Source organism: Calidris pugnax, unplaced genomic scaffold (assembly GCF_001431845.1).
Source record: "Calidris pugnax isolate Ruff unplaced genomic scaffold, ASM143184v1 scaffold17, whole genome shotgun sequence".
NCBI lineage: Eukaryota > Metazoa > Chordata > Aves > Charadriiformes > Scolopacidae > Calidris > Calidris pugnax.
The window spans coordinates 8296501-8368589 of NW_015090794.1; the positions used below are offsets into that span (position 1 = coordinate 8296501).

At 40.2% G+C, this 72089-nt stretch overlaps 1 protein-coding gene and 2 long non-coding RNA genes across 7 annotated transcripts in view; all 3 read right to left on the reverse strand.

Annotated features, from left to right (window-relative positions):
• The window catches only part of LOC106884889, a 38838-nt gene extending 38359 nt beyond the window's left edge, over positions 1-479 (reverse strand). The window contains exon 1 of the long non-coding RNA XR_001411315.1: positions 291-479. This is a non-coding gene — a long non-coding RNA (uncharacterized LOC106884889). The remainder of the gene's footprint in view (positions 1-290) is intronic.
• A 5650-nt stretch (positions 480-6129) lies between these two features.
• On the reverse strand, positions 6130-34779 carry LOC106884890. 2 transcript variants are annotated; one of them, XR_001411316.1, is made up of 4 exons: positions 34666-34779; positions 33362-33441; positions 30741-30876; positions 6130-6307 (listed from the first exon to the last, which is right to left on the reverse strand). It is a non-coding gene; the product is annotated as an uncharacterized LOC106884890 (long non-coding RNA). The 2 variants fall into 2 exon arrangements; XR_001411317.1 differs by lacking the exon at positions 6130-6307 and adding an exon at positions 11643-11696.
• A 31386-nt stretch (positions 34780-66165) lies between these two features.
• Positions 66166-72089, reverse strand: part of CLEC16A (C-type lectin domain family 16, member A) — a 71994-nt gene continuing 66070 nt past the window's right edge. For 2 of the 4 annotated variants that reach the window (XM_014936552.1, XM_014936551.1), the window contains one exon: positions 66166-66773. In XM_014936552.1, the coding sequence (XP_014792038.1) occupies positions 66433-66773 (341 nt within the window). In that variant the 3' untranslated portion in view covers positions 66166-66432. Of the gene's footprint in view, positions 66774-71259; positions 71384-72089 lie in introns of all 4 variants that reach the window. The other 2 variants (XM_014936554.1, XM_014936553.1) reach the window with 2 other exon arrangements.

Sequence of the window (72089 nt, forward strand, 5' to 3'; positions counted from 1 at the left end):
AGGAAAAATAATCACAAATTTTCAGAGGAGATAGTAGTAAAGGGTGGCTTTACTGTGATGACACGTACTGGTGGTATCAGCAAAAGCAGAGAACAGGGGACAAAGAAATTGCTTTAGAAGGAAGGCACAAGTGGGATCAACTCTCAAGGTCTGTACTTTCAAGGTAGCTATAAAGCCATTCTTTAATTTGGTTACAATGGTCCCAGGTTGTCAGGACAGAGCGAAAAGTTACCAATGTACTGGCAGATGAATACATTGTCATTGTAAAGGAAGCCTCTGAATTCAGTTACCTTTCTCTTAGACTGAAAATCTTCGATAATTTCACCAATTCCTCCTATCTTTCACGAGGTTTAAACTGAAAATAAAGTGCTTTAACATGCTGGCCTTATAGGCACCCTAGAGGTGGCATTAGCACTGGACAGCCAGCAGCTGCATGAAGTCACAGGAGTGCAGAGGAGTTCCCACGGATCCTGAATTGAAGGGCACTGCAAGACACAGGGAGAATATTGTGCACCCATTATTTCTCTTGGTAAACCTGCTCTAGTCACAACATTTACATGTTGTGGGAAAAATAAAAATTTAGCCATATTTAATCACAAGTTTATCAGATCAGAACATACAAACATCTGGACAGAAAGCTCCAGTGAAATCAATTTCTAGGGAAGATCAACTTTTCTTTCTCCCATTATTTCTCTTGGTAAACCTGCTCTAGTCACAACATTTACATGTTGTGGGAAAAATAAAAATTTAGCCATATTTAATCACAAGTTTATCAGATCAGAACATACAAACATCTGGACAGAAAGCTCCAGTGAAATCAATTTCTAGGGAAGATCAACTTTTCTATAGATAATATTACTAAACAACAGTAAGTATCTTTTAAAAATTAAATCTAAGAACTACAGCTGCATCACGAAGATTTCTTACTTGATAGAGCCCCAGCTGAATTACAGGTTAAGGGTGACATGAAACCATACCTATGCTGTTCAGTTTTGAAACTGATAGTGTGTATACAAGATCTTGTGCAGTTTCCTGCCCCCATTCCTTCCAGCTCTACAGAGTATTTGCAAGTCTCTCCGTGCCCTTCAAACTGAAAATGATAACTGTTACATGGTCACCCTAATCAAACTTTCCCCAAATTAACTTCCCTACAACAGAAACTCTTTATTATTGGAATTTGAGTCAGACTGAACTTTTAGATTGAGATTTTAGGTATCCTCTCTGGATTTGAACAACTTCTGGTTCCCAGATAGAGCACTGAAAACAAAAGTGAGCATAAAAATATTCTCTATATTTTTTACATTACGACTTGACTAAGGCTTACAGATTCTGTAACACTCAGTGAAATAGTCTCTTTTGGTTATTTCTTGACCTGCCTGTATGTCATCATTGTTCCGGCAATCTAGAGAGATCTGGAGATGGAGTTGGCATATCCTATAGACTCTTGACACTGAAGTAGCATAAGTATAATCTCTGATGTTATCACTAGGATGAATTTGAGTGATGTATACGCTACACAAGGAGTAAGGCTACTAGCTACTTTCTAAGCTGTACCCAGATACAAAGCAGTAAACTGTCTTGCTAGACTCTTCTGGCATGTATTCTACATACACAATCTGTTCAGAAATAGTTTTGACAAACACTTCAGAGGTTATTTTAGGTTTTCTATCCCTCCCCAAGTGCTCTCACCAGATATGTTGTTCACATCGGCTACTTTCAACAGCTGAGTTAGATGCAAATCTAAAGCTTTCAGAGGCAGATGCCTAACTGCCATGGGGCAATTAGATCTGTAAATTAGGTGTCCAAACTACATTGAAAGCTTCCCCAGGTTTCTGCTGGTTCCTAATACAGTGAGTTACACAAAGTAAAATGAAGCGAGCCATAAAAGCTTTACAAGTAGTACATAGCAATTCTTCCTGTTTAAAACAAGCTGAAATTACATTTCAGTACCTCAAGCCTTTTTCAACCATGAAATAGGGTTTGCCTTTTCAAGTAGAGGGATCTTCTATATCTAATCTCACAGTTACTCAATAATTATGTGATTAATGGTAAATCCATCACTGTCCTGTGACTGAATGTACCACGTCTAAGTTACAATCTTAGGCAAACACAGGTCTTTTTGTTTTGGAAAGCCAGGAAGAAGGGAAAAGCAGGAAAATCATGGTTTTGTAAAGAGAGGAGAAAATACTTGTCAGAATGTCTGTAAAACTGGCAGCCAACAGAAGCTTTTTGCAGTCCAGACTGAGAAACAGCACAGCAGTCCAGAGCACAAGCTACATTCTTGTAGTCCACAGTTCTGCAACATATCATGCAGCTATCCCCTATATGTATTTGGCATGTACCATATCTGTATGATTTTATGCAAAGTAAATGGTCCCTTTCTTAACGGCAACAATTTCAGTTCCAGTATTCTCAGCCCAGCATATTTGGTAATGTAATTTCCATTTTCATATAAGAGTTTCTGGCTGCTGTAAATTTTCTCATTACTGTTGTTAATAGAGCATATGATTAACCTGCTTGTTCAGTGTAACTTTGCTATAGTTTTCCTCTCTATGGACATTAATTACAAAGGTCCAGGTGTACAATGGCTTTTACAAGCAATATTGTTGTTAGAATTTGTCAGTTATGCCAGTGATTCCTCTTTCTAAGTTCCTATTCAGTAAAAAAAGAAAAAGAAGGGGGCTGTCATAAGAGAAATCTTAGACCTTACAGAGGATTCATTACTGGCCCAGAGGGTAGAGCTGTCTAAAGCATCTCAAGTCTTATGCACAAAATGTTTTATAGGATTCAGTATGCTGTTGTACATTGGGTTTGTATACACTTCCAACAATCCATATGTGTACATCTGTTGCTGTAATTCATCAGCTCACTGTAAAAAGCAGTTAACTCTTTCCTGGAGTGGACAGCTGAAGCAGCAGGAGTCTGGAAGGCAGCTCAGAAATTATATGAGTGTTTGCACACAGGGACAGTGATTCCTGGGTTTCTCTGGCTTACTCTAAAGCCTGAGAAGCCAGACTCAGTAAGCATCTCATGGGGTGGTGGAGATGTTCTTCTCAACCAGCCTGTTTGTCTTGAGGGCCAGACTGACTGTCATAATGGGAGTCCAGGCATGATTGGTAATTTAGGGATGTTGTTAAGGGTTGGATTTTTCAAAAGGCTGCAGTGTCATTTGTCCTTGGGAATTAAATAAGAATATCTCACCTAATTTGCATGGTGCAGTTGTAAAGGTCTCAAGCACTGGTGAGACTTTAAATGGCTTCAACTTTCTTCCAGGGACTGAGGACTTTAAGCTTAGTGCAGAACATACCGGGAACACTTGATATCTTCTAATATGCAAAGTCGCCTTGACTTTTATGACTATAACCCATGCACATACTGGTCAGAGGGAGTTTTCTCTGGAGTCTAAATGCAAATAAAGGAGGACAGGTTTTGTTTTAGGAGCAGAGAGAGAGGAGTGTGAAACAAAAGGGCCTACTGAAGCTGTAAGGCACAAAGGATGCTCCCGTTAGCCACAGAAATACTTGGGATAGGAAAAGAAAACAGAAAAGAACAGAAATTCAGCACTTCAGTGCAGTGCTACTGAAATGAGGTTTAGAACTCTGAACTCCAGACAAGGAAACTATCTCTTGCCCTGTGATTCTAGAATCTTGCATTATGTAGTTTGTACAAAATATGTATTTGTACATAGTTTGAGTGAAGCGTTCTATTTCAGACTCATGAACAGAACCCTTTCTAATGCATCGGGAACCCTTAGTTTCATTCTGGACTCTGCCAAAAGATTATTCTATATAGCATAATACTTTGCCTTGCAATCTCCCCCTAGCTTTTAACTGCATGGGTAATTTAGATTGATTTTTCATGGCACGTAACAGAATGTACATAATCTTTTTTTGACCATTAGGCAACACTGCCAGGGTTTTGCTAACAGTACTCAGTAAAGAGAGGTTTGGCTTCTTTTAGTTCATTATGACCTGTTCTCTCTAACCACAACAAATTCCACATCTTTCTGACAGTAGGATAAAAGTTTCTTGATTCAGACTCTGAGTCTATAAACCTCCCCTTCATTCCCTTCCCGTGCAACAGGTGTCATGCTCTACTCCTGGAAGATTTACTGTAATACACACATATATTTAGGAAGAGCCTTTAATTCTGGGGAATGAAAATACAAAGGCCTAGGTATCAAGAAATATTTGCTGATTATTTGCTATTTTATATCTACTTTTAAAACAAATATGCCTAATGAGGAAGAAGTTGTCCATGTGAACTGCACAATCTGTACTAAGTATCTTTTTATTATGCTTTGGAACTAATAAAACCCAAGTAATCTTTTCCTCATAGGTGTAATTTATCCACTGTATTACACTGTATGCAAAATCATACATAAACTCATTGCCAAGTTGAATACAATGACTATTTCAATCACAGATACTGAAATAGATTAGGAATTCCAAACCTGCATTAAAATACGCAAGTGAAGAGTACAGGTAAAGCTATGTCAGTATACTAGGTATAAAGTGAGGACTACACAGTCCAGGGGTGCCTTTCTCAGCCATCCATATTATTTTCTCCTTGCTCTCCTACATATCTCATTTGCTTAGTAATTTCAATGCTATTTTGAGACAGTAATTTTAAAATGCAGCACATTTCACATCACTCCAAAACATGTTTTGGGACTGGAAGCCCAGGTAGACAGGTTTTAGTAGTGATGTTTCCACTGGGGAAGAATAGTCTTTTCTGACCCCTTAAAGTTTAAATAACCGTAGTTCATCTGCCAGACCTGAACTTCTGATCCAAGTGAAAGGAAAGCTGACTGCTGCATACAGTCTGCTGTAGTCACGTATACAAACCATTATCTGTTAATATTGTATACAAACCCACGAGAAGCCCAAAGGCAATTGCAAATTAACACTAAACACAATCCACAGGCATATTCCAACCTGGTATAAACAGGCTTTGAGTGAATTTAGGAGCCATGTGTAATCCCACTATCTTGAATGCTGGCCATTAGTGGAACAAAAAAAGTCACTGCAGGGCCAGCTTCAAAGAAATCCCTGGGTTTAACTAATGGTCAGCAGTCTTCAGGGTTCTTTACAGGGCCTTATTGAATCTCTAGTGAAGTCAACAGAAACCAAACTGAGCTAAAAAGTAACCTTGAGAGAAAAGGTTTTTTCTCCAAAGGAAAATTATGTGTGAAATCTGGGAAGGCTGTAGCATGTCAGAAGAGATTGGAACGCATCCTAGAAGGCTGTGAAATTTTGGAAGGAGGAAATGCATTTGAGAGTGAGAGGGAAAATATTTCCTTGGTTTTGAAAGTGCACAGAGGGAATAACAGCTGCAAGGGCATACAGGTGGTTCTCACAAGTTCTCTTGCTGGGTGTAATCTGTTATAAAAAAGGAGTCCCAAGTGCAGAAATATTCCACAGCTAGTTTGGAGCTTTTTACTCCAACATTCAGACATGTTACATAACCCAATACAGTCCCAAAACTGCTCACTTTCCACCGACAGCAGCGAAGGCCTGAGCCCTTATTGTGGATTTGGAAAAGTCACTTAATTGCCATACAAATTACGCTACTGTTGGTCCCTGCTTTTTAAAGCTTGAAATTATTGCAGGACACTTTTAACAGCCTCTAGTCCTTGAGCTGAAATGAATGGATTCTCTTTTATTCAAACTTAATCCACATTAAGTGCATGATTTTGCAATTAAGATATTCTGCTGATTGTAGAGGGAAAAAAAGGAGGGGGAAGAGACACCTATTAACCACCTTCATAAGGCAGAGTCTTTTTAAATATCCACAAGCAAAGTATTTATGAAACTTCCCTAGTCTGAGTCATTAAGTGTTTATGTAGCATGCAGATTATGAAAGTAGCTTGGCCTCACCAGTTATAAAACATACAGAAGTGGCTGAATTTTAAATACTCTCTATTGAGTTAGGTGGTCATTATACATTTAGATCAGGACAGCTTTGACCAAAGTGCAGCTCTGGGAGTTCCGTAAAATAGCACCTTGCAAAATTGTTGCAGAATCTAAGAGGTTTGATCTGTGGACACCATGTGACACCTGTCAAAACAGAGTAAGGGAAAAGAAACTGAACTCAAAATAAGAATAACTTCAGTCTACTCACTTTTACTTTAATCTTTTGCAGGTCTTCCTTTTGCTTAGTTGCATAATGAGAAGCACAGATTGTACAGTATGTCACCGTAGCTCAACAGGCACTGGTATCCAAACAGAAGAAAAACAAATCCCTTCCTCTTAATTCAAGTCCTCCTGCTTCCCATGATTTCCTGTCCTCCAGCACAGTTCAGTTCCTAGGAAGAGTTGCACAATACAAATACACTGTTGCCTGTGCTAACAAAATAATTGACCTGCCATGAAAAAGCTGGCATAAATATTACCTCCTCTTGGTAACTACTAAACAGATAAATTGCATGTGGTAATGCTGTTTGTTATTAATGTAATTTTAAAGAGACATAATGCTTACAATAGAACAGCCAGTGGCCTGTTCCATGCAAAGCATACAACAAATGGCACATTTTACTGTAAAACAACTACACCAGAGCCACTGCAGATAAAGAATATATTTTACAGTCACAGTCCTCTAAATTTACTGGTTAGATACAATCCTGCAGGAAATTAAAGGCTGAGAAGGGGAACAGAGCATCAAACAATACTAGTACTATTGATGATGGAGGAGGGGAACAATCAGCTTTTCACTGAACTTAGTTTCTGCTTTACAAATCAATTCCGGTTTTCTGCGCTGTATGGTTCAATATTAAGAGGTTTGAGGAGGATGAGCTAGTCAATATTCCAAATGTGGTCCAGTTTTATTAATTTTACTGTAAGCTTAAATGAAAGAAATGTCCTCATATGATCAAGTTGGAGCTCAGACTTGCAAATACTGGTTCTGCTTTGGAAATACTCCAGTCTGTGACCTCTGCTTCAGCCACTTTAGGAAACAGAGCTGATAACCTAAAAGCAAGTCCAGGAAAAGGAATTAAACATCTGGAGGCTTAAGCATGCACAGGAGAAGGAATAAGGATTTAACAGTGAATAATTAAAATCCAGAAATAATTTTGGAGCAATGACTAAATGACAGGATTTCTCAGGTGCAGGGAGCAATCGAAGCAGCAGGTTGCAGACCTCCTCTGCTCACCCACAGAGATGCACTGCTGTTTGTACGGCCTCCACAGAAGCCTCTGTAGGGCAGGACCTTCACCTCTGAGGGAGGCAACAAGGACTTGAACCACATCCTCTCCCAACACTGAATGTGTTTGAAGGAAGTGCTCTGGCTACTACACTATTGGGGGGAAAAAATTAAATGTTTCTTGGCAAATAGAGCTACCTCAGGACTCTCATGTTTGATGGTGGAACGCTGTGAAAGGGCAAGATCATCCAGATACCTAAAGCAACCATCTCCCAAGAGCAATAGTACAAAAAGGAAAACGTCTCAAGAACCGAATACTTCCATTAATCTCTACTGAGGTTGGGGGAGTTTTGCTGTTGATCATAGAGGCAGCAAAAGCAGGACTAGATTGTGCGTGCAACAGGCTTACACAACAGAAACTCTCCTTCCTAGGACTTGTCAAGAGCCTTGATTTCAGTAGAAAGGCTTACTCACTGTATAATGACCCATCAAATAATGCCACCTGGCCTGGGCTAATCAGATCTGACTGTAAAGTTCCTGCACGGCTCTGTCAGTAACAGAAACAGGATGTTGGTAGCTGACAGGAAGTTCAGGTGTTAAAGTACAAGAAAGTCAGAAATGCTTCCCGACCAACTCTTGGGTTTGCACACAAACAGAAAGGGTATGACCTAATTTAGGAGAATCAGACTGCAGATCAGGATATTAATCTTCTATTTGCCACCTCATCAATGATAAACTTGAATCTGGTTGCTTTTATACTTCAACAGCTTGCCAGCGCTCAGATGTTTAGAGGTTCTGTTCTGCTTTTTAGCACGTGATGAGTAACACTGAGATTTCATTTCAGGATTTTGCTCTTTCCTTTGTTTTATTTTGAAAATCCCAAAGGACATGGCTGAAAGCCATGTCATATCTGGCTCAGGATTTTCACATCTGATTATTAATTCTCTTGGAAAGATGATTTGCCTAAGACTAGTACTGTTAGAACAAGCTTTTGTTAGTGTTATTGAGAGTTTTTCCTGCTCTTGTTCTGCTCTTCTATTTCACAGAAGGCTCTTTGTAGTCCTTTCATTCTTCAGTTCATACATGCCTTCCCTAATGCACAAGGAACTTCAGGCTTAGTTATGGTAATTTGGAAAACTGCTTTGCCATATGACTTAAGAAAGAGCTATTAAGACTCCCATACTGACGATAAGGCCCCTTCTTTGAAGTTCTTGTTTGCTAGTCCCCACAGAAATACATCAAACCTTTATACTGTTCCATGTTGACATATTTCTGCTCTGTGGCCTCATACATTGCTACTGATGACTGTGCAATCAATCTGATCTGCTGTGACCTGGGGGTCATGGAGACTTGCTCCCAAAAGTGAAACAACTTCTTATCTCCAAGCTAACACATAGCAGCCTTGCATCAAGACGCTTCCTTGATGCCAGAATTTGGTGTACTTGGAGAACCCCTTGTCCCATGAAGGCCACTGCTCTCTCTTGTCGATGCTGGAAAAGAAAATCCCACACCAATGACGCTTAAGAAGTTTACCTGCACTCACACAGTCTGTGGGATGGGAATCCCCTTTTTAAAAAACCTCCACTGGCTTCCGAAGTCATAAAAAACTGCTGCATTGCATCTAGGCAAAGAAAAGACCGAGTGACAAGATGACCACCCTCCTCCCTCACCCTCACAAAGCTGGAAAATCTGGAGGTGAAAGGGTCACGCCCTCACCCGTAAAGGACTGGGGGATTTCCCCCCTGCTTCCCAAGGAGAAATCTATAAGGATACTATTGTGGCATTTCCCTATCTGTGCGTCTCCTCCTGTGGGATTTCCAAAACTGTTACACAAGTTGTGAAATGTACCCTGGCCTTTCAGAGAGGGAGCAGGCAAGTATGGACTTGCTGGAGCTGGATGACAGCAAAGGACAGAGGTAGGTAGACTTCCTCCCCATGTGCGTATACTGGCACCTGTGAGAGGTTATACAGTACAGGAGGAGCTGGCTCTCAGCAGGCCCTAGTCATTTTGCCTTGATAATGGTGTAAATACAGCCATCTAGCTACTGGTTGGCAAGCTTGAACTGCCTGCCACGGACATAACTTCTGATAGCAGGAGTCCCAGGCACACATATCAGCTGACACATGGCTGCCAGTAACTGGCAGAAAGCAAAAGAGAGGAGGTAAGTGTGGTGCAGAGAAGCACACGCAGACAAGTCATGGGCTGAAGACTCTTCCCACATCTGGTGAGGAAATGGGAATACACTCAGGTGAGAGTCATACCAGAGATCGCTGGAGCTGTTTGAAAGTAATTATGGAAACATTTATCATCGGGAAGGTGGTGCCCATTCACTCATGACATTGCTATTTGAAATTTCCATTATTTTCCTTAAAATGGTGATTTGACACACTTTGAAGTCCTTACTTACTAGGGCAAATGTATTTACTCATGGGAAGTGTAAAAGGCTCTCATTTTATCCAAGGAGCTATAATATTATTCCTTTAACCACTCATACATGGTGGATTCTGCTCCTCTTTCTACCTATACTAGATAATTCTTTCCACTTCCCTCCAAGAGTTACATAAACACTACAGTGCCTTCAGTATGTTCCTGTATCACACATATCATGCTCCAAACTGAAACGGGTAAGAAGGTAAAAGACACTCTGAAAAAAGAGGCTCATCCATACCATTTCCGTAATCCCACACTGAAGTCTTAAAGGTGACCTGAAAGACTTAATTCAACTAGCTTGACCCTCAACAGTGTGGCCAGTATAACCTTTGAGTTGCTCTAAATCAAACTGTGTCCTCTCTCAGCACATTGGTCAAGCCTAGCAAGTAAAACCAGTCCCAAGCTATATTTTGCATTCCTCAAAGTGAATTTTTTCTCAATAAAAAGCTCTTTCCTGTGAGCCGATAACTGGAAGGCTTCCGGTTGTATGCTTCATGTGATAGAAACAATGTAGGCAGGATGTTTTTTAAACAACTCAAGAGTGTGGTGTCACAGACAGCTGAGCCAATCCAGCAGCTTCCCCCCACAATTTGGCCTTTCTCTTTCTCCAGCCTGCTCCTGGGCCACAGAATCCCACCTCATCCTTTATGGTGGTTCTCAAACCTTTCCAGAGCCAAGATAACTTGCTGTCTTAGGGAAAAAAAAATAAATAAATTCAGTCACGTCACATTAAGGAGCTAAAATGGCTTTAAAAAGCATCCAAGAAATGTCAGAATCGGTGTAAAGCAACAGGAGGAATATGTAGCTGGGATAGATTACAATTTTTCAGATTTTAGGATTACAATTGTTGTGCTAACCTCCACATTGTTATAATTAAAAAACACCCTTGTGTATTCCAGAACAGGGAGAGGTGCTAGGATGTACTAGCTCCAGTTTGCCTACCAGATCTGGCAAATCAGTCATGCAGAACATCAAGGAAAGACAAACTTCTCAATCTATAGTCACCAAAGAGCTATTGCAGGAGTTTGGCAGGATCATACTGGAAATAAAATGCCGAACTGAAAACATGTACCCAAGAGAGTAGCTGAGAGAATCAGTCATACAGAGTCTGTTAATAACGTGGCAGGCAGGATCCAGACAGACATGTAAAGTGATTGACTCTGCTGCTTCTGGCACAAAAAGAGGATGGCCTTACAGATATCAAAAGCCCGCTGAAGAAAAAGTTGAGTGCAAAATTTTCTCTCCGTTAAGTGACCAGGAAGGATAAGTTAAAAAACTTAAATGCTAAATTTAGATTTCATTGGAAAACAAAACAAAACAAAAAACCAGCCCAAAACCAAACCAAAATAGTTGTAGTTAAGGCTGAATATTTATGGAGTAAAATAAGACTGACCAAGACGCCACTGATTAATCCAAGAACATTACAGATTTATAGTGAACTGTAATAACAAGCAATTCAGAATTAAGACTTCAGGTTTCCTCAGACTTTTTAGGCAAAATTCCCATTGAAGTTGCTGCAGAAAGTTGACAGTGATTGCAAAACTGAAAAGGATCTGAGTTTTTGCTAAAACATAAGAAATCCCTTTTGCACAAAAAGTAATTGAGGGTTTGGAGAAAAACAGCCAGTTTTATTTGCCTAGTTACATCTTCTGCATCAGGTCAGACTTAATATGTCATTGCATGGGTAGGGCCATCACATGTTAGCTTTCCAGAAACTAAGTTCTCCTCAGGGGAGGGGCTGCAGCTGAATAAGAGCCTGAGCATCTGATCCAAAGGCCACTGGCAATGGAGAGAAAGTTTCAATCATCTGTGGAGATTTACATCTCAGAACAGGAAAGAATAGCAGAATCTTTTCTGAGTGCATGAAGAATCAAAGCCTTTTGGCCAACACCAGGCACCAGAAGGCTTCTTTCAGATGACTTGTACGTACAGACCATCAAAGCAAACATACAGCACAATACTGAGTTCTTGGAAAAACGGGAAAGAGGAGGAAAAAAGGAAGGGGGGGGGAACAACAGTAACTTTTTTTTACTTACTGGAATCCAAAATCATATTCGCAGAAAATGTGGTTGGTTACTATAATTTGGAAAATGATTGTTGTAATCTGCCTGTTGGTAATTCCCTGAAAAGAAAGAGCAGGCTTTAGGCCAGTATGCTTTTATTTGCACAGGAGCTATTAAGTCCTTTCATCTTGCTGCAGGATACGTTTTAGAAACTCTGTCTTTCTCAGTGTTTGGAACATCCCTGAGCTAAGAGAGTAGCATCTGCGAGATGAACCCCAGGTAGGGAAGCAAAAGGGAGGTGTGGGCTGAGGCTGGGTGCCTGAGTCTGCCGTACTTTGGTTACTCCTCCTGGCTGAAAAAGATAGCATAGATTTAACGAGGGCCAGAGGCAGAACAAATGGGCTACCACCCAGCCCCCCTGTTAGCTCTAATTGAGCAAAGCAACTGCTCTGTCACAATAAGGTCTTACTTCATCTCAGTGCAACTGAATCAGCCCTTGTACGGCTGGGGCAGGCCAAATTAACTTTTTCACCGTTCCTCTGAGTAGCAATGCACTTCTGTGGCACAAAGATCCCTGATAGGATCCTAGATGTGCCTCTGCATTTCTGCTTATAGCAGAACTTCATATACCTGGGCTTTCTAAAGGTGCTCCAGATGTAGCTTGTGCAGCACCAAACAACTCAGCCCTCCTAGGAAACACCAACAGGATAGAAGACGGGGATTTATTTGTGCTCATACTTTTGCAAAAAAAATGACAGCTTAATCTGTACTAGAACCAAGTGGTGACTTAAAAATCTGAAATGAAAGAAGGTACTATGGTACATCAGCAAAATGTTCCCAGGCACAGTTCTGAGGAAATGACTACTCAGGTAGTGAAAATATTTTAACTGGATTTGCACAGCTATTGTCAAATATGCTCAACAAATGTTTGAAGAGAAACATGCAACATGACACATGCATGTTGATGTTAGTTCCAGTGACAGGCTTGAATTGTTCTGAAAATACTATACCAGCAAAGGCTGCAAAAATACTTGTTTTTAAAAGAGTTACATGGGGTCAGCTCAACATGAGATGACTGTAACTTTCAGTAAAGCACCCGTTTAGTGAACTGAGCCTGGGATGTGTTGTGCTTTTGTAGTTCAAAGGGAGCGTCTCTCTGTGCGCGTTTGGCTTTTAACACCATCCCTCCATGTGATTAAAGAAAGCCACAAGAAAGAGGTTTCTACATTATTACCTCTTCCTGGAAAACAAACCTGACTGTTTCCCCGAAGTTTGCTGGTACAGAATTATGCCGCTTTAAAGGCAGCCAGACATTTTGGCTGCCCATCCACTTGCTTTCCTTGCAGTTGTCATTATCTCTGTTTTACTTTACCTGGAACTTAACAATATCTCACTCCCCTTCGTCCTAGGTTTCAGTAACTCTTCAAAATGAAAATCAATAGTGTTCCTTTTACGCCAAGGTACAGCCTTTCAGGTAATCACGTCATACTGAGCAGCAGCTGCTTGGAGCCTATGCAGCAGAAATAGCCCTTGGCTGAAGAGTTTCCAGTAAAGTAGCTCCCTTTTTCTAGCATTTCACTGTTTACTTGTGATATTGGTTTAGATCAACATTGGGTTTTTATGAAGTGATTCAAGTGATATGTTAGTGCAATGGCTAAAAAAACTCAGAAAGGCCATTTTTTTTTAAATTACTTCACATTAGAGACTCTAAATAAATAAAGATCTTATGAGTCAGTGGATTTCATTCCTGTCAAACGGCCATTGAATTAAAGCGAAATAACCTCAAACCTCTCATTAGCAGAACTGCATGTGTAATTTCAGTTTCTGTTTTGCTATTAACAGGCTTGTAAATGGGTTATAGTAATCCTACTTCTTTTTTAAGAAACTCATCATCATGACAGATACGCGAGAGGCCTCAGGAAACCCCCTTCCTTGTTCCCCCAGAAGTATCAGGTTTGTGAGGAAGAGTTGGCATTGCAAAAGTCTGGACATAATTTAACAAATTTTCTCAGTAGATTGCCCCAAATCTTCAGTGGGGGAGGTTCTGGCCCTATCTCCTTGATGCAACTGGAGCTGTGCAGACGGGTGGCCCGATCATTCCCTGGAAGCACACAGCATGAACTCAAAGAACCGAGCACTGAAAGTGAATGTGCTACGGCTGGTAGTTCTCATAATCCAAATTATTTGAAATATCAAATACCTCAGAGACAAGCCAGGTTCCTGTTAGTACTGTGAAGCTGATCTATGTATAAAACTTCTCAGGAGTTCACAGTATAAGTGACACGTGGAAAAGCTGAAAGTGGCATATTCTTAGAAATACAGTGACAGGTCTGGGGGAAGCGGGTTGTGGGCGAAGGATTGCGGCAAGGCAAATTGTTGCATTGGTTAGTCTTGGGTCTTTTTAAAAAAAAAAATTAGCTCATCTGCTTTTTGAAATATTACATATATATTTATACTTATGCTACAAATAGGGTGATGGCTTTATGGTGTACTGTAATACTATAATATAAATGTAACTAGTTGCCCCTCTGTCCATGTAAGACATGCATGGGCATAACTGCCCCCCTGCTCTGTCCATAAGACAAAAGTCACCCTGCTAAATAATTCTTTTTCCCTACCATCAACAAATGTGGACAGTTTCCTTAAGTTTTACTTGCTTCATCCGTTGTAATCACAAAGTGAACTATCAAGAGCAGAAATAGCAGCTGAAGATGGGAGTTTTCATCCTATTAGAAATGTAAAAGATCCAAAGCTTTCCTTTAAGAGACTCATTTCTTTTAGTAAGAATAATTGAACTTTAACACTGCCACAACACAGTTTGTGATTAAGCTATTTTGGGTAAACTTTAAAGATTTCTAACAGGAAACCGTTGTAACTTTCCTTTTCCCTCAGAGGCTTCTGCTGTCATGTAGAGGAAACTTGGGTTTATAAGCAGAGACCTAAACCGATAAAGAGAAAAACCAATCCAAATTTACAAGTGCACAGTTTGGCCAAGAGACCGCCTTCCATACTGACAGACACCCAAAACCTTCACCATCATTCCCAGGCTAAAGACTGCTCTCATTCAAGAAACTGTACTGTAAGAAGTCCTGGAGACAACTTCGTGTACAAGTAGGGTCCCAAACCCCAGCGAAACTTGTCCTTATTGGGACATTTCAGGACTGCACAAACATAGTGTCACATAATTCACATAATGTCAATGAAACCAAGGCCTGGTGAGAGCTTGATTGCAGATGTTAGACACAGCTCTCTCTCTGTCAGGTCTGTAGGTTTGATAAGGAAAAAATACATATTGATCTTGGTCAGAGAAGTGGTTAATGGGCTTTCTTTTTCCTTTAGAGCACAGTTGTGTTCTATAGGAATGGTCCAACTGAAGATGTGTGAAAGCTTTGCTGCAGCTGCGTAGTGACCTCATTATAACTCTCTTTATTGCTGATATGAAGGATCAGTTGGCAGCTGTGTCAGTCAGCTTTCATTTTAAAATTTCTTCCTCCTTACACCCCCAGCCTGGTCTCCCCTTATTCCAGAGAGCTACCACTGGCTTTGTCCCATCTCCTTCCTGCTCACAGCTCTCTCCTGTGCAAGCAGATACCCTCACAATGTTGGTACTGCTGCCAGGAGATACCAACTCTCAAACAGCAGCAGCTATGACTACACTACCTGGGACTATGTTTCCTTCCTTCCCTTCCTCCCTCCCTCCATCCTTCCCTTTGGCAGCCACAAGCTGGGTCTCTCTTCATCTTCTATTATGGTGCTACTTGGCTGCCTACGTAACACCTGCTACTTTGTTGGGCTTTCAATGCCTTCTATGGGAAGAAATGACAGACCAGAACCAAATGTCCTGCAGGCTGAATCTGACTTACAAGTGCCTTTACTATTGTAGTAGTATTTCTGTAAATCTAGAGTAGTAATGCTGTATTCTGGATGTGGTGTAGCCATTCCAGATATGGTCTGGCCACTTCAACTCATCTTTTCCAAGCAGATGGGAGAGGGTTCAGGCAATAGCCTTAAGAACAAGTGAAAGAAACAGCAAACTTAGCTTTGGCCTACATGTAGGCTGATTGCACAATCCGGTATCGGAAATACACAAAATACATATAAAGCTAGCAATATGTAGCAATAAGTCACTTAGTTAGGTATCAGTTCATTCAAACCAGAATTACTCTACAATGCCCACAATCCATTAGAGACAGAGTAGCTTAATTGAAAACAATCTGGTGAGAGAATGATTTAGCACAGAAGTATGTGGCTGATGATCAGGAGTTCCAGGTCCCAAAATAGCTCCATTAAAGCTCTGTAAACTAAGTGAGCATCTCTCTTGGTGTTGATTTCTGCAAAACACAGGACTCTAAAACCACCTCAGCTGGCAGCTTTCTACAACTGTGGTGATCATTGAGAAAACTGATATCCCAATATTCTGCAGCCTAGCCTGCCTGAGCTGAAAGGATTTTTGATGAAAAATTTTAAGATACAGATTCTAAACTGAAGTCTTTAACCAGAACTGGAGTCCAGCTTTCTCCAGACAGAGCTATTTTCATCCCACATCCAAAATTCATACCTCATTGAATGATCTTATCCAGTGCACACCAAAGTCCAAACATTTTCAATAAGTGCCACCTTCACTAATGTTCAAAAGTTGTTTACATTTGACTTATATTTTACTTTTTTCATATATTCAAATTCCCTGTCCTAAACACACTTTCCATTTACCCATTTCTGGAGATCAATACGTTCACTAGTTGGAGAGAGGATTAAGCACCAGAAGTGGTCAGTAGTGGAACAAGGGTTTGGTTTGGTTTTTTAGCTAGATGGGGAAAAATATGTCCTCTGTGGTACCGACTCAGTGTGATGAAAAGTGGCAGAAGACAATATTGGTCTTCTTAGGCCATTCCCTGACAGGCTACTTCAATGCTGCAATAGAAATGACAGGAATTGGCAATGGCTAATCTGCATCTTAGCAACAGATAACAAGGTTCAAAGGTGGACTACAGGCTTTATGTTGATTGGGTATAGGAAGAAGGAAATTATTTATTGTTAGAGGACAGAGTGTTTCCTTTAAGCCCTGTTACCAGGAATAATCAGAAATGTATCTCTGCAATGCCTTAGCGCTGAGCCCACCAGAACTCATGCCACTCACTTGTTTTGGAACAGGAAGTTATTTACCTCAGGTTATACCTCATGCACAAATATCCTGTCTCCTGTGCAAGTTCTTGAGTCAGGTGGACACTTAAACTGTGCCGTGGCCCTTCAGCCAAACCAGCTTGTTGTTGAGATGCAGAGAGTAAGCTAAAGGGGGCTGGTTCTGGTTGGCTGTTCATTCAGAGGTGCATCTACCAGTTGTGGGCTGAAACTCCTTTTGACTAGAGAGGCCCTTCCTCTCCTGAACAAATCTTCCTGATGTAGTGAATACTAACTAATGGTCAAGACAAAGAGGCTGGAGGAGAGATTAAAGAGCAATAGAAGAGTAAGCAAAGAAGAATTCAACAGCACCAAAGGAAAAAATAATTTGCACTGAGTTTAACTAGTTTGGGAAGATGTCCCAGAGGAATAACGCTTATCTAGTAGTTAAAAACGCTTATCTAGTAGTAAAATGCTTATCTAGTAGTTAAAAACTATTGGAAAAAAACAGCAGGAAGCATACTGGGGAGAAGGGGAAATCCTGCTGCTATGCCATAGACAAGTTGAAAATAATTTCTCTTTTCACTCTAGGTTACAGTCTGTTAGTGCCACCTGCTCCTACTGACAAAAACACACAGAATTTCAATTAGTAGATTAGTATCAAGACCACATTCAGCAGAAAACCTGCACAAAGTCTAGTAAATCACAAACTGAAATGACTCACATGGTAAATACTCCTATTCACAGCTTCCTGAGTATGTTTAATATAGGTGGATATTTATACTTTTATACTATTTTTATACTATTTATATCTGACAGATCTGAATTCTTAGCCTGCTTATACTTCCTTTGGAAAAACCTATATTTATAACGGCTTTTTATAGAACATAGTCAATGAAGCTAATATACAGTACTTTTAGCTAACTTATATCTAAAAGGACACTGCTTTAATATTTTAAGAGCAGGGGAAATGCACGTAGGTCCAGAGAAGCAAAAAAGAAATGTTTGAAGACACTGATAATATGAAAAAGGAAAGATCTGACTTCGGAGTGTCTGCAATGAACCCCAGAACAAAAAGCCAGAGGTGACTGAGAGTATCATCCAGATATGGTCCAAATAGGGGTGGAAGGAAATAAGGAAGAAGGTACAGAAGAAATTACACAGGCAAGGAAAATGTGGCTTCCAGGAACACAGTCATTGTAAAGCTATTATCCCTAGTTTACTTTGGCATTTTTACTAGATACAGTTTGGTCTGAGATGAGAAGAAATTCGATATTAATTTGAAAATACTCAGTAAGATGTCCTATCTGTGAACCCTACAAGGCTCCCGTTCTTCTGCATTTATTTTAGTATAAACATTTTATTGTTTTATTCTTCTAAAAGTGTTCTTTATTTCTTTTAGTGTAAAAGAAGAATGTACGCCTCAGAGTCCTGGAAGAAGGTTAATATAACAGAACTTTTCTGTCACTGGGGCCTGAACTTTACAGGGCACAGGCACTCAACAGCCCTAACCTTGGGCTGGGTTTTAGGTAAGTGACATTTAAAACATTCTGGTGGAGAAAACATTATTGAATATCAGAATGCAATTAAATGGATTTCTGGAATGCTATGTTGGGTTGCTCCAACTATATCAGAAGACAACGTGTATACATCTAGTAGGACTTTAAAGTGCAATTGCACACAGTAGCCTGCTGAGGTTAACTCAGTGACATCTGAAGAACACGCTCTGCAACTAAACTTCAGAAGTGCTAAGGGCTATTGTTTTAGGGTAAACCTAATAACACTAACAAACAATCAACTGTTTATAAAGCTTATACTCTTTTGTTGATACTAGGTGTGGAGAGCAGGCATTAGGTCTCCCACAGTGAGATCACACTTGTTATGAAAGGCTTCATCTATCCTAGAACCTTAAGTCTTATTCTCAAGCCAAACTGCTTCTTCAGTCACAAGACTGTAATCTAGCAAAGGGCAAGTCAGAGATTTTGTTGTAGGTGAAAAGAGAAAAATTTCAGCACAAATTTGTCATTCACCTGGGACACTGCTTTTTCTTCAGCTTACTGCTCCCAGCTTGTCTCCTAACAGCTTTGTATCTCATTGCTTCCACGTGGCTTTAACCTAGGCCTAACACAGCAACAAACCAAAATCCACCCTGTGCCCTGAGAGGAAAAATAGCAAGTAACCATTTAAACCATTTTAGTAATCTCAAAGATAAGAGTATATCAAAAGTCTGTCTACATTAAAAATACATTAAGTCCTTCCTGTCTTCTAAGTCTTTGACTTTCAGCCTTACAGACCTTACGAAGTGACAATTCATAAAGACAACTGCAGGAACTGGGAACCGAAGCACAAACTGTTCTATGAGGTCAGCCACTACTAATGAATTTCCACATTAACTTTTGGCCCAATCAAGTCTGGTTTTATACTGCTGCCATTAATTGGTCAAAGTACTTACAGCAGTATACAACCCCAATATGGAGTTCACTCTCCATTCCAGTCAGAATTAACTGTTCTAGCCTAAAGCGCCTCCAGCTCTGTGCGTTCATAATCATCTGATGCTGCTGGACTCCTTTCATTATAACCCCACAATCACGAACAAGGATTTCTGCCTTTAGATGGACACCAGCCTCTATTCAAGACCAAGATGTAGAAACAAAAAGGCGTTACAGCTTCATACTTGTAAATACCTCCTCTTACACAAGTATGCTTCTGCTGCAGTATAGCTTTTTCTTCTTAACTTTTGGTACCAATTTGCTTAAACTACAGAGCAAGAGCTTTATACATGCAAAATTAAAGATGAGATATTATCTTTGGAAAAAAACCCCACATTTATTTTCCCACATCCTGGGCAGCTGCAAGATCACTTATGTGTTATTAACGATCTTTATATATACTTCACTTTCAGACTCAACCATTCTGGGAGAATACCTTGTTTTAACTGGCTAGTGTGAGTCTGAACGCCCAAATTTTCTCAATGCTTCTCACTCCTGTGTCCCAGTCCTAACTGTGGCAGAGCCCGTCATCCAGAGAACATTTCCTTCACCACCTGCAGCACTGCGTATCTGCATCAGTGTGGAACTGATTTTTCTCTTAGAGGCTTATGGTACCAATGCAAAGCTGTTTGCACATCTGTTTACAATGGTGTTCCATATGTTCTCCTTCAAGCTGATCCAGAAAATCCCAGAAACTAAAAAGCACTGGGTAGCCACCTGCTGTCCTAGTGTTTTCCAGTGCATAAATGCCTTTGTGGCATGTACAGCAGAACATCACCTACAGCAAACCCAGACTGTTCCCAAGTTATGTAGAGCTCAGCTGGTACTAATGGGAACTTCAGCCAGAAGAGTACACTCTGTGCAGGCAACAGCAGCTTACTAGATGTTACAGCAGTCTTAAGAGATAAGGTTAAAGATATTATATGTGCTGTGTGCTAAACAATTTTGTCAAATAGCTTGCAGGTAATTGTTGATGTGTTCTCTTCCAGGAATGTTTCCCGGGAAAAAGAGCTAGCGATTCAGACCAGAACACTTCAAGGCTGCCTCCATATGCCAGCTGCAGCTTTGCTAAGAAGCATAGAGAGTAAGAGTTAACTTATATTCATATTTACAGTGTGTTTCCACATAATTAAAGAACTCTACAGAGGAAAGGCATTTGTGAGTAGGAGCAGAGTAAATTCTGCAAGCAGGGCTGACTCTTAGGAGTTAAAACTGAACCCACAAGCTCAAACGTAACTAGAGAAAGCACTGTAACAGACATAGCCCGTCCTGGTGCCCACTCCCAAATGATACAAGAAAAACTCAGTCACTTTGCAACTCCAAATTTAGGCAGTACTTGCTGGTTTTAGACTATGTTCTCTTCTCTCGTATGTATTTTTAGTGTGTGCAACTGCCAAAAATCTGAGGATACAGAAAATGTATATTCTGCATCTACTTCTCTTTTAGCTTGAATGCCCTGGTGGGAAGAAATGAACTAGTCAGCTGAGCTAGAACTATAAGCAGCTTCTCTGCATTACAATTGCTTTTGTGGTCCTTGCTGTTCTGTGTTTGCTTTTTTCTCAGGTGATGGGAAGGAAGTGAAAGGAGAGAAAATGTAACCAAAGGGGTTTGTATTGAGTAGCTGTTCTTTCTCATATTTTTTTTTCCCACACCATCACAGCATGAGACTTTTTTCAGCAGCGCACTCTGAAAATTGTAAATCTTTAGGGTAACAAGAATTAAAGTTTCTCCAGACCTAACTGACAAGCTTAGAAATGCTACCCTGCAGTACGCTGCACAACGCCAGAACCATTGTGTCTTACTTAAATGCTGATGCTCTGACAGGTGCAGGCCCTTTTCATGCCTGTGGTCTAACATACATGAGCTAGATTGCACACTGCTAAAATGGCACAGTGCCTGCTAACTGTGGGCACTGAACTGTGCGGCTCTCTTGCCTTTCAGGAAGAGGTGAGAGAGTGGGGAGTCCTGCAAATGCCTCTACAGTGAGCAGATGTATGAAACTGTCACCATAATGATGACTGAGCAGGACCTTTCCCTTGGGTACATCCTGTACCAAAACCCAGAAGTGTATAAGAAAACTAATAACCAGATATCCTGTTATTTCATCTGTTGTTCATGAAACCGAACATTACCATCACCTCAACCTACAGAGGCTGTAAAACCAATCAGTCACTGAAGTGGAGAGTGAAGAGTCCTTCCCTTTATAAGTCAGGAAGTTCCTGTAGGAAAACTCTGCATGGTAGAACCCAACCAAGCAGAAAACTGCATGGCAAAAGAATTTGTTAAAGCTGTGGGATGAAAAAATTGAGAATATAAATGTTGTTGGGTAAAAGTCAGCATGGATGAAAATAGCAAAATGGTTTCAATTGTGCTAATCTGCAGTTCCTGAATTGTGCAAAAGCAAGCATAGCAGCATCATGTGACCTCAGATTTGAGATGCAATTAAAAACGGGACAAAGCAAGGAATGAGAGACAAAATATGATGGAATGACCTTGATGTGTCTAAACACTAAACAAAACAGAGGAGACTCAGGAATGCTCAAAATCTCTGAACTGCACCTAGAAATTTATAGGATTGAGTAAAATTGTGAAACTTTACAGTTAACTTTGTATCCTGCTGGCAAACATTTATTTTTTTTTTGTCTGGAGTCTCAGACTTTATGGTTTGTATTTGCCAGCTTTTTCTCCTTGAGGAAAACTTGTTTTTGTTTGGGGGATTTGTTTGTTTGTTTTTGAGAGCAGACTGAGAATTTCATATCACTAAATATTATGAATCCATAATAAAACTGAGAGACCTGGTAACATTGCCTAAGCCACTGCATCAGGCAGGTTTTCCGCTGAGTGTTCTGCTCACCCCTTCACCCATTCCTTGTGCTTTGCCCAAGGTCAGGTACTCTCGCCCAGCTGCAGCGCTCTGGGCACTACGTGACCTGATGGTGCTTCCAGCTGACCTACCCTCACCTTCCCTCACAGAGATAAGAACCATGGGAAATGGTTTGCTGCCTACCACCTCTCCCACCTGCCACAGCTTGGAGGGCTGTTTTGATACAGGGAACCTTTCTAGTGTCCTCGTGTAGCAAGGACAGGAAACTGCTGCGAAGCAAAGAGGAAAGCACTCAACATCCTCTGTCACTCTCTTCCCCAAAACAGCAGCAGTCCTCTGGGAAGAGAGGGGTTAGCTGCTCTCTGGACGAAGGAAGCTGTGGCCTGTAAAGAGAGGGGTATTAAACTCCAGCTCTGATCCCTGTGGCTGCAGATGTTGGACCAGCCCTTGCCAATTAAAGGGGCTGGCCAATTAAATGACACAACTTCCTATTGCAAAAGAGTCCAAAGGTTAAAAAGGAAGGCAAAAGTAACATAAGATAATAGCCCTGCGCAAAGCCAAATCCTGCTGTAGCCAAAGTAAAACTTAACCAACTTACAGTCTTGAGTAAAATCACATTATTCCACTTTACAGGTTGGTAAGTCACTGGCCCAAGTCATCCACTAGGTCAGTAGTAGACTTGAAGAATGAGGTATTAATTAACTATAGTCATGACCCTGATTGATCTGGACACTAAGAGTCTAGGTGTATTTCACCTCAACTTAAAGCATATTCTAACACACTTTGGGGCATTTATGTCCCCCAAACGCTTATTTCTCTCCACTGGCTATAAAGGGTACACATGCCCATGCTGTAAGTAGCTAATGGCCAGGTAGGGGAATCTCTACTCTCCTGCATCCCAGTGTCCAGTGGTGTCTCCTACCTCAGAAGCAGGCACTGTGTGATGGTGCCAGCTCTTTCAGCTGCACTTTTTGAGAAGGAAGGGAGAAAGAGGGTAAAAAAAATATGGAGGTAGGAAGAGGGAGGCAGTTTCCAAGAATAAAACAAGGAATCAATTCAATTGAAGGAAAAAAAAACAAAGAAAAAGTAGCCTGAGGAAAACTTGGCCTCTAAAAAACAATGGACCAAGACAAGGAAGGAAAATGTGGGTAGGAAAGGCATATGGTTTACTTCAGTTTTTGTATTAGAATGTGTGATTTATAGAAATTTGAATTTCCTTTCAAGGGAAACTGCTATTCCTAACAATGCCCTCTCGTCTGAGAAGTTTTCCAAGCTTATGGCAAAGATGTGCCAGCATCCTGCTCCTTAGGTGGCCCCTCCCAATATTGATGATCCCTTGTTTTCTTTGGAAAGCCATGAACAGGTATACACAGAGCCGCCTGCTCTCTGCTGCAGCTGGTCCACACAAACATCCCTTCAGGTGATCTGATCAGCTCCTGGCTTATTATATTACCTGGCAGATCCTCAGCAGCTAGTTTCTATTTTGCGGAAGAGGGAAGAATATTTTGTTTCTGCAGCATTTAAAACTGAAGTCTGGAATGAGAAATTCAGTTCCCTTTTTCTTAAACTTTGAGGTCTTACTTGCGCATCAGTTATGACGACACTGGGCCCCAAGAGGAGACCTAGAAATAAGCCACAAATGAGTGGGGAGCAGCACAACTGATACACCAGCACAGCTGTTAGGGCTCTGCAAGGAAATCTTCCCTGAACACTGCTGGAACACAGTCAGCAAAACATGGCACGTGTGACTTGGGGGCCTCCCACTACTGGCACTTTGTCAGCAAAGGACACCATTTCAATAATTAGCTGAAAGCAATTTTATTATTGCCCTGCAGCATGCTGCTGTGGGTGTCTCCTTAGAGTCACAAGTTACCTTCACTGATCACGTGTACAGGCAGGCTTAAGCCAGACAGAGAGAGGATATTGTAAACCTCCTATTCCATGATTCCTTTTCAAGTTCATTTGCTCTGTTGTATCCTGCTCTCTACTCCGTGTCCCCAGCACTTCTGCTTTCACCACTATTGCTAATTTAGTGTTAGCAATGTAAGTTATCTCTTAATTTCTACCTTTTTTCCTTTTTTTTTTTTAATTAGAAAAGGAAATAAGTAAAAAAAAAAAAAAAGTTTGCCAAGAAACCCCTTCATGCAGCATGCTGCTGTGGGTGTCTCCTTAGAGTCACAAGTTACCTTCACTGATCACGTGTACAGGCAGGCTTAAGCCAGACAGAGAGAGGATATTGTAAACCTCCTATTCCATGATTCCTTTTCAAGTTCATTTGCTCTGTTGTATCCTGCTCTCTACTCCGTGTCCCCAGCACTTCTGCTTTCACCACTATTGCTAATTTAGTGTTAGCAATGTAAGTTATCTCTTAATTTCTACCTTTTTTCCTTTTTTTTTTTTAATTAGAAAAGGAAATAAGTAAAAAAAAAAAAAAGTGCTGCGCAGACAGCCCTTGAAATGCCGCATGAACTGAGCTTATAGAGCTCTGTAACTGTTCTACGCTCACGTGACTGGGATGCAAAAAATGTACTGCAAATCAACACCCTTATGCGTCACACCTCCTGGGTGCGACACCACACACACGCAAAACCTGTCTCAGCCTCTTCCTCTCAAGAGAAGGGTAATGCCTTAGCAACCTCCAGCACAGTCATCTGACACATGTAAATCATTTCATGAATGTTATTCATAAAAGGTTCATCAGAGTCTCTGTGTCCTTAAATTACAAATTAAGGGTGGAGATATTATTTCATTAGAAGAAAAATCACATGTTCTAACTTGATGGCAGTTTTTAAAAAGAAACTGCCCTACAGCAGTTGGACCATCTGATTAGATATTTTCCTCCTGAGCTTACAGGCTGGCCCCAGAAATGAAGCTGCTGAGCAGAACTGAGCCTGTGCCAAGTCATTGTTACGCCAGGACAAACACCGAGTTCTCCCTGCTCTTGACATAATACATTGCTGCACAAACATGACTGCTTTGCAAGTCTCTTCCCACCCCAGAGAAAATCCTGAAACATCTGGGATCTCTATCACTGGGGCATCAAGCCTATTTCATTCACGTGGCAGGAGATTTCTGCCTGTATTGGGGTGTAGGGAGTGTTCAAGCCCCTCCTTTTCCCCACAAGAAAGATTTATTTAGCTTATTGGTAAAGCATACTTAGAAATCTAAGAAAATTCTATTTTTTTCAGATGAACTAATTTATGCCCACACCACCTGAATTTAAGCTGACACTGTTTTCATTCTTGTGGATGATGTTTGGAGCATATAAATATGCTTGTTAAAAATAAGGAAGAGGTCACAGTCTTTTGGGACTGAGTATCACAGAGGACCACTGGTGCATTGTTCCTACAGTTATTTGTGGTCAGTGGGTAAAATCAGCATCTTGGCCAGAATTCTTCATTTGCTGGGCTTGAATTCAGAGAAAAAACGGAGCTGGATTTTTAATTTGAAACAGGAGGAGGGAGTTTTTGGTCTTTTCTGCATCTGCCACAAATGAACTGTTCCCTGGAGATTGCAGCCAATGCACAGTGAAACCAGGACCATCCCCTGTGCCCTGCTCCAGACACTGCACTTCAGCAGGACTTGCAACTGCCGTGTGCCTGGCAGCCAAGAGCAGCGCTTTCCTTGCTCTGAAGAGCTGCCAATAGGGGTTTCAAAGCTTTGAATCACTGAGAAGAGTATAGAGTTAGTGTGGTAGATTTTTAAGTGCCTAATAGTAAGAGGAAAAATGACTCACTCATAGCATTATGTGTACACTTCTCAAAATTAAAGCTTTAACTTGTGAAGTGTAGAGGAAAAGAAGCTTCATTAATCCTAGCAGTCTTTGATCCACTGTTTCTGGGAGAGGGGTCACTATCTACCTGATAATATGGAGGAAAGACGCTCCTTCCCAACCTTCCCTCCTCCTTCCCACACCTCCCTATTCCCCCATCCTCAAACCTGATGTTCCAGCTCTGCTGGCTATACTGCTGTCATGCTTGTCCTTGAATAACTCCAGTGAATTCAAGCAGATCAGAGCAGCCATAAATCTAACTCACAGGCCTGGAAGAGCAATATAGCTCCAGCATTCGTGCTCGGATGAGGTTCCCAGATGGGAGCAGCCAGGCTAGGCGCTGGCTGGACACATTTCTCCTCACAAACAATCCCAGCTCTCAGGAGAGGGGCTGAGTCAGTGCTGGCCTCTTGTCACACGATGGGAGGGGGCCTGCAGCCCTTGCACAGCTAGATTCTTCAGGAGCAAGTTTTTTGCTCTAACCTCCGTCTGCAGCTAGGTTTTTGAGAGAAACAGCACAAAAATCAAAGGACTTGCAGTGTAATCTTTGTTTAACCTGTCACTCATGCTCCACAGCTTCTCTTAACAAGACTGACATTGACTTTTTTCTGCTGAAGGAAGGGCAGTAGGGAGGTGACTAAAGCACTGTTTCTCACTACATCCCAAGTTACTGCTGTATTGCAAGCCAAAGACACTCCAGACCAGTCAGTAATTTGATGAATCATCAGATTGGTTCATCATTTGTTCCTCAAGACCCTTCACTCTACCAATCACAGAGGTAACTCACAATTAAAGCCCCAGATTTGTCCTTGGTTCACCCTTTTTATTCAAAGCTTCTGCTCACCGTTCACCATTCATCTCTGCCAGCATGTTTAGTTTCTCAATTAAGCTGTCACATACCCCCTGTGTCTGGGGGTTGAAGGCTCAGTCATAGGCCATCAGTAACTTCTGACACCGACACACAGACATCATGGCTCATCCTACACATAACCACAATAAACCACTAGTCACTGCAGCCATATCTAAATGTCTTGGAAAAGTGCTGTGTAAATACCAATAAAATCCAAATAAGTATTCTATATTTTGAATTAATATATCTCTTTTCAGCATTGGAGCTAGCACCTGCTAATCAAATCCTCTAATAATCCCATCAAGTACCACATCTGATCATAGGCAGGGATCTGGTAGCACTTCAGAAAAATTCTGAGGCTCAGTCTTCCCTGGAAACTGAGGGGACCATCAAGAGCCAGTTTCCTGCCCCTGGAAAGGTTCCCCCCTGCCTGCGTGCCCAGCCTTGCCCGCTTCCGCCCTTCGTCTTCCCAGTACCAACCATGTGCTTAGTGTAGCATCATCAGACAGCTTGAGAGAAAGTGAGGCATCATCATCATCATCATCATCATCATAGAATCATAGGTTGGAAGGGACCTTAAAGATCATCTAGTCCAACCATCAACCTAACTCCAAAAAAAAACACAGCAACAACAACAACAAAACCACAAAATAAACAAACAACAACAAAAAAAACCCCAAAAAACCACAACACACCACTAAACCATATTCCTGAGGACCATGTCAACCTGTCTTTTGAACACCTCCAGGGATGATGCCTCAACCACTTCCCTGGGCAGCCTATTCCAATGCTGGATAACCCTTTCCGTGAATAAATTTTTCCTAATATCCAATCTAAACCTCCCCTGGTGCAACTTGAGGCCGTTTCCTCTCGTCCTATTGCCTGTGACCTGGGAGACGAGACCGACCCCCACCTCTCTACACCCCCCCTTCAGGTAGTTATAGAGAGTGATAAGGTCTCCCCTCAGTCTCCTCTTCCCCAGACTGAATAACCCCAGCTCCCTCAGCCTCTCCTCATAAGACTTACTCTCCAGACCCCTCACTATCATGTTCAGTATAAAAGCTGAGGGATCACAGGGGTCAGGCTCTTTCTTCACTGGCTGGAGTCTGAGAAGGACTCTGTTCATCTGCCTTTGATCCTGATCTGTGTGTTCCTGAATCCAGTTCCTGCGTTCAGCTCCTGTCGGTCTCTGAGTCCAGCCTGGGACTTTCCCAGTGCCTGCTGTCATCCCATGTGCCATGACTGTCATCCTGGGAGCTCGATACTAGTTTTATAGATATTGTTTATATGTCATTATTTTCTTACTAATATTACCATTTTTTCTTTTTATTATTAATATTTCATTGAAGCAGTTTTAGTTTTCATTTCAACCCATAAATGTCTCTCTTACTCTCTCCCTTCTCTTCTGGGAAGGGAGGGAGCATCTGTCATTCATTTAGTGGCTGGCCCAGCCGAAACTACAACATGTACAAAAAAATATACACAAAAAATATATTGGGTGTAATAAATTTAGCCTTCTACCCATATTCCTCCTTTTGTCCATTTCAGGTTCTGGTTCCAAGATGTGTTTCAATGCACAGCCTACTCAGGTGGCTGACACACCTTCTGAAAGCACTTATGTGTTGTGCTTCCTTTGACCCTCACCGTCCTCCTCACTGCTGGGTCTGCCCACTGCCAGCACCGCTTCTCCCTCCAGAAGCCAGAGAAGGGCCCCCTCTCTCTTGCACACACAGACATACTCTTGCTCATGCGAAGCATATTTTTGCTGTCCCATCAGTCCATTGCTTCAGGTAATTGCTGGTTTGTGCCTGAAGAGGCCATTGTGAAGGTCAATACTCCTGGCCAGGTACATAAGACACTAAAAAAGAAAGCGATCCTTCCAAAAGCTAGAGTTGGTGGTTAGGACCGTAACAGAAACCTCAGGGTCCTTATGTTCAATAGTCCTTAACACACCCCTTCTTCTGGTATCACTAGCATTTGCCTGGTGCCCAGACTTGTTAAGCTGACCTCCCTCTGGTTATCTTCCCCTATCTCTTTGGAACCATGCTGCTTTAACTTTCCAGCTGGAAGGTAAGTTTTTTCCAGGTGAAGCCCTTGCATGGAAGCATGGCATTGTATAACAGTTGTATGAAAGTGAAAAATCTTTCTTTTCAGTTTACTTTCAAGCAAAATTATTTAACTTGGGACAGCAGTGTGTCACCACATCTCCTGTTTTTCTACACATCACTATATAACCTAACCTTAGATGCAAAAAACTTATTAGCTTTTGCGAGCAGAATGTTAAAAAAGTTCTCCAGTGAATTCTTGTCCTTTCCCTCAGAAAGTTTAATTCGTAAAATAAATGTTTCGGGTTACACATTTGAGCTGCTATAAAGTAAACTATAGCATGGAGCCTTGTAAAACTGCTTGTTTTGTGTGGTGCAAGTCGATACAGCATGGTGTTCCCACAGCTATGCAATGCTCTCCTCTTACATCCCCTGCATGGCCACGGTGGCTGCACTGATGCTGCAGCACATCGTAAACGATTCCACTGAAGGCATTTCTGTAATTCAGTCTCATTTCCGAGAAGCGATCAGAATTTTCTATGGTTCCTTCAAGCACTTCTTAAAAACCAACAATGATTTTAATAGAAATATGGTCTTCCTACTAATATTTGACTGAGGTAGAAGCTCTCTGATGTGATGAGCAAGCAGTGGGGAAAGGGGAAGTGGAAGATGAAGACACCAGGGTGAAGGAGTGCACTGTGGCTGTGCAGGTGGCACCGTGGCAGGCATCAAAGGTCAGCAGTGACTGCGAACGCACAAAAGCTCAAGACACAAAATACCTTGCCTGCTGCTGCACTGGGAGGAGAAAAATGCTGCCTCCTGCAGGAAAGCCAGTCAAGGGCGTGCTGATTCCCATAGATTTCTAAACAATTTGAGTCTTCGGTTTCTCAGTTTGAGGATACAGCCATAAAACCACAACCGTTTTTGGAGGCCAGAAACTAGTGATGTACCCCAGGCATTAATAGCAATGGCTTTGGTGGTGTTAGGTTAATGGTTGGACTCAATAATCTCAAAGAGCCCTTCCAACATAGATGATTTTATGATACTATGACTGGGCCCAGTCCTGTTTAACAGCTTCACTAATGATGCAAAGATGACAGAGCCATGCTCTTCTCAGTGGAGCCCAGAGACAAGACCAGAGGTGATGGGCACAAACCGGAACAGAGAGAGTTCCCTCTGAACATCAGGAAACCCTTCTTCGCTGCGAGGGTGACTGAGAACTGGCACAGGTTGTCCAGAGAGACTGTGAAGTCTCCATCCTTGGAGATATTCAAAAGCCACCTGGACATGGTCTTGGGCAACTGGCTCTAAGTGGCCCTGCTTGAGCAGGTGGCTTGGACCAGATGACCTCCAACCTCAACCAGTCTGATTCTGTGATAACAATATCAGCCAGTAAGTAACACTAGCACAAACATTCCTATGCCTACTGCCTATCAGCAGTTGTAAGCCTAACTAACAGCTGCATTTGAATGTATCCTAAGAAAAGAATTCTTTCATTGAAGTCCATCAAGTCTGAACAAATTTCTGTCTAAGTTGGAACCAGGTAATGGAACAATATCTTCATAAACATAAAAAGCTAATTTTCAAGTACAAGTGGCAGTCCATAAACAAAAGAATAGCAATTTGAGCTCTGTTTTCAATTCAGTATTAAACACTTCATTCACGGCAAGGGCAGAATCCAAAAGCACAAAGTAATAGAAACTGAAACTAATTTCTCAGTCACCTGTAAACATCTTATTTGTATACATATTTACTTTGTCAACCACAACAATAACCTTTCCATATAGCACAGCATCAAACCATCCTAAAGACAAAGAACAGAAAATCTGCCATGGCTGGCACTAGCAGATTTTTTAATTCTCAGTGCAACAGACTTTACAACCAGAAACTCCTATGTTGTGTGACTTCCATTAGAAGTGGATGAAGGCAGAATTCAGTAAGGCAACTGATTTAACAAGAAGGCAGCATCCAGTAGACACTCAGGAGACATAAAAACACCCCAATGAAACACCTAAGTGTGTTTCACACCACTTAGGGTGCAATATTTAACAAGAAACACACTTACTGGTTGAAGTTTCTTGGGTTGGTAGGACATGGCATGTCTGAATCCATGGTACACTAATATGTCATAAAGATGTCTGAATTGCAGTGAAATTTCTTCTTCCCAGGGTGATGAGAACTCCTTTCAGTGATATGATAAACTGCAAAATAGTAAGAACGATGTTAAGAATGAAAAAAGTTTGCCTGAGACAACATTACTTTGAGAAAGTCAGTAAAGGTGAATCTACCAGAAAGCACTGAGAGTGCTCCCATCCAGATTTGCTATAAGTAGAGTTCTCTCTTACCAGAGAAAAATGGAGATACTGTGAAGAACCAATTCATCACGGACTGCTTTAGTTTCCCAGATAACTGCTATTTAATAAATGTTTCCGGCACTGATACAGCCCAAATATTTTTGTATGGTACAGTTAATATTTCTGTCAACTATTAGTCAATGAAACTTTGGATTTGTTTTGGTAACAGAAGTAATCTTCTGCCATTACTTTCAATCTCATATTGCTGGGCATCCTGCACCATGGGGTGGTTACACACAGTAGTTTTTTTCAGCAACAGTTTATTGTCTGTCTTACAATGATTTTTTAAATTTTTTTTTAAACCCCCAAGCTTTCACATGGCTTTTCCTCTCCCTGATCTTCCTTGGTGCAGAATTTTAGCTTTGGATCCTAAGAGCTGTATCACACCCACTCTGCTTCTCTAGTCTGTTCTATAGCATCCATGGCACAGCCTGGTAGCATAGCTTGCTCTGTAATGTATCAGGATAAATATGACATAACGCTGCTACCTCCAAGATAAAACACCTGCAAATAGTCTGATCTGGGCAGTATTTAATCAGGACAGTAATGCCTACACAGCACAATCCCAGCAGAATAGATGTGTGTAAGTGTTGATACACACCATAATTAGACCATGAAGTGTTTTATATCCTGATTATACGTACAGTGGTGCCAAACTTTCTACAAGCTTCTCAGAAAACTGTTCTACTCCCAACAAATGCTTACAGAGCCAAAAAATGTAATCACCTTTAGAATGAACTTGATTTAAAATACATATGAATGCTGCCCAGGCTTAGAAGCCAAAAATATGCAAATAGGGATATCTGAAAGATATCTAGAAAAATTTGGATAACAAGTTCAAGCTAGTTTCCAGGGGAATTTCATCCAGCTGCTAATATCTTTAATGTGGAAATATCTCTGCAACAAAAATAGGTCCTTGGGAATGGAGAGATCCCTTACAGCAGGGATCTGTGTGCAGCAGCAGGAAGCTGTTAGGCAGCAGCTGGCTAAGGGCGCAGCACCTACTCGTATCTTTGGGACACTTTCTGATCAAAGTGCTGCACAATCAGCACTTTATTAACAAAGGCTTTTTGCAATTGTCTGAACAGTCTCCTAGTTTTTTAATCGATGACTTAATAAGGGACTAAATGCAGAAGGATGGCCACAGAGTGACTGGTTTTGAGGCAAGTTAATAGACTAGCCATAGTATAAAAGATAGCAGTCAGAGGACCATCAAGCTACTGTGCAGTAGAGAAACAGCCTCACGAGCCTGCACTAATTTACTGTGCGGTGTGAGGAACCCAGACATCAGGGCAGGCTCTACAGCGTTCAGCTGTGTGGTGAGGCTCTATGGTCAGCACAGAACATTTCAAACCACATAAACCTTAGCTTAGTGTGAACTACACAGTTTCACTGATTTCTTTAACAAGAATCTGTAGCTCCAACTAAGTCAGGAGGAAGTAACTCCTGTTGATTTCTCAGGACTTCCCTCTGATACCGTAACAGTGTTCAGCATAATCGAAATTAAAGCCAGATGGGAAATTTTCTGTGGACTTTAACAGAAGCAGCTAGACCTCTGCTGCCATGCTAAAAGGTTCCTTCCTGGTAATGCAACATAGAATATCAAGTTTACAACAAGATACAGTCTGCAACAAGTTGCCCACTGACTTTGCATAGTAGTTTATATCCACCAGTTTCTCCTCAAGAGATTATTAGAAGTAGGCTGATTTTTTTTTTTTTTTCAGTGAATCTACTAAGCAAAGAAGGCTAAGGAGAGTAAAACTGTCCTAGTCAAGAGTAAAATAATTTTTTAACAGTTTCAACTGACAACTTTATACTCTGTGCTTGCCTGAACCAAAGCTATTCAGCTCTTCGGACACTAGAGAAACCTTACACATCTGTGGAGAAGAATACGCTTACATAGACTGCAAATACATACAAAGAGTTTTATAGGATCTTCTCCAAGGGATGTTGTCACACCTCTCACAGACTCTAGACTTGAATATTCATTATTTATCCCCAAAATACTGGTCTGAGGACATACTTCAAACTTAAATTCATTGAGATAGTATTTGGTTACTGTTTCCTCATGGACATTTCACTGCACAGGAGAGAGCTCAGCCAGGCTGTGGTATGCTGGATGATGCAGGTAAACTTTCTTTGAGAAGTTATGGGAAATCCTCTCAGAGTCTTTCTCAGTACCGTTCTGAGCTTCTTTGTCTCCTGATTGTTCTGCCCCATCCTACCATCCTCTGACTTCTTGCTGCTGTCTGTCTTTGTGCAAAACCTTCCCTCTAGTCAGGTTTTGCTAAAATGCTTTGTTGAAAAAAGAGAGATGTGCGCATATACATACCTCCTATTTTACATAGGCTGAACTGGCTCATGTGCTCTACTCTACAGCAGTCATTCATTCTGGCACAGTTTCTCTCCCTCCTAAAAAGCAATTTGAGAAACATCCTTTGCATTATTCCCTGTGATTTCTGTTGGCTTACTTCCACTCTCCAAAATAAACAGAAAAAAATAGAAGAAAATCAGCCCCTGCCTCAAAATTCATCCCCTTTTCTCCCCACCTCTGAATTACATCTGGAAGTACAATTATAACTTGTGAACATCTGTGTGGCCTTTAAAGGGCAGTCAGAGCCCAGGGAATGCTCACACACTGGGAGGAAGATTCATCCCCCAAGAGACACAGAAGCTTATCAGAGCCAGGAGGATCCTGAGGGAGACTGTAACATACACAGAGCACTTTATTTTGTGAAGAACAGGAAAATTTCTCCTCCCCCAGTCAATGCTTATACTGACCTCAGCCTCAAAAGTGAGGAGGTAAATCTCTCTCTCTGGACAGGGATTGCAGTAACACTCAAGGGAATGCTCCTGTCTTTGCATTGCTTTACACAAAGGAAAATTTCTCTGTTATGGGCTTCATTTTACTGACTTGCTGGGAAGTTACAGAAAACATGTCTTATTTTTGTTCCTTTCCTTATTATAATCAAGTGTTGGTCCTAGCTTACAATTTCCATTTAACAGCCAGGGCTTTGTATTACTAAATGTAACTGCGTGTCTCAGCATTGTCCTTGCAGCATTACACACCATTAGAAAACCCTGAGCTGTATCAGCGTTAACAAAGAAATCTACTTCCTTATCACTCCAGGAAAAGCCTGTCTAAAATTCCAAGTACTCCCTGGCCTTGCCATATTTGCTTATCATGGACCGGGGATTTGGTTATAAGGCCTATACAGTCACACTTTATTACCTAACACCAATTAAGAAAAGCAGATTTTGCCTTCTGATGAATCAGATACAACTTCAGTGTTTCCAAATGCTTCAGTTGAGCAAGTAAGTACCTGCCCATTTCACAGAATGAAAGCAATTAGTAGAAACAGAAAGCGGATAGTCCCTCCTCAGGAAACATTTCCTAGGGAATTCTGGTGATATTAACCAGAAAGGAGGAAGCAGCAGCAATGATTTAACTTCAAAGTCATGAAAAACTCTGTATTTTTATGTTAACAAAGCCTCTGCTGAATATATTCCTTACTGTTAAGGCCATGAGCACCAGATATCCATCAACACTGTAAGTGCCCTTCAGTTACACTGCCACCATAAACTTCTAGCTCAAACACCAAGTGGCAGCCCAGACCATCCCCCAGAATTGTTTACCTTCTGGATATGAAGATGAGCTTTCCTTTTTCCAGACACTTCTCATCCCAGTCTATTATTTCCTTCTCCCGGCTCACGTGAGTTCTGATCCTCTTCATCCTGGTGCAAACCAGAAATATCTTGGGAAAATACAGTGTAAGAGAAACTGGGGTAAATCTCACTGCTGTGTTCAAGATGTAGGCATCAGAGTATGAATGGTCAAAAAATGAGATAGATGGGAGAAAGGGATGGCAGCTCATATAGCAGTTACAATCTCATGAAAGACATCTTGTAGCTACAAGTGAACATCACAAACCTCTCTGGCCTACCCGTTTTAACTGCAGCGTTGCAGCTGAAGCACAGAGTCAAGGAAGATGCAGGCTCAGAGTCAAGCAGATGCAGAGTACTGAGAAGTGTCTACTCCCAGCACGTGGAGCTCACTGCACAGGCAAACACCGAGAACTGCTCTTGGCACTTCGGCTGCCAGTTTGCTTGGCTCTTGTCTATCTGCCACTGAGTACCATCCACAGCTCTACAGAATCCCCAGTGATAAAAGGGATTAGGAAGTGCTTTCAGCTGCAGCATTAAAGTCTGTCCGTGTCTGCTTATACAGGAAGATAAAACATTCTCTGTTCCTTTCCCTTTAAACAGCAAACACAAGACAGTGAGGTTTTAGGTTTTTTGTTGTCGGGTTTTTTTTTTTTGTTGTTGTTGTTTGTTTGTTTGTTTTTTTAACTAACATTAGACTTTCCTTCTCTCAGGAAAGCTCAGCACTGACTTACAGCCAATAGGCCCTTACTGGGTAGCTGCCAGATGACAATATCACCTCTCAAAAAAGGTTTCCCTGTCTAGCTATCTCTGTGGTATTTATAGGCAAAAAGCAAAGCATACAATAAACTCAGGGGAAAAGGGAGGGACAGCATCAAGTAACTTGGGACTTTATTCAATTACTGCCTGACAGAGAAATATTTGCCAAGGTCTCTCTGAATAGCTTTAAAAAAAGTTTCTAGTATCGGGGAAAAAAGTCCATTATTCACAGATCTGTCTGCCTAGCCATAAGGAAGAGGCCTTAATTTCTAAACAAAAGGACACTTGGTATTAAACCACCTGCAACATAGTCAGTTCTAGAAAACTATAAGGCAGAGTTTGTTTGCCTTTTTTGGGGGGGCTGGGTGGGGGAAGTGTTAGCTTACTTTAGAAAGAGTGCCTAGGATAGAATAACAGCTAGAAGAGAAATATAGTTTCGGCAGAATTGCAGCTCCATGGGACAGCCAGGAAATTTCAGTGCTCCCTTGCTTTAAATTGGGCAGTTGCTTATGCACATAGCAGAACTTTGCATTGCATTGTTTTTTTTGCCTTGATTTTCTGAGTAAATGAAGTTCATGTTATGGTGTTGCCTCTTCTGCCTCCTATTCCTGCCATGAAGGCTTCAATGTGTTGGTCAATTCCAACCCCGTTTGCTACAAAGCTTGAAATACTGGAGTTGTCTACTGCCTCCAGCCCTTAGAGGACCCACAGCTGTGAACAGAGAGGAAACCACTCTATTCTTCTCTACCCACCTAATCGCAGAGGAAAAAGTACAAACAGCTCAACTTAGATATGTTTGGGATGGTCCACCTCGCATTTTGGAGGCAACAGCCAGCATCTACTTAGCTCTTAACCAACCATAGGATATGCTGCTCCCTGCCCTGTGAGCAAGCTAAAGAAAGGTAGGTGAAGGTGGTGGAAAGTGCTGAGGTTGTGTGTTTGGGTGGCTTTTCTGGTATACGTGTGTGCGTGCACACGTGCACAACAGTAGGAGGCTAGGCTGCTACATACTGAGACAGGGAGGGAGCTAAAGTCCATCTTTGTAGGAGTTTACACCAGGCTTGAGGTGGAGCTCAGAAAGGCAGGACAAATTCATAGGAATATGCAGTTCTGTAAGGCCTGCTGTTAATGGCCCAGCTGCTCTTCCACTGTCCTCACCACCCAAGAGGCAGAGAGCCCTGTCTCTTTCTTAATTAGCCCTGGAAAATTAATGATCTGTCACTTTGACTCGCTGTATTACAACTTCTGTTGATAAACACTATATTAACCATTCAGGGAGCAGCACCAATAGAAACAGACTTACTTCAGCAATCATAAAAAAAACCAAACCACTAAGCCTCGCAAAGCTACTAGCACTCAAGGTTCAGTGAGGAACACCTGAACATGCATACTCATATAAAGAGCCCATGTGCTCCTAGTTTGCCATCATAAGCAATTAGTCTCAGAACCAGTAGCAACACTAAACTAACTACACTTGATAGAAAGCCTAGGACCTACTGACTTTTCCTATACTGCTAGATGTAAATTCCTATGTTTTTACAACATTAAGACAGAAACTAAAGCAACCATCAGAGACTAGGCTATGGAACAATCAATGAAATTTCTAAAAAAGGCACTGAAGTCCAAAAAAACCAAAATTTCAACATTTTGCCATTTGTCTTGATTTAGCCAGTTATCCCCCCCAAATTAGATATATTGTCATTGTATACGGCCTTTTCATAACAACCTGTCACTCAGTTGTCTTGCTTTGCAAATAAAGAGGAAAAGTGGCAAGGTAGAGCTAAAATGGGACAATTAACATTGGATTTGCAGGTTAAAAACTGCCAACCCCAGTAAACAAGGCCTGCTTAATTTGAGCACGAAAGCTCTTAGTCCATTAAGCTCCTTTTACTGTTAATTTAACCACTACAACATCAACTCTTGAATAAGAGTAGGCAATTTCTGTATTTATACAAGTCTGACATTCCTTCAGCTGAACATAGAAAACCTACCACTACAGCCCATCCACCTGGCTATTTTGCTTAATCTTGGAGAGTAAGTAGGTAGGAGCAACCCTCTGCCTTCCACAAATGTCTCATTGCAGAGACTTACTGGTTGTTCAGCCCTCCAGAGAGGTAACTGTCCTCTCTCCAAAAGCGCTGATGGATAGTAAGGGTGATCAGGTCCATCCAGATTTTGCCAGCAATTGAACTGGATAAAGCCTTTCACCAGCCAGCTCTTTGGCTAGTCAGGCCTAGAATCCTGGTGACATCTTAATTGTATTGAATTTAGATCTTGTTGAGACTTTTGTATATTATTTATGAGAATGGATTGATTTTTCTTTTCTGTGAGGGAATAATACAGCATGTATCCCTTCCTCCCCTATCTGTACTTCTGGTAAAATAATTCCTACATAAATACCGATGCACCACTGCCAGAAGCATTATACAGTTTTAAAAGACTGCCGCATTTTGTAGTTCCTTTCTTTACCAAGGATTCACAAGGAAATCAACAAAATCTTTCAACAAAGAAAGATTTAAGATTACTATTTCTGTTTCAAAACTCGAGAAGAAAAGTTATATTTAAACAAGCACCCTACTATTCACTGCATCAGAGAAATGCAATAAATCCAAGAACCTGAAAGTGAAAATTACAGTCTCGTAAAAAGTTAACTGACTCCACTGAGCTGCAGCATCTCAAGAACTGGTTAACAGAAACCAAGGCATTTACTAGAACACTGTCACATGAGTTTTCAACAGCCAAACATGTACAAACAGCTGCAAAAGAACTCACATGGCTTGCCACCCCCAAAGCTGCTATAAGATAGTTTGGTGGTGACACAAAGGAACACCTGAAATCAATCAGTGGGTTAGCAAGAAATCACTCAGTGGAAAAATAACTCTTGATTTTGGGAAAAGGGAAAAGCTTTTGCATATAAGCAGCGTTGCTTGGTGCTGAGGGAGAAAGGGTCAAAGTTCAGAGAAACAAGTGTCCTACACTGAGATCAGTTCAGCTGCATCAAAGTCACAGTCTTGCAAGAATACATCGATATAGTTAATACCCAGACTGCACTAAAGGAGGTTTATCACTACCCCCTGCCATGCCTGTATCAAGGTTAAAGTGGTATAGCCACAAGCCTGGCAAGAAAAATGAATAAGCCTACTTTTCTGCTGGCTTAATCAGACCCAGGGTACAGCATTGGCCAGTCTGACAGTCTTTTTTTGGCTCATGATTGGGCGAAGTACTTACCAGGGAGAGGAGCTTCACCCTATTTGTAACCAAAAAAAAGCACTAAGTGCAGGTTATGGGCACCATGATAAAAGCCTGGCCTGTAATTCTAGCACCTGCATTACTCTGACACAATTGTCCTCAGCCCAAGTCACCAGTCCTGCATCTAGTTTTGCAAACTATTCATACGGCTGCCAGACATCTTCTCCAGTGCTCACTCCAATTTATTTGCTGCTGCTGTAGCAGCATAGCCTGGGGGTGCTCTGTACTTCAGTGTGCTTCAAATGTACTGGGCCTAGACTCTGTGGGCAACACATAGATGGAGACACTGTCCAGACTTCAGAGGGAAAAACCTAAATGTAACTGCCCCGCCCCGTCCTGCCTGTTGCATTAGCACAGAAATGAGCATTTGAGAAATGATAATTTTTGCACTTGGAACTGAGCCCCTGGACCACATATTCTGCATCTGCTCAGCCAGTATCTTCCCTCTCTAGACCATCCCTCATGCTCTGAAGAGCAAACTGACCCAAAACAAAAAGCAGCAGAGTATAGACTCTGCTGGCTCCGATGTTGGATACAGTGACTCAAAAATAAGGCATTCTGCTTTTCTCCTTCCTCCCTTCTAGACATTTAGAAGAAATCTGTTTCATATTATGAGCCGTTGTTTTAAATGGGAAGAATACTGTCATCATGCCATTAAACTGCTTGCAAGTACAGTTTTGATCCCTAGCCAGTGCAAATCCCACAGATCTGCTCAGCACCTTTCATTCGATACTTCAGACTAAGAGCAGAAGTAATCCTGTTCCATTGTATGCAGATGTTTGTATCATAGATAAAAGCAAAAAGAGGCTACATCCCACAGTACTGGTGCACATACCAAGTCCTGACAAGGACTAAATCATAGCTCTGAAGGGCTTTCTTTAAAGTGGATACTGATGCAGCAGTCACAAAATGAATGACAGGTTTCATTATAGACATAATAAGGCAGCAGAAAACAGCAGCAGCAGTAGTTAGGACTGTAGCTCAGAGAAAGCACGTGCCTGGCCCACAAGGCTTGGGACACACTGAAAGTTTTGACTAAGATTTCACAGAAGTTGAAGTGAATCTCAGCCAAGATGCTGTGGTCCTGTGCCTGTCCCTCCTTCCCTCCTTGTTTCTCTCTTGTGCCAGCAGTAAAGTTCACATGGGTCTATAACGTAAAGATCTGGCAATGAATTTTGAAGAAAAAAAAAGAATTTTTTTTTCTTCCAGTTAGAGTTCAGGCAGGTTAGCTCCCCCACCACCGTCACAGAAGTATTATAAATGCAAAGGAGAGGAGAGGCAGGGCTGTACAGCAGATGCCAGGGAGAAAGGGCTGCCAGGACCCACAGCAGACCAGCTGAAGCTGACGTGGAATCATGCTGCTGTCACTCGATTCTTTATTCACTGAACCTCTTTGCCAGTAAACAAATTCACAGACATAAAGTCCTTTCCTCAGCTCTTTGCATCCTTTTAGAAAAAGTATAAAATAAACCAAATCTCAAACAGTGACAACCCACTTGGCTCAAGAGGGGTGGCATTGCCTTAATGGATGGAACCACTGGAGCCCTCTGTCTTCAGACTCTCCAAGTTGAGTGCAGAAAAGTTTTTCATCTAAGCTGTATGGGCTAACTCTCGATACCAAATGGAGAGTGAAGTCAGGGGAAAAGAATTTCTGCTATGGGAAGATGACATTTAGCCAGAGAATGTCAAAAGCTTGGAAGCAAGTTCTTAGGAAATGGGCTGAGACATGGAAGATGCCAAAGCAAGCTTGTCAAATGCATGCCAAGAGACTGAAAAACAAAAACACGGTTGACAGACAGTGACCATGTCTTGATACTCCATGCCTGAAAGCAGAAAGTGGCTGATGGCTCGCCAGAAACATCCTAGATCATCAGCCAAAACAAATGAAGGAGATTCCTACTTTATAAATGGTGAGACTGAGTGGAAATGTGCACAGCCACACCTAGAGAAAGCATACTTCAAGCCTACGTCTGCTTCCCCTGACAACATGACTGTGCCCTCAATATCAAACTATTTCAAGATTATGAAAATGCGTTCTTCTCAGTGCAACTTATGCCAAAACAGAAAAAGCTTTCTGAACAGGACAGGAATAAATGGTACAGGCCAGATGGCACAGTAAGACTCGTAAAACACAGGTAAGATAGGGGGAGAAAATACCATTCTCTACAAGGTCTTCAGGCACTGAGTACCAAACTCTGGAAAGAGTCGGGATTGCTGCAAGATATTCTGCAGTACATCCAAACACTGCATACTGCCTCCTTCAATTTGGTATTCTTCACTTTCCATTTTGTTGTCTCCATGGGAATATCAGCTGGGAACAGACACACTTGATAGTTTCTGAGACCTCAGATTCCATTACTCTGCCACAACACTTACTAATTATAAACGCTTTGCCAAATATCTGATGTTTTCACTGGCTGGAAGCCCATGCTTAATGGGCTGATAAAGAACACGTGCTGTCAAGAGAATGGCATGTGATTGGTTACATGGGTCAGCTGAAACTGTGCCCTCAGGAGGTGCCTGCCTGAGCAAACAGCATACGTGAACGTTCCTGGGTGAGAAGCTGAATGAGTTCTACGCTGAGAAGAGAACTTCATATCTTTAACTATTCCCAGTGCTGCTAAGGCTTCCCCTTCTGTCCTGAAAGTTGAACATCCAATGCATGTTACTCTCCCAAGAATGCCATGTGACTAGAAGACAAGATATCAAACAATCTGAGTGAGCTGGGCTCAAAGATGAATCTGTGATTGGCATAAATACCTGTTTCTCCCTTTTCTGGGCACACTGAACATACAGGAGGACACTTCCAAGGCTACTCTGCATATTCTGGCTGCTGTATCTAAATAAGACATTGTCCTTTTTCTCCTACTGTTCTGCTTCCTTTCTTGTTTGCCTTAAGTCCACAGTTCCCTGGCTCTGTCCTCTCCCTTTCCTACATTACTGCTCCACACCATCACTGATTCACACCCACAAATGTGCAAGAAAACAAAGAGAAATGAAAGTTTCGATCTTCTCCTCCACTCCATCCTATCCCCTCCCACTTGGTCACTTGGAGCACCGTTTCTTAGAGAAGACCCAAAAGCCAACATGGGTCACTGTTAGGTGCTGGCTCCTGGGACACTGTTAGTAGTGTCCCATCTAAACAGGCAGAACAGAGCCAGGCTGGGGAAGGGACAAGAGGCAAGCACATCTATACTAATGTGATGGTGCCCACATGCTCTAAGTACTTTTTGATTTTAGGATTAAATCTTCTCTGGGAAATGATGTCAAAGTACAGTAGCTAAACAAAGAGTTGGAGTGAGAGAACAGAAGACAAAACAGCTCAAATAAGATGGTGATCAGCAAGAAAGTTTCAGAAAGCAACTCAAGGATGTCAGCAGTATCAAAGGGTTATCTTCCAAAAAGCTTCAATAGCTGTTTTGGCTTCAGTTGTCTTCCTTCACTTTGCAGTTTCATTTTTCAAAAAGCCTTGTGCTGGGGGAAAGGGGAAATTACTGAATGAATGTTAGTGTAACTGGCTCCTAGTTTCCTCAGACTTTTGTCACGTAAGCTTTCTCAAGAGCAAAAAATGCCTTTTTCCCAGCTTCCGGAGATTACACTGACTGCATGTCTTTAATTTGACTTATCAGATAAGTGGATGCTCATTCAGTAATCTGATAGTAGGCATTTGTAGGAAATTTTCCAGAAAAAACAAACATAAAAAAAAAATTCACTCATTTCTTAAACTCTCTTCCATGAAGTCTTTGCTTCTATTGCACCAAACTCAGGAAGTTAGCACTGTGGACATGGGTTTGGGGAAAAACAAAGCAGAAAATTCCCACACCCTGTCCTGTCACACAAACTTGTCAGAGGCTCTGAGGACCTGTGCGAGGGAAGAGCAGGGAACTACAAGAGAAGCAGTGGCACAGGTGTGTGCCGAATGCTCTGGAACCCCAGGGCTGGCTTCCTAGACACAGTCAGTTCCTGACTTTTGTTGTTATGATTAAGGCCCTCACACCTTTTCAGTTATTTATCATTCTTTTTACTTGCCATCTCACTCATATTCTTTTGGTAGTGCTGTCTTATAAATATATTCAGTGGTTTACTCAGTTCTGCCTGGAGAGAGAAGGGGAACAGAAGCCGCCACCACCTGGAGGCTGAGTAATTAATCTAAGGTATTTTTAAGATTACAGAACTGGGTTTAATGGACACCTTTGTAGGATTGTCCTTCTATTAGATGGAACATTATCAACTCAATTCTGTTTATGATACTGAGGCTTAATTCCATAACCTGTGTCGAGTGAAGATTTTGGTATCACCACATCAGCATGTAATGCCACATAAAGGTGAAAGTAACTTCTGCAAAGAGTGCAAGGCAGGGGAAATTAGGCCATTTAGTAGCATCAAAGTTAGGATCAGTGCAACTCATCCAGGCTCAAAGCCAGCTAACTCAAAAGATTGCTATCTAGTTTGTTGGGAATTCAAACACCACACTGATACATTAGTTTTAATACATTTTCACAGGTGGTTTAAAAAAAAACAACTTTGAACCGAAATAACTTTGAAATGACCTACCTATTTCAGTGGTAGGCATGCTACAGCACAGCCTGCAGAGAGGGTTTTCACCACCTGGCGACTCCTGTGTTTTGAGTTATTAGCTGCTGTAGCTGCATCAGCAGAAAGCTAGAAGGTGGATGACCAGAATAACAATTTGTAGGAGTTGAGCTTGCTCTGAGTTCAAACTCAGGTAAAACTGCAAATTGCTGTTTATCAGTGACTTTGTTGAAACCCCTGAAGTGACAATGATAGTTTCACTTTTCATTCCCCTGTTGTGCCGGTCACTAAGGGAGGAGCTCAGTTTCTATTTCTCAGCAATAGCATCTTCATTCTTAGGTTTCCTGCACTCTGATGAGGAATGTTTCCAAACTGAAGGATTCTTAAACATTTCCACAATCATTCCCAGGTTCCTCAAGAAAGGCAAGGACATCGACTACCCGCATCTATTCTTGTTTGCAGTGGACCACCAGGTGCAAGGCCATTCTCTCAGAGTATTGTTCAGTGCATTGGGACAGTTTTAAACGTCTTATACATATTCTGCACTTTGCTGAAGCAGCCCAAAACATATATTTTGTAATGGGAACCAGCAAACTTCCAGCACATAAGCACCGTGTCCAAAGGTCACTGGCAGGGATTTTAGTTCTGGATGTTGTTCCATTTATTTAAGCTAAATTTGTTTCTGGAGTTTCCTTTGTCACTGATGGACCAAGCATTACAAAAATACTCCTACCAACAATTCCATATGAGCTCCTCCCACTTCCCCCCCCCCATTTTTATATTTTCAAATCCATCTCATCTAATCAAAACTCATTGCAATGGAAACTTGCAAGATAGAGGCAGGAGGAAATGACTTCTTAAACCATTTTCTGTAAGGAAAAATATATTGAAATGACACAATCCTCAGAGCAATTTAAATTTAAGCTTCTGCATGACTAACTTGACATTAAGAGTCTATCTCTGGAATACAAATAGTGAAATAGTCACCCATTGGGGGAACTTGCAGAATGGTTTGTTTCACCAAGGGACAAAAAAGGATGATTAGATACTTTTTCTATTCAAAAAGTGATTTGGGGATTCTTAACTGATTTATTTTGGCAGGACAAGGAAACTGTAGTGGGTATTACTGTCTTGATGCTTTGAAGAACACTTTTTTTTTTTACTCCATATTCCCACAGAAAGCCATTTGAAGGACCAAAAAAACCCTTTGCCTTTTTATGTAACAAATGGCTACGGCTAAACCAGTAAGAGAGCTTAAAATTAGTGCTTCTAATGTGACCACCAAGACATTTCAGACTTAATTACATCTGAAGCAGACTTAACTACTCCTTTCTCTCCAGTTTCACACACACAGTAATTGCCCCTGTAGCCGCACTGCAACGTTGTAGAATTAACCACATCCTAGAGGAGCTGGAAAAGAAAAAAGGGAAACAAAACAGGCTCCAGAGTATGTGTCCAGGCAGAACAGGGTCATTGATCGGTCCGGGAGGCCTCCATTCTGCAGAAAGAATTAGAACCGTTCCACTGAAGTCAGTGTTGTTCTGTACCAAACACCTAAAGCAGGTAATACTCTACTTCCTCACTTGGCTCTTGTTAACTTATATGAAGTCAGAGACACAAAGAGAACATTCCTGAGCCTGTATGTACTTACGTACGTACACACGAACTTATGATCATCCTTATCAATCTACTTCTTAAAAAAAACCAGTATTTTTATTTTAAGAAGCTGTGCAGATTTTACTGCAAGCTGTAATTTTGTGCAACAAATGATACACTGCCCCAAAGCAAAAAAAAAAAAAAGTTAGTACCTGAATATAAACACAAATAAATAGCCTCTATTAATAAAAATGTTGAAATGAATGTTCCCACATAAATCTTACACCTGGATCTTGCACTAGAGGCAGCAACCACATCGTGGAAGCTGGAATGTGGTTCTGCAGTTTCAGTACAGCTGGACCACTCCAAGCATGCTCCTCTGTGACAGCAACAAAATCCTCAGTGAATGAAAGAGAGAGCAAAATACTTACACTCGTTGATCCTGCAATCAGTGAGGCTATACACAAGCTTATCTGTTAGTCACAGAGCGAGGATGCTCTGCAGATTCAAAGCCTAAGGAGGTACCAGAAAAGTCCAGGAGTTTCCAGGCCTGGTAGATAGTACAATTCAGGATGCCTCTGCTTTGCTGCATTGCTGCCCAGCACTATGAAACTCTTGCACAGGGAGATAATCCCCTCTCATTTTACAAATCATCTCCACTGTTCAGAGTGTACAGCTTCCTACTACAGGTTCCAGACTGACTCTGGAAGCAACATGGTGCAACAAGCTGCTTTGTTTGCTCCAAGGCTGCAAAGTTAATTGAGGGCCATGTACTTACTTTATACCTTGTACATACAGGTTTTGTTTTACTGTCTTGGCTCAAGCAGGTTGAATTAAAGATTCCCACTTTATTCTGTTTCTTCATTGTCTGCTTTAACATGAAGAACAGGATTTCACATTGCACGTTTTGCTGAGGATCCATCCTTCGAGTTCTCTGGTAATGGAGAAGGAAATCTGATAAAACAAGGTGCAGCTGCTCCTTCTTGCCTGCCAGGTTAGAGTTTGCTAGAGGTCCTCTTGGTTCACTACACAGAAGTGATTATTGGATCTACCACCTAAAAATAAACAAAAACATCCTACAGAAATATGTTACTGTGCAGATAGATCTGGAATTGCTCCAAAACGAACCCTGCACACTGCGAGCCAAATGCACCTGAAAGGCTGGCTTTCTCTCACAGCCAAAGGAGTGCCTGAGTGCAGAGGTACAAGTTTACTTCTCTGGGTGGACTGAAGCCGGATACAGCTGCCGATTTAAATCCCAATGCAAGTGCACAGTGTATCTTTACAAAGGCCCAGCTCAGAGTCTGTGGAAGTATGCCACAGCTTTCTGGTTTCAGGTGGGGTGGATTATGTTTTTCATTTTTCTTTCTTACACTGAAACTATACTAAATAAGTAATAATTTAAAAAATCACAATAGTAAACTAGTAACTGACCGAGAACTCAAGTCTGAGCTGTATCTCGAACACTGACAAAGGCAGTGTATTTTGCTGTTTGTACTGCAATGTCTGAAAATTGCCCATTTGCAGAACTAACTATACTTTATACTTCTCAGAGTTGAGAAATACTGTGCTTTTCTTTCCTATTGTTTCCCTAATCTGGAAGCAATTCAGACACATGAGAGCTCCATGTCTAAAATAGAATAACAAGGGCTAACACTGACGTGTCTCTAGCCAGAACTAGCCTACATGTTTGCCTGCGCCTTTCCCTCCTTCCTGCCCCAACACAGCTCTCTTCGGAGGAAAATTATATCCTACTGAACTCTGAAATACACCTCATGCCTTTGGTCTGGTAGGACAGAAGAGCTAACTTCTTGCAAGATTTCTAGTACAGTAATTCTGGCTAAGGAAGGCTTGCATGAAAATTGCTTAATACATTTTGAATGAAATACTGTCTCATTAAAAAGATTTTAATATCTGTTTCTCCATTTCTATTTTCTCCATCAAAAAGCTTGAAATCATAATTTTGTTCATGTAGTGTCCCCTAAAATTTGTTGATTTATATTCTTCATATGTAACCCAACCATGAGTCATGTTTGAAACTTACCCGTAGCCCCCTTTAGGCACAGCACTTTTCCCTGCGTGTAACACACTGCACGGCATGAAAAACATAGTCTGTACAGGAAAGAAGAGACAGAAACGAGCATAAAGATATGAAGACTTCTCAGCTACTATTCCCATGAGGCTCTGCAGAAGTGCAGTTGGACTCATTGGGGATCATTAATTAGTGTCAACATTAATATTTTTCTGAACTTTTCAGGAGATGGGAAACTGTACTTCAATCAGCTCTTGTTGGCAGCTAAGGCAATATTCCAGATGATCCTCATCCAGACTGGCTGAACAATCATTCTGGCTTTGCCCTACTACTTTTCTCAAAACATCTATTTACTTATCATAACATGCTATTCGAAGGAATAGCATTACATGGAAAAGTTTCCTCATACATACTGGGAAAAAATCTTGTCCAAAAGATGTATTTTAACATCAGATATTACATATAATCTCTCTTACCACTGGAAATACAAAACAGTCATCAGTAAAGGCAGTTTCTTCAGGTTCAGTTCTTGAGTCATCCCCATATTTTATGTGCAATTTTGAGCAATCAGTCTGTGATATGCTTTTCTCATCTTTCACAGAGAAACGATGCCACTACGTTACACTGAAGTCACACACCGTACGCTACACACAAGTCACCAATACAGACTGTAAACTCTTTGTAACAGGGTCTGACTCATAGTTCATGTCTGTACATTAATTATTTACTGTACCTAGTACAGCACAATTTCAGTTTCAGTGTGAGCAAGGACCTCTGCAATATAGCAGTGGAGAATGAGAGATTCTTGAATCAGCTTCTGGTCACCCAGCACAGAGTCAGTAAGGAATTAAGACAGACAACAGCATTAAGTGTTTCAGGGCTTGAACTACACATTAATAAGGGGACTATCCAGAAATTTCAACTGTCAGAATGAATGGCACATTATCAACCAAATCAACCACATTATCAACCAGGAAATCCTGCCAACAGGGGTACATTCTAACACTAGGTTATGGCGACTTCTGCATTTGTTTTCTTGAAAATACTGAAAATCAACAGACTAGTTTCCCTCAGATACATTCACTTCATTCACTCAGGAGAACATTTAAATTATTGCTTTAAGAAATACATAATGAATGAGTCTTGGTTAAGTCTTATTGCAAATAGTGCCTTATAGGACCTGGATCAGCCACTTCCAGTTCTTCATTTTGGAGTATCTAAAAAAAACCTTTACAAGGAATTCTCTATTTCTTTCTGCATACAGACTTCCTATTCCCTTTCCAGTTATCCTCTGCTGCTTCCTGAGAAATCGTTTTCTAAGAAACAAGGCTCCACATGAAAACCTGTACAGAAACCAGGCTTTCCATGCAACAGACTGCTCAAGTGGGATTGTTCAGAGTTATTCTGATGAACAGTTCTATATTGTATTTCAACTTTGTTGTGGGTTCTTATACTCATGGATGCCACATTATCAGTACTGTTACTGATCAAGCTCCAGCAGTTAAAGATTTCTTCATGCTTACCAACACTTAACACTTTCCCCCTTTGCCCTATTAGAGGGAAGTTTGTCACAGTCCCAGCTCAGAGACAGCCAAAGGGAATGTCTGAGAGCTGCTTACCTACACCAACCCTTCCATGCTGTTTCAAAATATGTTTCCCATCACTTTCAGCTAAGACATCTGATTGTCACTGAAGCAGTTGAAAATTGTTCACATGTTCCTTTTTAGTGACTCTGACTTTGTACTGTAGTGTCTTAAACTGTGCCATTTTTTTTTCCAAAATATTTGTGCAACTAATACCTGCTCTTGCAGAGATGGCTGAATTCAAGGCAAACTTTCCACAGTATCTTGTGGTTCTTATGAATTTCTTTTTCTTTCTTAAGTTTTATGCTTCTTTTAGCCTATATACAAACAGACTCTTAAAACAGTTTCAACGTTCTAAGACTGACTCAAACATTCAGTTTGACTTCTTAGAGGATAAACAATTTTCTTATTATCATCAGTATGAAGCAGGAAGGACAGAAGAGATTCTAGGAATACTGATTCTTTGGGGGGGGTCTTCTTTTTTTAAATTAAAAAGAAACCAAGCTTCTTTTCAAACATCAAAACTATTACCTGGAACTAACCAGACTGGACAATAGTGAATAGTGAACCATTACAGATGATGACCAAAACGTAAATAAAAAACCCTAGAAGCTAGGAGGAAAACTTTTTTCCTTAACATTGGGGAGTTGTTCAAATGACCCAAGAGTTATGGTGCAAATGAAAAGAACAAATTTTTTTTGCAGTGACTTTCAAAGTTACAGGTACTCACCAAGAACTACCATTACCTGGTGCAAGCAGTAAGACTGGAATGATAATTTTAACAACATTCCTTTATGACAAGGAATTAAAAAGATTGGTGCTTGGCATCGATGTCAAAATGCTTCACAAACATGACCTAAGCTTTACAACTGCACCATTAATTGTTTGATATAAATATATTTGAAAAGGGTGAACTATGGAACAATCTGGCTGATGGCCAGTCCAAAGTCCTATTAAGCTAAAGCAAAGGCAAAGCCTGCTGCTGATGCCAGGATAACACACACACACTGTACACTCAATGTGAACTAATCTAATTGCAGCTATAGAAAAGTCAGGCCTGATTTCCCATAACAGGTCTGGTTTTCTCTTCAGATTCAAAGAAAAAACCAGAGGAAGCTTAGCTCCAAGACTGTGGTTCAAAGAGATCTGTGGTTTTAAAGAATTTGACAAGTTTCCCTCCCCCATAAAACATCTAATAAATAGGAAGGTATGTTCAGAAACTCACAAAGAAGCTTACAAGACCTATTTGAGCAAAAATTTAGCTGAGTCAAACAAGACTATTTCCATCTAAAGCATTTTGGCAGCTATATAAGAATTACAAGTTATCTAGTAGACAGTGGTTGCAAACAACACTTTCATGGGAAAGCCTTGAAGCTGATAAACTGTGATAAGCAAATTCAAGTGAACTGCACGATGGAGAAGCAGCAAAGCAAAGCCGCTCACATATTTTTCCCAAGAACTTTGGAATTAAGTTACACCCTTCTGACATCAGCAATGGGGTTTGCACAAAACAGTATGTATGTGGTGCAGAAAGAGTATGATTTAAATGCACATGTGGCTGTGGACAGTTGAACCTGATAATCTTACAGGTGACATTTTTTATAGTAACAGTTAAGCAACTGATATCCTGTGTAGAGGTTAAGATTACATATAAAAGGATATATACTGATGTTTCTTTTCTCTTGGACTGTCCTGACAAATTTCATTCTTTGTATGACTTAGAAGTCTTCTCTCTAAAAGCTTCTAAATTTTAATACCTGATTCAAGACTTAGTTACATAAAAGCTAACAAAGGGTTTCAAATTTCTTATCAGAGTGAAGTCAAAATGAAACAGCAAAGTCTGTGACCAGTTAGACAAAGCAAAGGGGCTTTATCTTGAACTTAAGTTATGACCTACTATGAAAAATGCAGGCCTACGCGTACTGGAGAAAAAGGCTCTGGTTTGAGAGATGCAGGCAGTCCTAAACATTTAAAAGGTTGTAGGCACATAGCAACATTGTGTGCCTGTCTTGTTAAAGATTCTGGAAACTACTATATTATTTTGGGATACTTGAGCTTTTCTTTTCTTTTTAAATATAAGAAACTTTTTGAAACTCTCATCCACTAGAAATATATCCTCCTGAATTAGTTATACAGAAAATAAGACCCCAAAATACTAATGTCAAATTTTGCATCAGACTCGTCCGTTTTACCAAAATTATACACCAAGTAGCCAAGATTTTTGGTATTAATTCTTGAAATCACTGTGAAACACTTAAATGGCTCTTAACATGCATTACTATCAATAAGGAATCAGTAGGCACAGAGTACAGTAAGAACCATTTAGGCCTTAGGTAAAGAATCTCCACTCTGCCATCTTTAGGGAGAGTGCAGAAGGGTGGCCAGAGCTACCAGGAGGCAGGAACAGAATAACCACACAGGGTGAACTTCAGAAACTTGCTCCTTTCCCTCCTTGCTTTGCAAGCACTGAGCAGGACATGCTCATTTTTGAGGTTACTGTCTCCCCCATCCAACAACTCCCATTTTGCTTGCTGGTACCTTTTGGAGAAGCAGGAATAATGGATAGAGAAAGGCAGAGTTCATTCTACTGTTCACGATTTCTTATTTTCCATACAGTCACCACAAAGAGAGGTAGAAACAAGCCAGTTCTGCCTTTAGCCAACTCTCTATCTGAAGGTGGTGTAATCCTTACCAGCAGTTAGTATTTCCCATGCCATTGGTTGAACTAGCTGGGGAGGGATGTGTCAGATAACAAGAAGCAGGTAAATCTCACATTTAAGGACAACCCCTCTTGTAACACACCAATTTCATTTAACTTTACAATATTCAACTGAAATCACAAGACATGCATAGGAACTACTCCCAAATGGTAACATATCTCAAACTACATTCATATAGATTAACAGATGTATCAATACAGGGTAACAAATACTGGAAATACAACGTTAGATGAATACTGGCCAGCTAGATTTATTATGGTACTATGCTTTCAGTTATTTTTATGTAATTTGTTCCATCTGCACATGAATGTCAATAGATAAAAATAAATTAAAATTAAAATCTAATTACTGCCTTACTTGGAAGTCCTCCCCTTAGTAAGGCATTAAAGTTTATTTTAAACTACGCACGACTGTTTCAATGCTTTGTAAACTTTTTGTCCTTCTGTAAACAAGGACAAGGCAGCCCAAGCTGCAGACAGCTTCAGCAGTGACTGGGTGCAGTGGGTCCCATTACGCCACTCAATCACAGCAGATCTGTGCAGTAACCTAAACCTTTTCAAACACAACTTGAGCAGAGAACACTGTTGACAGAAATGTCCAGTTTCTTTTTAGGAGAGTAACTCCACTCGTTTTCTGAAATAATTTATATCACAAAGCACTTCAAGGCTCTAAGTAAACACCTGGGCAGGTTAGAGAAGGAACTGCTTCTTTATCTGATCCTAAGCCTCCCCTTAGGGCTAGACAGCCAGCAGTCTCACCAAATCTGAAACATCCGGGCAGGAGATCAGCACAATTTGAATCCTCTTTGTAGTCTTTTTATTCATGTTTTCGCTCTTACTCATTGGCAACCTGCCCTCACCAGATGTGCCACAACAACCACTTGTGCAATTTCTCCAGTCCCACGATGGATGCAGACCTAAATGACAGTTAACTTGCTCCACTGAAAGTTATGGCAGTGACAGTGCATCTGAACAATAAATACAGCTACCTATGTTTGTGATGCTTCCTTCTCAGTCCCCAGAAAAAGAGAATAAAGATCTTAAATAGAAACCAGTAACAAAACAAAAATGCCAAACCATTTCACACGCTGAATCAACAATGAGTCACAACTCTCAGACTCTGAGTAACAGGGGAACGGAGCAACATTGCAAAACAGTGCCTTTTTTGTTCAAAGATCAACTGCACTGGTGATTTCTTGAAGTTGGTTTTTTTTTTTTTATACCCCCCCCCCCCCATACTTCATAAAAGCAGAGGGTAAATTTACTCATCATTGGCTATTTCCAAAAACAGCTGGAGTTCTCACCTTAACCATCATTTCCCAATTAATACTTGTTAATAAGGGGCATCTATTATTGAGAGAGATGCTTCCCTCCAAATGAGGACATGATCCTTCCCACCTCCAGTTTGTGGCAGAAGCATTAGGCACCCAAAATTGAATTTCTACCTTCAGAATATTATCCTAAAGCAAAACTATGCAAATCCAATCCATTTACTGGAGCCCAGAAATGGTTGGAAAAATTTTGCAAAGCTATTTTCAGGTATTTTAAAAAAAAACTCACCAGCTGTTGCAGATGAGCATTTTTTTATTAGCTTCCTGAATATTTTCTCCTTTTTAGTAACTTTATCTGCAGTTTAAACAAGCTGAGCAAGGTTTAAAGTTTTCCTCAAAATTAACTTAAAGTGTTTTGGTAGAAAAAGAAAAAGAGCTGTTCCCGAACTGCATATTTTAAAAACGTAACAGAAAGTCCCCGTTATGATCCATATGAGAAATGTTTTAAGTATCAGAAGATTGAGATTCTGCTGTTCTTAATTTTACCAACCTACATGAAAGGATTTCCATCTTCTTGTGATTTTTCTAAATCCTTAAAAATAAAATAAGTAAAAAATTAAGCTTCCTTTCCATGTCCTAAAAAAAAAGTAATTACATAAAAGCAGAAGCAGAGAGAACAAGAGCAATTAGAATTTTAAGCAACCCCCTTTAATAAACTAGAAGATAAGAGAGATTGACAGAGAATTTTCTATTATTTCCACTTCAACCATTCTGCAGAGACTTCCCTTCCACCTTCTGATTCTAAGAATTTTTAAGACAGACAGCTGTTGAAACTGAAACACTGAATGCTAGCCACCAAAAAAACCCCAGTGAATACGTTCACTGCCACATACGCAAAAAGCAAGCCTTATCTCCATAATTCACCAGTCCTACCCGCTACTTAAACAGCTTGTCCTAAACATGCCATCTCCCTGCTGAGGAATCAAGCTCCAAAGCTGATTGTTTGGTACACATTATTGAGTAGAATTTCCTGTGCATGTTATTACTCATCTCACCCTGATGTGAGACAAAAATTGCAAGAGGAACTCTGCTCTACCAAGTGCGTAAAATCTGTTGCAATGAAAAAGCTGCATCCTTCCTATGCCTAACCTAAGACAAGATGTAAAACAGAATCAAAGGAGCACTAATAGGATATGTGGTCTTGCCAACTCTTGTGATTTTATTATGAGTCTTTTAATTATGGAAAGGTTCTTAAATCATAATATTGGAACGCTATCACCTGAGAACCTCATCTCTTACTGAATAAAAACGTTTCTAGCCTTTGTGATAGGTCAGAAAAACAAGCATCTGGAAATCTACTCCAAAACAAAAATTGAAATCTGCACACAAAAGAGCATCTGTACAAAGGACTCTACAATCTCCGAGTGAATTCATGGTGCTGTGAGGGATTTCCTCACTGATCAGACACTAAAGAATCATCCTTGACATCTTGCCTCTCCATCTCCCTCAGCCTGAACTGGGACATCAAGAGGACTGGTTGGGGGAGGAGGGAGCAAAAATGCTGCATTTGATGGTAAAGGTATGCTCACCTGCAAACAAATTCTGTCTCTAAACTATCAAAATTGACAGAAGTACCTGCCATCATCCACTAAGAGGACTTTGGCGTCTTTCTTGCCCTTCTCAGCAATATGTAATTTCAGATACCTTATCTACTAGACTTAATAGCACGTTGGCAACGTTATAGTATTGATTAATGGTCTATCAGGATGTATCAGAGGAGTGGGGTAAGTGTGAGTACTGTTATTTCAGTTCACAGGTGTCAGCCAGGAGTAATCAGACTTGATTGCTACTGCACAGTCTACTGGCTTTTTTACTGCTTTTGTTTAAGAGGGGACAGGTGCAAGCAATTTCCCCCCATTGTTACAGGCTGGACAGTGCTTTCACTGTTATTCAGGGTAGGAGAGGTGTGTGCACATGCATATTATCATTGCAACCAGGTTCCCTTAGTAAAAGAGAGATTACTTTTGTCCTTCGTAAGACCTGCCTTCCTCTGATGACTTGAAATTCTTTTCTCTAAGACATTATGGTGGCTCTGCCTCTCCTCCTTCAGAAACTCCTTTTCCTATTTCTGGTAGCTCTAGCTGTTGAGGGGGAAAAAAAAAAAAACCTCTATCTCCATAGTGGTAATATAGTCTGAGTAGCTGCCTCCTTGAATCACTTGTCTATCAACATGCAATTTCAAACAGCAGCTGAAAATAAAGAGCAAGTTAGCATAACTGTGTAATCAACTCCTCCAAAATGCCCAGGTTGGTAACTACCACCAGATCAACATGACACTTCCCAGTCCTTCAGCAACAGAGTGAAGTTGTAACAACTACAGCTTTCCAAAAAGAGCTTTTAGGGACACTGATGCTGGTACATACACTGAGGTAGTTCAGATTTCAGTTAACTTCTTAGTTATGTGCAGACATTTTGTTCTATTGTTTTAACTTCACATAGAAGTCTCACAAAGTCAGTCACGTTTACAGCCCATTTAAATCATTAAATAAGAGCAATGTTGTTGAAATAAAGAGCCAAATGTTTCCTGGGAATAAGTGACCCATTTTGGAAGAGCAGCAGAGGTAGGAAGCCTCAGGAAACACTCTACTATTAATAGCTGTACTAAAATAAACCTCTCTGAATTCTGTAACAATTGTTTTAATAAGTTTTCTGGCACGAGGCTAGAATAAATTATCGTTCTTTGCTCCTGTGCCAATCCCATTAACTCCTGCAGCCAGTTTAGCTCAGACAATTGGGTCACTACAACTGTTCACCGTACTCTACATAAGCTGTAAGCGTACCTTGTCCTCTTATCGTTTTTCTAAGCTTCTCAGCAGCCTAAATCTGCTTCAAATAAGTGATCCAAAAATAAGGATAAGTTTACACAAAGATGTCTTCATCCAATTAACTTAAAGTTAAAATTTGTTTCTGCAGTAAAACAACAGCTTGTTTTCCCACCCTGTGTCACAATGGATATTGCATACTAAAGCTGAGAAAAATGATGTGTAACTAGGAAACGGAGCCTGAGTATTCAGCTGTCCTTATCGGCCATCCACACAAGCCAAAAAAAAAATTGAACTGTGGCCTAAGAGAAATAGAAACCTTTATTTAGGGGCAAGACAGTGAGAATGGAATTATGAGATCAGTATTTTCCATTCAACGAGAACAACATTTCCCAACTTTGCAGAATGAGTCTCTGAGGACAAGCAAAAGCTTACAATATGTTTCAAAAGGTCTCATAATCTAAGCATTTGATAATCTAAAAATTTCACTTCTTAAATCTATTTTATAGAACTAGCATCCAAAAGCAATACTAATTTTAAAACCTAGACATGTTTGCAGATAAGCTGTTGGTAGAATCCTTGAGCTAAAAACAGACACACAACTGAACATCATCCAACCAGACTGAGTTGGATGATGTTCAGACAATAACTTCTTGACTCGGGTGGTGGAGGAGCCAACAAGGAGAGAAGCATTACTGGACCTAGTTCTGATAAACAAAGAGGAACTGGTGGAGGACATTAAAGTTGGGGACAGCCTTGGCTGCAGTGATCATGGAAAGATAGAGTACAGGATTGTGGGTACTATGTGCAAAACAACAAGTAGGATTGAAACCTTGGATTTCAGGAGGGCTAACTTCAACCTCTTCAAGAAACTGCTTGGAGAAATCCCATGGGTTAGGGCTCTGGAAGGTAGGGGGGGCTCAAGAGAGCTGGACAATATTAAAATATTGCTTTCTCCAAGCTCAGGATCAGTGCATCTCTAAGAGCAAAAACTCAGGCAAGGGAAGCGGGAGACCTGCTTGGTTGAGCAGGGAGCTTCTGAAAAAGCTCAAGTGGAAGAAGGAAGTTTACAGTGCATAGAAGAAGGGACTGACTGACCACTCGGGAAGATTACAAGAAGGCTATTAGAGTATGCAGAGATGAAATGAGGAAAGCCAGGGTCTCCTTGGAATTAAAATGGGCAAGGGAGGTCAGAGTCAACCAGAAGGGTTTTTTCAAGTATATCGGAGGCAAAAGGAAAACTAGAGAAAATGTGGGCCCACCGTTGAATGAGACAGGTGCCATGGTGACAGAGGAGGCCGAGAAGGGGGAGTGCTGAATGCCTTCTTTGCTTCAGTCTTTACTGCTCAGGTCGTCCCTCAGGAGTCCCAGACTTTGGAGGTAACAGAGAAAGTCTAGATGAAGGAAGACTTACCCTTGGTTGAGGAAGACAAAGTTAGGGAACAGTTAAGTAAACTGGGTATCTGCAAGTCCATGGGCCCTGATGGGATGCACCCATGAGTGCTGAGGGAGCTGGCAGAAGTCATTGCTGGGCCACTCTCCATCATATTTGAAAGGTCCTGGAGAACAGGTGAGGTGCCTGAGGACTGGAAGAAAGCCAATGTCATCCCAGTCTTCAATAAACGGCAAGGAGGAGGACCCAGGAAACTACAGGCCAGTCAGCCTCACCTCCATCCCTGGAAAGATGATGGAACGGCTTGTTCTGGGTGTCATCTCAAAGCATATGGAGGAAAAGAAAGCTATCAGAAGTAGTCAACACAGATTCACCAAGGGGAAATCATGTCTGACTAACCTGCCTTCTACGATAGCATGACTGGATGGATAGATGAGGGGAGGGCAGTGGATGCTATCCACCTTGACTTCAGCAAGACTTTTGCCACAGAGTCCCGCAGCATCCTCAAAGGTAAGCTTAGGAAGTGTGGGTTAGAAGAACAGACAGTGAGGTGGATTGAAAACTGGCTGAAAGAGCTCAGAGGGTCATGATTAGTGGCACAGAATCTAACTGGAGCTCCATAGCAAGTGATGTTCCCCAGGGGTCAGTACTGGGTCCAGTTCTCTTCAATTCATCAATGCCCTGGATGAAGGGATGGAATGTACCCTCACAGCAAGTTTGCTGATGATACAAAACAAGGAGGGGTGGCTGGCACACCAGAAGGCTGTGTTGCCATACAGCAAGACCTGGACAGGCTGGAGAGTTGGGCAGAGAAGAACCTGATGAAATTAAACAAGGGAGAGTGTAGGGTGCTGCACCTGGGGCAGAATAACCCCACGCACCAGTAGAGGTTGGGGGCTGATCTGGAGAGCAGCTCCAAGGAGAAAGACCTAGGAGTCCTGGTGGACAAAAGGATGGCCATGAGCCAGCAATGTGCCCTTGTGGCCAAGAAGGCCAAAGGCATCCTGGGGTGCATCAGGAGGAGTGTGGCCAGCAGGTCGAGGGAGGTCATCCTGCACTTCTACTCTGCCCTGGTGAGGCAGTACTGTGCCCAGCTCTGGGCTCCCCAGTTCAAGAAGGACAGGGAACTGCTGGAGAGGGTACAGCAAAGGGCTACAAAGATGATTGGGGGACTAGAACATCTCTCTTATGAGGAGAGGCTGAGGGACTTGGGTATTTTTAGTCTGGAGAAGAGAAGACTGAGGGGGGATCTGATCAATGCCTCTAAATACTTAAAGGGTGGGTGTCAAAAGGATGGGGCCAGTCTTTTTTCAGTGTCCAGTGACAGGACAAGAGATAACGGGCACAAACTTGAATATAAGAAGTTCCTTCTAAACATGAAGAGGAATTTTTTTACTTTGAGGGCAGCAGAGCACTGGAACAGGTTGTCTAGAGAGGTGGTAGAGACATTCAAAACTCGACTGGACACGTTTCTGTGCAACCTGCTCTAGGTGGACCTGCTTTGGCAGGGAGGTTGGACTAGATGATCTCCAGAAGTCCCTTCCAGCCTCATATCATTCTGTGATTCTGTGAGTGCCTTAACTGTGTGTGAACATTTGCCCAAAACCTTTCTTCTAATTTTGCCAGTGTGGAGTTTCAACTCCAGGAGCTGCAACTCTCACCATCTCTCCTTATTTGAGAGATAAAAGTTATCAGCTTAAAATTTAACAGAATTTTCAGGAAATACACTCACATAAACAGGGAGCTTGCATTTTCAGTTGGACGCATCACATACTCAAGAAGATCACCAGGAAGTGCCAATGCAGCTTTTGTCTTGACACAAGCTCTAACATGGCAGCATAAAAATGCTGCCAGGGATTTCTTCCCCCCTGCCAAACAGCTGCATCCATGCAATCCCAGTGAACTTTTGCCCTGATAAAGAAAACAACCAAGCAGTTTAGGCATCAAAGAATAAAGACACCAATCTCCAAATGCTACATCTTTACTTAGACAATAGTTACTTTGATAAAGACATATATATTGGCACAGTTTCACTTTCTTATTTATATCACTATACTGGAATGAATTACCTTAATGATAAAGATGTAGATTTACCTATTAAAGGACTGTTCAAGTGGCTGCACTTATATATTCATAGGGACTAAGAAAAGAGTGGACTAATACAGCATTGCATTTCTGTCAAGTTCATCTTAATCCCAGTCAGAATGAGAAGGTGACTAGAGGCTGGGCTTTCATTCCACCTCTGACCCTTAACACAAGGCAAGATGCAGAACCTGACTCAATATCCAATTCTAGAAAGATCTTGCACAGAAACAGAGGAAAAGTGACAAGACAAGAAGCTACAAAAGTTCTGAGGCAGCAGAAGGATACAGGAAACACAATACAGTTTCAAACAGAAGAGAATTTCCTGGCCATGAAATATAAAATGTGTATCCTTAAAGCAGTCTTCTTGGCCTAATGTAGAAAGTCCGACTGCCAGGAGCAAATTTAAGCTCATTTTCCCCAATATACCATGTTTTAAGATTTGTATCTTATAGTAAATCACAGTGTTGTCTCCTACCTATGACACCTAGCTTGCTTATTTCACAGTAAAATGTGATTTAATTTCTTACTAAGAAAGCATCTGGAAGAATGCCTAGTTTGAGAAATAACATTTCACAAAGAATGTATATTAACTGTAATTAATTCTTATGGATGGAGAGGCCAATTAACAAGAATCCATCTAATAACTCCATTAGATTTAATCCATATACTGAACTGGCAACATGCACCAGATATAGAGGCAGTGGGTCCAAGAATATATTTGGTGAAGAAATCACACGACACAATTTCCAAGTGGTTCACAAACATTTTAAATGTTGCCCAGCCACTCTTAACCCTTGGTCTCATCTACTTTCCATCACCCTCTACAGGCTTCTTTTCTGCTCGCTCTCTCACGCTATGACTTGTGTGTGTACACAATGCCACAGTACCTTGGCTATTTCAGTTTTCAGCTTAAAGATTAAAATGCCCAACATTCACATATGCACACCATTCTTAGCAACAGAAAGCTTCTGCAAATTTTGCATTTCCCTATAGTGGAACATCCTTGTACATCAAACTCAGCAACAGAACATCAAAGGGAAGGAAGTTTTCTTAGTAACACCATTTTTATTGCCAAGCTCCATTTACAAAGAAAGTCTATTGTTCATTCTTGTCCAGGTTTTCAATAGCTGTGACACATGATTAATAACAGCAAATACAGACTCAGCTATAGAAATCTGGATTTCAGAAACAAACAACAATATTTTCCAATTTCTCTCCCTTCCCAGACATTTATTTACATTTTTCTTTAAATTAACGTAAGATATTGTCTCATTTACACCAAATATCTAACATAACTTACATTAAATAATACTTATTGGCTGTAGAAAGATATTTCAGAATTCAGTTCACACTGTGTTTGGGCTTTTTTCCATGTAAATGTAAGTGCACATTCAGGACTTCCCCCGTCCCCTCCCTCCGCTTTCAAATGAAGTACATTTCAGACACAACTTTATTGAAACATATTTCATAGGAGGACAGTCCTTCATGTTCATTAAATGTTTTATGTAGTGCTTAAATCCCAGGTACATTCATTCTTCTAGAAAAATACATTTCCCCCTCTGCACTTAAAACAATCAAACTTACAAAACAGCTCAAAATTAAGTAAGAAGTTAGCAACAAAAATTTCAACACACCTATTCATAAGTGGAGATGCCTTAAGTTACCCCCTAAAGTTTAAAATGCTTCCAGCAGGTCCCCTAGAGTTGTGACAGTGTATTATTCAGTGCTATCACCGGGCAAAACAAAGCTCCTAGAATCTAATAGTCTATAAACTCGCACACTTGAATCTATTCTCAATTCTTTTCAGAATTATTTTTGTGGTCATTGCAAGTATTTCTGCCACAGTTAGTTCTCAAATACACCCAAACACAAAACCTCAGACCTCCTCATCTCCTCATATATACCTAAGTTATCAGATTGCAATTACCATGTCTTCAACTCACTTTAGTGTAAGTAGCCATGACCAAAAGTAATGCAGAACAAGATGAAAAAAAATTTCTCACTATCTTAAGATTATGATATTAAAAGAATCCTGGGAACCACTATATACTAGTCTGAATCTTATTTAACTCTAACTTTTCTCATCAATAAGTATTCTTAATCATTATATGTTTCTTAAGCCCTTTTTGGTTATATTTTTAAATAAATGCACCCACACACTTATTTATGCTAACAAGACAGTCACGATGACTCAATTTTTTTCCTTTTCATATTAACAACCAATGAATTCAAGTTAGCAAAACAATAAACCAGATACTGCCACAGTGCACATTTATTAGACAAGCAAAATTTAGCTTTACATTTATAATACATTAACAAACATAAAATACATCTTTTATAACACCTTGCAAAAGAAACCAAATCTGAGCAATGTGCAAATCTAAAAATTTTGGAAGATCAAAATAGGCAAAATTCTGTACAAATGTAATATAAAAATACATTTCCATATGAAAGAACCTTCTGTTTAAGACTCAGTCCAGAACTGCATCTCCCATGTCTTTGTTGCTGCTCAAAAAATCCTGGGCAGCAGAAAAAAACCCCAAGCACTTCCCCCTCCCACCCCCTAAAAACATCCCACCCTAGCAAGCCCTGCTTGGATCAACATCTGCTCTTCAGAAGCCAATAGGAGACAGTAAGAGTTACTACATTGTTTCTAATTCATGCTGCAAATGTTGGGAAAGGTCTGAACAACAGAGCAGGTAAGCACAGGGGAACCACTCCAAAGACTTCGAGACAGCAGAAGTGCAGTGCCCAGGTTAGTGACAGCCTAGGGTAGGCCAGTGACAGTTAAACATGATATACCAAAAAACTCTTTCAAGAATAGCAGTAACAGTTAGGAAGAGAATTTACAACATACATTTAGATGCTTAACATTAGGTTACCTGAAAATAAGTAGGAGACTCATCAAGGAGACATTATCTCAGAGGCAAAATGGCTAGACCTCACTGATGCTCCCATTGATATCTCTTTGCAAATCTTTGATTCAACTATAAGACTAAAACACCTAGTTTCCTAGACAGCAGCTGCCTGTGCAATGTTCTTAAAAGCAACTCCCTGTTTAACCTTGGCTGGTTAGTGAAGACAACACCAGAATGTTTAGCATGGTGGAATTTTTTTTGAAGAGTAATTACATGCAGGTTAGTGAAACTATTCATTAGGCTATTCTGTAGTTATTTACCTAGAAGATGTGTGGTAAGAAGAGTGACTGATTACACTAGAGCACTAGATAGCACCATGTGATTTAAGCGTTTACTTTTATGAAGTGGCTTCATAATTATACACACAGTTTGACCTGCTTGCCTGATAGCTTACCTATGTCTTCAAGCATACCATTTTAATTTACCACTAGTAAAGTGACACCCAATTGCATGGCAATTATTTGATTCCTAGAGTTGTTAAAGTAATCATGCCAGGCTACTTGGCAGTAACTGTGGAAATTATAGTCACTCAAGTCTTACTGTTAATTAGAAAAAAAAAATGACAGTAATTTCAATCCTAAAGATTGCTAATTTTGCTATAAACAAACTATTTTAACCATCAGTTTAAAAATTCTACACACAGGAATACTTCAGCTCCGAAAAAGGAACGTTATTCCCCCCCCGTATTGTCTCTATTCAGCAAAGGGTTTGTATGAATCACTGAACACTGACTTAAACTCTGATACTGATCTATTTGAGACTTAAAATTTGGATAGAGAAGAAGAATTCTTAAATGTCACATACCTGTCCTTTAGCAACAATATTGCAATAGATTAAATGAATTCTGGAAGATACTCCCATTTTTTCCTCACCAAGTCACTTCAAGGAAAATTCCAACTGTGTTGTAAAGCAAAGAATGTTGAGAAGCTTCTTTAACAGATGTAATTTTATATCTTTTTTAAACTCAGCTTAATTTAAGGAAGAGAAGTCAGAATTTTAGTTTGTCATTAATTAGCAGTTGAGAATACAAATGAGCTCAATCCTTATATTGTATATAACTCATTACTTCACACACAAAATAGAGCTTTTAGTATTAATATATGTGACCATGTTTCTAATTAATTTGGTTTCATCCACACAGCTTGTAAAATAAACGGCAGGAAGCCTAACCTTCTGTTTCTTTCTAAATCAAAGAATTTCTGCAAAACAATTTTTGCATGCAAGTTTTACATTGCAAGCATTACTGCCATGGTGAAGAAGACATTAATACTGGGCACTGATGTTTCCTCCCTCCCTTTCTTACCAGATTACCAAGTGTGTGCTGCCATTACTCTCTTCACAAATGAGAAGCTGGAGTCTTGTTCATTGGTGTACGCTGGATGACAGAAAAGCAAAGGGGACCAGCAAGAGGCAATGAGACCTAACAGTGATGGCAACACAGTTTTGTTAAACAAGTAATATTTTGGTAAGATTTGATACAATAAGATACATAGACCATAAAATAGCAAAGTAACATTCAGTATGCCTTGGCTTTTTTGGCTTCTCTTCCCAAAAGAAAGAGAGTAATGGAACTGTTTTATGTTAACAGAATATGGTTGAAGATAGGCATAGCCTCTACAAACACACACTGGGAATTTAGCATCTCTCAAACATTTTGATATTTTGCTCTGGAATGTTGCTGTATTTACATTAGAGTGATTGTACCTCCCCTCTGCAGTATTACGCTGAAATAGTGAGCCTTTTGAATGGTCAGTTGTTTAGCTGCTGCTCTCATTTGCAACTTTGGTTAAAAAGGATGACGTTACACTGACTCTAGCCAACTTTTTTTAGAAAAAAGTTACATTTGTGGCTGATGTGCTAATGCTTTCTTGGTTGTGTTTCCTTTTTACAGTGAAAGGGAGATAAGGAAACAGCCCTTGAGTTTTTCTGATAAGGGAGAGATAGATAAGATACTCTTCAAAGAATTGTAGATAAGTAACACTGTACTTCTAGAGATAAAAAGGCTGCTGATGACAGATTACTTCAGCATCCCCAGAGCTTCTACATTCTGAAGTCTCCTAATGCAGCATGAAGCACAGTCAAATTGTATAATGTTAGAAGCATACAAATCAAAAATCATTTGCTTCTGTGGCACAACTATTCAGAGATTTAAGTTGGTCTGTACCAGTTGTAGTATTCATATAACACAACATCGGCAGAGCTGGGGCAGCCAGAGCTTTCCTAGAGTAATTCCATCTTTGCAGAAGGCTTTTCATAGAACTGCTAAAAAATGTCCCATCTTACCACCTCTTGACCAGCAAGGCTCTGACAGCAGTGGACTGGACAGTAGACTTAGTCTTCTGTTTTCCTAATAATAGTATCTACCTCAGTTATTTCCTGTGAAGCTCTCAGTAGACAACTGGTCATGAAATTTAAAAGCCAATCAAAGGCAGTGAAAAGCACAAAGTCGGTTTTCTTTCCCTTTGTGCCATTTCTTGTATGATATGGGTCAAGGGTGACATTATGCATATCCATTAAAGACTCCTTGTGCATGGTCCTAATCTTGCTAGAACTGAATTTGAAAGTAAAGAAGAGATCAAGGTTTTTCTGTCTAAAATTAATTCTGTTTAAGGGAATTCAGCCCGCACAGTTGCATTTTGTCTACGTCAAGAGCTAAGGGTAACAGCTAACATAAAATGCTTTCGAGCTAAGGCATTGTTTTTATAATGATCTTCACAATATTACTGGGGCTACAGTGTAATGCTGCAACATACCAGAGGAAGTCTTGACTGGAATCAGTTCAGCTAATAAAAATTTATGTGGTCTATCTGCCCCAATTGCTAATGATGTCTAGGCTTGTTAAGGTACACATACATTAGCTGCAACAGTGTCTGCAGAGTGAACTCACCCTAAGCATACGACCAAAAAAAACAGTAGGCTCCTACTTCAGCAATGTCAAATTCTCATCCCATATCCATAGCAGTGCTGAGGAGACCTAACTCTCAGAATTGATTTAGAGTTTTGGGCCACCCTGGAATGGTCAGAAGATTGGTTAATTCAACTTGAGACAAAGTAGAAGTTACAGAAAACTACACATCAATAACATGCTTTACAAAGATTAAGTTATTATGTGAAGGAAAAGATGGGAAAAAGCGAGCAAAGTTATATTTGTGGATTAGACAACCTCATATATAAATATTACATTTAAAAGCACTCCAAGTATTCCCTCTGACAGCCAGGAAAGTAGGTAAAAACTTTTCAGATTCACCTACTCCTACAAGCAGACCAATAATGACAATCTACTCATTTTACTACTAATTTAAATTAACACACATGGAAATTGTGGTATCAAATCAATGTTAGTAGAGACAGAATGAGGAAACAGGTTGTATTGATGACTGTAATCACAATAAAGTAAATACTATTCTTCAATATTTGAGAGCCAGAAAGCACTCAATGTTACAAGCAGACCAATAATGACAATCTACTCATTTTACTACTAATTTAAATTAACACACATGGAAATTGATGAGAAATCTTGAATTCCATTCATGCTGATCATGTATCAAATCAGCAAAGAACATTCCAAACTTTAATCAATGTTTTTCCACTACTTTCTGTCAACTTGGTATCAGGATCTAGGAAGCAAAGCAAGGCAAGCATAAACTCAGAATCACTTCTACGTAGTGGTGTTGTTTAACTGTGACACTATCCCAGACAGGACAAAAACTACACAATACCTTTCCCTTTTGAGTTTCAGACTTGCAAAGGAATTATCAGTTAGATGTGGTGACCTTCTTCCTACATGAAGATGAAAAGTTTAAAAAAAACTCTTTAAAGTAAAACTGCTTCTGTCTGCTTCTAAAAGTTGTCCTTCGGTAGAAAGGGTATCATCATTCCTCAAAGGCGTAGCAATTGGACTGTCAGAAATGAACAAACAAGCTACAGAAATCTCTTAAAATATTTCACATTCCTCAGTAGCTGGTTAAGCAAAGGCTAAAGTGGTCTCAAAAGTCCCTCATGTAAATTTGAATAAACATTTGTCATTAAATTGCAGGCTTTTACCTTTTAAAAAAAATTGTTTGATATATGTATCTTGCTTTGTATGAAACCTTGAAATAAATATTACACATGGAAAACACAATATTGAAGTTTGGAGTCCTACGCAGACAACACAGGGTGGCCAAGCCTGCTGGTATCATGCAGACCCCCAAAAGAGCAATGCGATCAGGATTTAAAAAACAAAACAAACCCCACCAAACAAAAAACCCAGCAAACCAAAAAAAACACCCAAACTGAAACACACACCATGTCTCAAATGGAAGTGTTATCTCTGTACTACAAGATATAATTTTTTCTGGTCAATGGTATGTCTCCAGTTTAAGAGAAGTAATGATACAATACCCTGAAGCCAGGTGTTCAAGAAGTTTTTCACTTTGCCTTAAAACTCTAGACTTTTTACAATTAACTTAATTCCTGCAGCTGGAACTCTATAGTAGAAAGAATGTAGGAGCACTGAAATACTTTCATGTTCTTATATAACAGAAATTGGTAGGAAACAACCAGTCCAGATTCAAAAGTGTTTTTTGTTGGTTTTTTTTTTTTTTCCTTCTCCAGTTTAAATATGCCGAGCATCTGATGTTTACTCTAAAAGCTGCCCACATTCTCTCTCATTGGTGGGCCTCTTCTTGCAGACCAGATGACCTCTCAGCCTTCAAGAAATATCTGCATTCCCAAAGAAAAAACAACAAAGAATTTGGTTGCATTTGCTTCACTGTTTATCACAGTCTGCAGGTTGGCTTTAGTCAGAACATTCTTCCTCTACCTCTTTTACCTTGCAAACTTCAACTTCGGATTGCAAAGAGGACTGAGAAATGCAGCTGAATGTTCGAATGCTGTGTGGATCAACTGGTGGCACCAGTGTAAGCGACTCTACACTTAGTGCATCCGTATTATCATCTGTTATTAATGATATTGTGGGCTGCTGCGCAGGAATCAGGCTAGGAGACAGGTTTGCTGTGTCTATGTCACTGTTTTTTACAGCATTCTTGCTAGACTTTGAGACAGCTGAAAGAGTTTCATCAGTCAACATCGTCTGACCAGAAATGGTCATCTGAGGCTGCTCTGGAGCTGAAGCATCGTCTAATAAAAGAGAACACCAAGAAACAATTAATATTCAACTTAGTATGTACATGAAGCCTAACAGTATACTATTAATTTTGAATATATAAGAATAATTGGGTGGAAAATGCAGTTTTGTGAAGCACTATGCTTACACATTCCCTTTTTAGCAATTAGAAATAAAACAAAATGTTATGAAGGCATAACACAAAACGCCAGCAGGAATCTGTTCAAATTAGTAACCAGAAAATTGTACATATTTAGTATCAGAATATGAAGCAGCATCAGAAATATTCCTAGAGAGAGAAAATTGAGAGGAAGAACAAGAAAGCCTCTCCAGTATTTAGTATAGACTAAAATGAATAGCCACCCCATACCAGGAAGCTCTTTAGAAATAAAAACAAAAAAAGAATCCCTCTGTAAGTATTTTTCTCAAGATATAGCTTGTTTCCCACAAAAATTTGGAAGTCATTCTCTCATTTCATTCTCCAGATTCACATTTAAGGGACACCTCAACCACAGAAAGCAGAACTATGGAAGGACAGGAAGGAGAATAATGTGCTTACTGCAACTGAAAGGTGCTGCAAAATAAGCCTGCTTACATTATATGATTTTTTTGTGCTCTTAAGCATAGAGCATACAACACAGATAAAACTGGAAGCATGCATTACATACCACAAAAAACTGACATGCCACTACGCCTTCCCACACAACAAAAAACCCCCAAACATTAATGGCTGTTTGTACTGTCCTTTTGCCCCTTAAAATCCTAGCTAACTATCAAGTGAACTGCTCATTTGGCTCAGATGGATAGTGACTGTAGGGGATGAGGCAATACAGCCTTACACGAGCAAGTATGCCCAGAAAAGTCAGGGCTTTTTTCTTTTCAGACTAGAGCAATAGATGCCATTAAAGTAACAGGTATCCAGCTTCAAGACAGACCATTTTTGGAATTATTGTACGAAACAGCATGTGTTCAAGTGTACAGGCATCTGCAGAAAAGACTACAAGGCAATGTAGTGAATACAGAAACTAAGAATTAAGTTCTGTTTTTAATACACAGTAACCTTAAAAATATTTCAGTTGCAATATGATTCCAATTAATCCTGTAAAAGAAAAGAAAGCATGAACATAAGGCAAAAAAAAAAAAAGAAAAACAAAGCTGAGAATGGAATGGATATCAGTAAGGTATCAGAGGGATAACAGTAAGACTATTGAGTTTTTTTTACCTTTCTGGTAAAATAACCCCAAACAATGGTGTATTCTCACTTCAGAAAGCCACTAAATTTTACTTTTTGCTGAATTGGTGGCTAAAGCTTCTTGCTTTAATAAAACCAGAATTTATAGATTGTAAAAAGGTCTCCTTTTAAATAAAAGGGACATCACCGGTTATTTTTGAAAAATAAGGACAGATTCAAAATAACTCTGCAGATACTTTTTAGCTGTCAAGAAGCTTTAGTGAGAACGTAGTGTTTGATAACAGAGGATGTGATGGAAGACTTGCATGGAAAGTGAGCTGCTAAAAACATTGAAATAAAGCCTCTTTTCTCTGAATTCCAAGATAAATACTGTTGTGGTTTGGTATGCACAAAACAGTGCGTCTCTTTCCGGTGATTTTACTTTCTGAATTTCTAAAATCTTAGAATCTCATTGTTCTTTGTCAAGATTATTTATCTTAATTATAGAGTGGATATTCACCAAAATTCAGGATTCAGAAACCTGAGACATTCTGGTAAATAAAATATTATCAGTCTATGATATTCTGCTCAGGAATGTTATATAAAGCACATTTCTACTGCAGTTCTGCTATTTCACTTTTGATTCTGTGGTTAATTTTTTAAATAATTCCTCCCCCACTCCCAACAAAATATTAATATATTTTCACAATGCTTTCATTTACTGAAATCATGGCAGGCATACATATTCTTTTGCGATGCTGTTCTGTCCCCAAATCCTTCCACATAGGGTCTAAATTAATGCTAAAGTGACTCCCTTCTTAATGCCACAAAGGAAAAAAAAAAAAAAAAAGGCATTTGAAAAAAGCCCCCACCCAAAAAAAAAAAAAAAAAAGCAGCATCTGGAGTCAACAAGTCCAAATTTTCTATCCAAGAGTCTGAAAAAGCATTCAGAAAAAAGATAAAAATATCAAAAAACATTCGCAGAATATACTGTCCAGTATTTCAGCTGCAGTTCTTACAGAGAATACAAAATTACAGCTCTTCTATGCTTCCCTCCTGCTTTTATTTACTAGTGATACAAGTAAGTCTCTCTCCTCTACATTCAATATTTCATTAGTCACTGGTCAGAGCTTCACTTCTATTACCATTACACATTTCTGTAACCCAGCATGGCATTACTGCCACCGGTCCCTGCAGGGGCAGAAAGCAAATACCAGTACACAAAGGGGCAGAGGAGGGAGAAATTTTAACATTGTCTACAAAATATCAACATCTCTCACTATTTTGCAATACTTTATCCCTTCTGGACTAATACTTAAATAAAAATCCGACTCTTCAGGTCACAGCTATAAGCTATGGCTATGAGAGCGGTACTTATATCTTTGTGGCCAATCCATAGGCTAGTTGAAGTGTATACTCGCTTGAAACCACAACTCTCTCTCATACCTTTTGGATATAAGAATAGAGTAAAATCCTCCTAGACTACAGATGAAGAAAACTAAACAGAAAATAGATTAAAGAGATCCAGCATCTTGGAATGAAAATTTGGTATATAAAAGAGACATTACAATGAAAAATCAGACCACTCTATTGATGTAAAATGTTTTCACATATAACACCTCCCAGTTAATTGAATATATGGTTTCTGGACAATAATCACTAATGAGAAAATTTTTGAGGCTCAAAATTTCAAAGGCTTTTGAAGTCATGCTCAATTCAGAGAAGGATCAAATTACATAAATATATATTTATATACTAATTCTTAAAAGTCTCTGAAACTGGAACAAACAATTAGCAAAAAGATGCACCCTAGCTGAAAAAAAAAAAAAGCTCAAGAAGGGATTATTACAAGAATGTCTGTCTCTAAAATCCAGATAGGTACCAAGCTCTTGATTCAAAAGACTTTCAAGGCACCCAATACATTTGGAGATTGAGTTCTCTACCCATTATCTGGAACTTGTGTCTATATTGTACAGACAAGTACTAACTGGCTTTCAAAAAAAACCTCAAACTCCTAACATTTGGTTCCAGTTTGACTTCTGGATAGAAAGAGCAAAAAGAATTGTCATCTTCATCTGAATAAAATCACTGGTCACTAAGATATACTGCACTCTTAAAAATCAAAAAGTTATCATCTAGTATGGGAAAAAAACATCTTTTTTTTTAACTTCTTCCCAACCCCCATGTATTTAAGCAAGAGTGTTCTGGCAACAAATATAAACCAGATCTGCAACAAAACCTGGGAGAGCAAAGTCGGCTTCTTAAAACAGTTGTGATGCTAGCATTTAGTTCTAATAAACAGTCCCCATATGCCCCCAAATTTAAGTACCAAACAAGGTTTGAAAACAGGGTGTCATTTTACAAGTTTTTGAGTATTATTAGCTCTCTCTGGTTGCAGTGGCTCCAGCAACCTGAGATGTTTTTCAGCACTTCTATAATGCAAACAAGATTATCGTTACAGCAAAAAAATCCAAACCAAATCACTCAACTAACTTTAACATATTAACTTATGTTAAAGATGATTATTAGTGAAAGGAGACAGAAAAGAACAGGAAAAGGAAAGAATGAATATAATCTACAGAGAGGTGTCCTAATCTGTACAGCACTATACTATGAAAGGATAACAAAAATACAAACAACAGGACATTAAGTGAAACAATGCAAAGTAAATCCATAAAGACAAAAAAGGGTGTTTATATAATATTAACAGAGTAAAATATCATGCCATGATAGTAAAAAAAAGCAATTAATTAGATACAAGTTAAAATAGGTTATACAAATATGAAGGTAGTCTGAACGTATTTCCATCTTTTTTGCATCTGCTTCCCCTCCTCATCTCCTCAGGCAATTAACAGTCCATAAAGCCATTTGCCTGAGTTTGATGATCACAAATATTATTAATCTTGTGCCATCACAGCCCAAGGACAATCTTATGCTGAATGCTTGTCCATTTTACCAGAATTATAAATTGATTTCTTGTTGCTAGCCAAGTACCTGAATCACTGTCCAATCAGAAGCCTGTGCTTACTAAATTCCACTACAGCCATGGTTGCCCCTGTGCAAATGAAGACATAGCTGCTGCTTTGAAGCTGGAGGCTTGATAGCACAATTTCCACCTTTGGCAAGAGCCAAGAAACACTGGAGAAGCTGCAGATAAGGCTTCCAGAAATTGCTAATTATTGCTTTACAATTCTCCCCAAAAGACAGTAGAGACAAATATTTGTGATGCTTTCTTCAGTTTCCTACCTCACTGTCATTGCTGTCAGCATGGAAACCAAGTGTGTTCTATTAACTGTTACGGGCTTTTGAAAGCTTATGGAGGAACCTGCCTGAATTGATATTGCGCGAGTTTCTGTTGCAGCTGCTGCTTGAAGACCTAAACCCAGTGTCCACCGTGACTGTCAGCCTCCGACAGACTAAACACCCGCCGACGTCCTTTCCTGCCAGACCTTACTAGAGGAAAACACAGCGATATATCATACGAAGGCTTTAACAATGAAACAAGGAAGGGAAACTGGAATGAAGACAAAGGATAAATGTTAGAGTAGCAACAAGAAAAAATGACAAGGACACATCCATAACTGCTGGTATCTTGAATACAACTGGACACCACACCAACAGTCTTATAAATTTGGGAAGTACTTCTGAAGTTGAAAGTATTCATTCTTTAGAAATAAATGAGTTTAACTGAATTTATTTTTTGCTTGCCCATCTGGAAATGGTCATAGCCCAAACTGTATTAAGTCTGGCAATACTGACAGCGCTTACAACTGAGGGGGACTGGCAGGCGTTTATTTGCATTACAATCTACTCACATGCTTTAGAAATCTTGATAGAAGCTAATTATCACAAATGCCGGTGACACAGAATTATTATAATTTATGGCCAGTGAAAACCAGAAGAGGCACACTGCTGTACAGGTGACAATACTTCAGACCATTCAGACCAACTATTTCATGATATGAAACTGCAGTATTAGATTTGGTTTATAAAAAGAGCCAGAGTGTTTTAAAAGATAGCAGCAGTTCAGATGATGATGCTTGGTGCGTAGAAAGTTTCCAGAAAAGAAACTTTCTAGAAACAAAAGTACTTCCTCACCTCATTAGAAAATTACTGGCATCATAGAACAGAAGAGATCAAACCACATTTACGTTACTGA